The 68,067-nt window shown below is 53.2% G+C and overlaps 5 protein-coding genes, 4 non-coding genes and 1 pseudogene across 10 annotated transcripts; 2 read left to right on the top strand and 8 right to left on the bottom strand.

Annotated features, from left to right (window-relative positions):
• The first annotated feature begins 18,066 nt into the window (after positions 1–18,066).
• Positions 18,067–23,094, top strand: ACP4 (acid phosphatase 4). Its single transcript, XM_089902211.1, is given in 10 exon segments — positions 18,067–18,753; positions 18,827–18,913; positions 20,048–20,194; positions 20,499–20,597; positions 20,786–20,881; positions 21,596–21,608; positions 21,611–21,727; positions 21,816–21,898; positions 22,330–22,454; positions 22,624–23,094. Coding segments are annotated over 10 exon segments (1,659 nt in total). The 5' UTR covers positions 18,067–18,303; the 3' UTR covers positions 23,066–23,094.
• A 1,977-nt stretch (positions 23,095–25,071) lies between these two features.
• LOC111181101 (uncharacterized) lies at positions 25,072–31,034 on the bottom strand (annotated as a pseudogene). The gene is made up of 4 exons (XR_016390835.1): positions 27,721–31,034; positions 27,324–27,342; positions 26,728–26,768; positions 25,072–26,297 (listed from the first exon to the last, which is right to left on the bottom strand). The product of XR_016390835.1 is annotated as an uncharacterized LOC111181101 (transcript).
• LOC115802620 (small nucleolar RNA SNORD88) lies at positions 26,369–26,460 on the bottom strand. The gene has a single exon (XR_004023122.1). It is a non-coding gene; the product is annotated as a small nucleolar RNA SNORD88 (small nucleolar RNA).
• On the bottom strand, positions 26,849–26,937 carry LOC115802623 (small nucleolar RNA SNORD88). The gene has a single exon (XR_004023126.1). It is a non-coding gene; the product is annotated as a small nucleolar RNA SNORD88 (small nucleolar RNA).
• Positions 27,835–27,929, bottom strand: LOC115802622 (small nucleolar RNA SNORD88). Its single transcript, XR_004023125.2, has one exon. It is a non-coding gene; the product is annotated as a small nucleolar RNA SNORD88 (small nucleolar RNA).
• Positions 29,254–29,346, bottom strand: LOC115802621 (small nucleolar RNA SNORD88). The gene has a single exon (XR_004023124.1). It is a non-coding gene; the product is annotated as a small nucleolar RNA SNORD88 (small nucleolar RNA).
• A 2,783-nt stretch (positions 31,035–33,817) lies between the features above and the next one.
• Positions 33,818–40,110, bottom strand: ODF4 (outer dense fiber of sperm tails 4). Its single transcript, XM_089902212.1, has 5 exons — positions 38,446–40,110; positions 37,732–38,009; positions 37,081–37,227; positions 34,339–34,470; positions 33,818–33,961 (listed from the first exon to the last, which is right to left on the bottom strand). The coding sequence occupies exons 1-5, from the start codon at positions 39,060–39,062 to the stop codon at positions 33,894–33,896; spliced, it is 1,242 nt and encodes a 413-aa protein (XP_089758338.1). The 5' UTR covers positions 39,063–40,110; the 3' UTR covers positions 33,818–33,893.
• On the top strand, positions 38,398–46,622 carry LOC149744577 (uncharacterized). Its single transcript, XM_089902218.1, is given in 5 exon segments — positions 38,398–40,400; positions 45,577–45,723; positions 46,076–46,098; positions 46,100–46,239; positions 46,427–46,622. Coding segments are annotated over 5 exon segments (915 nt in total). The 5' UTR covers positions 38,398–39,991.
• Positions 46,623–46,855: 233 nt separating this feature from the next.
• KLK1 (kallikrein 1) lies at positions 46,856–52,165 on the bottom strand. Its single transcript, XM_030761333.2, has 5 exons — positions 52,024–52,165; positions 50,086–50,245; positions 48,516–48,802; positions 48,233–48,369; positions 46,856–47,654 (listed from the first exon to the last, which is right to left on the bottom strand). The coding sequence occupies exons 1-5, from the start codon at positions 52,148–52,150 to the stop codon at positions 47,499–47,501; spliced, it is 867 nt and encodes a 288-aa protein (XP_030617193.2). The 5' UTR covers positions 52,151–52,165; the 3' UTR covers positions 46,856–47,498.
• Positions 52,166–63,744: 11,579 nt separating this feature from the next.
• KLK4 (kallikrein related peptidase 4) lies at positions 63,745–67,281 on the bottom strand. Its single transcript, XM_089902215.1, has 5 exons — positions 67,193–67,281; positions 65,717–65,858; positions 65,044–65,294; positions 64,820–64,956; positions 63,745–64,202 (listed from the first exon to the last, which is right to left on the bottom strand). The coding sequence occupies exons 1-5, from the start codon at positions 67,269–67,271 to the stop codon at positions 64,050–64,052; spliced, it is 762 nt and encodes a 253-aa protein (XP_089758341.1). The 5' UTR covers positions 67,272–67,281; the 3' UTR covers positions 63,745–64,049.
• Between the last annotated feature and the right edge of the window lie 786 nt (positions 67,282–68,067).

Raw genomic sequence — 68,067 nt, 5'->3', positions numbered from 1 at the left:
AGGCTTAAAATAATAACCTTTTATGATTTCTTTGGGTCATCAACTTGGGCTGGGCTCAGCTGAGCAGTTTTCTGTTTTGGCTGGGCTTCCTCAGGCATTTGTGGTCAGTTATGGGTCAGCTAAGTGACTCTGTTTCTGGGAGGGGTTGTTGACCTCAGCTAGGTTGTTGACCTCAGCTAACCTTCAGCTAGGATGATGGGATTGATCAAGCCATGTAGTTCTCATCGTCCTGCAGGCTGACTAGGGCTTTTTCACATGGTGGCTGGGGAGGGTTCCAAGAGCAACAGGGGAAGCATAAGACCTACACTTGACACTTTGCACAATGTGACTATTTTCAAGGGGTGGGGAAATAGATTCCACCTCTCAAAGGGAAAATCTGCAAAGTGACATTGCAAAGGAGCATAGATACAGGAAATTGTGCAGAACTGGGGCCATTTTTGCAACCTGCCACAGCATTTGTGGTGGTGAACTATGTGGAAAGTGACTGTGTCCCCATACTAGGACTGGAATACTTACATCCACGCTGTGAAGAGAGAGATTTCAATTTCTAGCTCATTGAAGCAACTGCTGTTTTTTTGTGTCTCTGTTATGGCAGCTGAATTAATACCTTAACTATTATGCTGCCAACCTCCGGAACTTGTGTGAGCAACCTAATAAATATCCTTATTGTTGAAGCCATTTGGAGTCAGGTTTTCTGTTACTTGAAACCAACAGCAGCCCTACTGATACATATAATAAATACTCCTTTCTGGGAACAGAAATCCTGGTGGTCCTTGGTCACAGAGGAACATTCCCTTGGTTCTGGGTAGAGGCAAACATTTGTTTCATCCTAACCAAAAGCTATCATCCAGCTTGTACATAATCAGAAGGCGGCGCTCTGGTCCTACTCTGATTAGCCCTGAGAACTTCCCACCTGGAGCCTCAGTTCTCTCGACTCTGTAAAATAAGACCAAATGCCTTCATCTTTCATGGATAAGGAGAGGACAAAATGATACAATGACTGAGTATCAGGAAGGATAGAAGCATCTTAAAAAATAGGAAATTAGTTTATCAAAAAATAAAACTTTAAGATAATGTGGGCACAGAGTAAAAAAGAAAATTATTCTCCCCTTCCTTCCAGCTCCTCCGTTCCAACTTCTTTTCACTAGAGACTGTTGTCAACTTCTTGTGTATCCTTCCAGATATCCTAGGTATGCACGCATAAGCATTTTCAAACAGAACATGTGTATACATTATCTAACATTGTGTGTGTGCATGTGTTTTATTAAAATTATGTCTTGGAGATGGTTGCATATAAATACATGAGGTATGACATTATTTTTCAGTGCTGGTGGTCAAGTATTTCCTGGTCTGGATGTACTGTGCCCAAAGTTATTTCATCAACCCTCTACTGATGAGCATTTAGATTTCTTTGAATATGCTTCAGTGCTATTTTTGAAACTTAAAGTTATCCCATATAACCCACATTTTGAACAATACAAAAACAGAAGTGGAGGAATTGATTTATCATGAAGCGAATATCCATGCAAGTTTGCAGGTCATGGAATAGAGCACTGTCAGCCACCCTAGCACTCCTCTCCCTCCCCCTCCCAATGACGCCTCCATCTCCTTCAGAGATAACCTCTATCCTAACTTTTCTTGTAAATCTTTCTCTCTTTTTTTTGCCTTGCCTTGTCTTTTTCCTCTAAAATTTTTCATTGGAAACATATCAAACCTACAGTTACCAGAATAATAAAATACACCTTTCAACTAAATTTATCAAATGTTAATATTTGCCCATTCCCATATATTTTCTCTCTCTCTCTCTCTCTCTCTCTCTCTCTCTCTCTCTCTCTCTCTTTTTCTCTACTTATCTGTGTATCTCTCTCTTTTTCTGTTTAAATATACACCTATCTATCTATCTATTCTCTCCATACACAAACATACATACCATGGTACATCCACCATGATGAACAGACCCATAGGGAGGAGATGTGAGTTCTGGGAGGCTGAAGGAAGGAGCCCTCGGCACAGTCGCTGTTCCTTGATGGACCCAGTGGTCAGAAGCACCTCAGAACCTTTTGAAAATAGGTGCAGACCTCATGCTACTTCATCTGTAAATTCTTTAATCTGTGTCTCCTGAGAACAAGGCCATTTCTGCACCACAACCATAATATCATTACCACCCTCAAGAACTTCAGCATTGATATTATCTAATAAACAATCCAAATTCAAAATTTCCTAGTTGTCCCAATAATGAACTTTATAGCATTAAAAAAAATCAGAGTCCTGCAATGATATTCTCCCCACTTTCCAAGAATAGACTATGGGTCAGAAACACAGTACAGGTTGATTGCCAAAAGCAGAAATAATACAGGCCACATTAAAATTAGAAATTAATAACAAAGAATAACCCCAGACACTCAGATTGCTTTGCACATTTCAAAACACTCTATAAGTAACTCTTGGGTTAAATGGAAGAATAAAACTGGAGTGCCATTCATTTAGAAATGAGCACACTACACAACAAAACTTGTGAGTTGGGGCCAAAGCTATACTGTGAGGAAGAGCTGTAGCTTCAGGTGCTAATTCGGAAAAATGCTCACATGAAAGGAGGTGAGCAAAACAATTCAAGAGGCTAGAAAAAGAACAATAAAGTAAGTGCACTAAAATTTGAAAGAAAGCATGGATAGATTTTTTTTTAAAGGAAAGTACTTTTACTTTTTAAAAATTTATTTATTTTTGGCTGCATTGGGTGTTCGTTGCTGCACATGGATTTTCTTTAGCTGCGGCGAGCGGGAGGTACTCTTTGCCTTGCAATGCACGGGCTTCTCATGCAATGGCTTCTCTTGTTGTGGAGCACAGGCTCTAGGCACGTGGGCTTCCATAGTTGTGGCATGCAGGCTCAGTAGTTGTGGCGCACAGGCTTAGTTACTCCACGGCATGTGGGATCTTCCCGGACCAGAGATCGAACCCCCATCCCCTGCATTGGCAGGCAGATTCTAAACCACTGCACCACCAGGGAAGTTCTCATGGACAGATTTTAATGAGGAAATTAACAAAAAAGAAAAAAGTGGATAGTATAAAGAAGCTGTTCTCTCTGTCTCTCCAACAATAGTAACCTTTTACATTTGTACCTGTGTACTTTGGTGAACTCTCCAAGAAGGCAGAATGGTATGACAGCTGCTGATAGCTAGGTGACACCTGTCAAGTTGCTTTCACTCTCTATGCCTCAGTTTCCACCTAAGTGAAATGAGATATAACAGCACCTCCCTCAAAGAGTCACTGGGATGATTACGTGTATTGATGTGGATAAAGCGTTTAGTTCGTACCTGGCACCTCGGAGGTGTGACGTATTTGCTATTATCAATCTTGTCATCTGTTAGAATAGATCTTTCCTCGGGGACTGGCAGGGTCAGAGGGCGTGTTAGATGTTGCTAGACTCCTCCACAGGGAGCTCCGAAAGGCGGTTTCCCAGAGCTTCGCCAACGCAACGCAACCGCGATGTCAGACTCTTTGATCTCCGCCTTCTCAGAGGTGAATAGTGGGATCCCGGTGAGGTTTTTAATTTGCATTGATTTTCTAATGAATTTGGTTAAGCAGTCTTTCAAGGAGACTCTGTGGTTTTCACAGCCGCTTCAGGATTCTCCTGGGGAGATCGTAGTCTTTGGGGAGAGCCTCGCATGGTTGGTGAGGTGGGTTTTGAGACCCAGAGAGACAGCAGCCTCTCCGCGTGGCCCAGCGCGGGAATCAACATTTCCTTGATCAGCCTCTGTGAAGGGGGTGGGGGGGGAGGTGGACGATGCCCTAAACCTCGGATTCTTACTCTACCAACTAGGGACTGAAAATCCTTCTCTAATAAGACTTCTATGAGAACCTAAGAAGGCGATTCACCCCTTCATTCATCCCATAAGGACAGCTCACAAGTATTGATCGTGTCCTGGGCACCAGGTCCTGTCCAGAGCTTTATAAACGTGTGAACTCCACATCTCGACCCTATGAGGGCGGTAGTACGATTATGCCCACTGATGAGGAAACTTGAAGCTCAGAGAGGTAAAGTCACTTACCAAAGGTCACACAGCGAGTGAGTGGTAGTCAAGACTTGAGCGGTCTGACTGCACTAATCCATCCAATTACGTTTATTGAGTGCCTGTCCGGTGAAGGGCGTGGTTTAGTCACTAAAGATAAAAGGTGAAGGAGACAAAGACCCCCACCTTGGAGGCAGAGATATTCCTTGGGCGGGGCCGACATTCGAGAGGACGGGGCCAACATTACGGGGGGAGGGGCTGACGTTCTCTAGCCTTCAGGGTCCACAGCCTCCACCTCTACGTCGTACTCTGTCCCTATATAGTACTGACCGAGCATATAGTAGGGATTCAAGCGTTCCTGACAAGAACACAGCCTCTGCCCTCACGCAGCTCACAGCCTAGGAAAGACAGTCCTGAACGGTAGGACCCTACAGAAAGGTATTTACCTCCCAGGCAGGAGGGAGGCAATTACGCGCTCTTAATCACTACCTCTGTTTGTCTCAGCAAGGAGAGAGGAAAGGCGGCGCCCCGAACCTGGCCTGGTTTGAGATGCTCCCAGCCGCGGGAGACAGACAGACTGTCATCAAATGTCGGAAAATAGCTGTCATGAGACGCCTCACCCCCTGACACCTGAAACCCTCCCCCTGCGACTGCAAAGTCATAGGTTCTACTCCTGTTGACTGAGCACCCGCATGCTTTCAAATTCTCACGCAGCCTTACTGGGGTAGAGACTTACTTACCCGGAGTCCCAGCCGGGGTCAAGATGTCAGGATCCGGATTCAAACTCAGCACCTTGGATGTCACGGTGAGCTGTGCTTGGATCTCCCGGTCCCCATCCTTGTTTGTGTGGAATAAAATGAAGGGAAGGCAACGTGACAGCCTTACACCATTGTCTGTGTCATTGTTTCTGGGTCCTCCATGCCTGGGACATGGACTGTAATAAATGATGTGCTGCTCTACACCCCTCAGACTCACGCTGACCAAGACCTGGGTTTCTAGCGTGTTAAATGATTCACTCGAAAGTGGGGACCCCCCACCACGTGCCTCCCCTGTGGTGGGTGATGCTGGGGACCCCGGAGGAGTAAGACCAGAACCCTGATCTCAAAGACGCTGCAGACTGGTGGCAGAGACGGACACAGACAGTGAGAACCAAGGTGGTGATGGCTGTGACAGAGCAGGTACCAGGTGTGTGGCACCTAGAGCTTTAGGGTGAAGCCGTGGGAGGTGAAATAGGGGGCTCTGATGGGTGACAGTGGAACGCCAGGCTGAGGGGCTGGGTCTTTGTCCGGGGGCACTGGGGAGCCATGGGAGGTGTGTGAGCAGGGGAGGGATAGGGTTAACCCTGGGTGTAGAAAGAATCCTCTGGGGCCCCCGTGGGGGTGGACAGAGACCAGAAGAAGGCTGGGAGGGGGAAGGGGTCCAGGGAAAGAGGAGGAGGCCTGAGTAGGGACAAGGCGGTGGGTATGGAGAAGAGAGAGTGGGACAGACAGGGCTGGAGGGAGTGAAAGGAGGCAGAGGCTGGTAGTGGGCTCTAATGTGGGATCTCCTGCTACTCCTTCCGCCTCCCAGTCGTGGGTACTTTGAAGCCCACAGGAGCCACAAGATAAAGCTTGGCAGAGCAGAGCACTCGCATCCCCTCTTTCCCCACAGTCAGCCCCATCCCTCCCACCACAGCCTGACCCCTCCCTCCATGCCTCTCCTTTGGCCATTCTGGGTCCAGATGCTCCTCTCTCTGAGGCCTGTCCCCAACTTCCTACAGCCTCTTACTGAGAGGGCAAACTCAGCAATTGGGTGCCTGGCCCTCAGAGAGCCTCCAAATGGCTGGTCTATAAAATGGGTGTATTATTTTCCTATGGTTGGTGTAACAAATTCCCACAAACTTAGTGGCTTCAAACAACACACATCTATCTCATGATTCTGGAGGTCAGAGGTCCTAGACGGGTGTCACTAGGCTCTAGAGGAGAATCCTTTTCCTTTCCTTTCCCAGCTCCTAGAGGCTGTCCCCGCTTCACTGCTCATGGCTTTTGCCTCCATCTTCAAATCCCAAAGGTAGCATCTTCATTTATATATTTATTATTATGTTCTGGCCATGCCACGTGGCTTGTGGGATCTTAATTCCCTGACCAGAGATTGAACCCGGGCCATGGCAGTGAAAGCAAGGAGTCCTAACCACTGGACTGCCAGGGAATTGCCCTGCAGGTAGCATCTTCAAATCTCTTTCTGCCTCACTTTTCCACATATCAGGATCCCTATATTGTGACTATATTGGGCCCACCTGGAAAATCCAGGCTCCTCTCCCTATTTTAGAGTCATCTGACTAGAAGCCTTAACTCCATCTGAGACCTTCATTCCCCTTTGCCATGTAAGGTAACATACCCACGGGTTCCGGAATGAGGACGTGGACATCTTTGGGGCCATTCATCTGCCTACTACAGTGAGCATGGTGTTCCCTACTCACATTTATTCAACAATATTTATTGAGCACCTACTATGTGCCAGGCACTGTTTTAGGATGAAAATCCCTACTCTTATGGAATTCCTTTGTTACAGCATTGGGGTGGGGTGCGGGGAGGGGTGCAGACAGACAATTAAACAATTACAATTTTAAAAATCAATGCATGATCATCAGTGCTATGGAGAGGAAAGCAGGAGGATTAAGGGGAGAGGGAGTGTTGAGGGGTTTAGACACTTGAAAGAGGCAACCGTTAGCAGAGACCTGAGTGATGTGAGGAAGAGGTGTGGGGAAGGGCGCTCCAGGCAGGGGGCACAGTGGGTGCAAAGGCCTAGAGGTGGGAGGAATGGGGGGTGGGGAGGGTGATGGGGAGCCCTTGGGAGGATCCAACATGGCAGTCTGTGATGTGCTCATTATTCACTACCCAATTTGTCCATGGACCCTTGTTCTCCGGCTGAGAAAACCGGAGCTCAGAGATGAGGGATCTGGTCATACGAGGAGGTGGGTTGTCTTTGGACTCCTGGTATAGTGCTCACTCAGTCTGCTCTAGGTCCTGAAGCTCCAGCCATGTCTTTTCTGGAGGACCACCCTGAGGTTTTGCATGTCTTCCTCATCATTGGGTTTTAGCCTCTTCTTCCTCCTGATCTGTCACCAGACCATGAGCTGTGCATGCAAATACGTCCTGAGGTCTCATGTGACCTGGTCCTGAGCTGGGAGATGTTGGCGACACAGATATGAATCAGCCCTCCAGGGGCTCCCAGCCTGGTATAGGAGATAACTAGGGCACAGACAGTTCCAGTCTGGAGGGGATCCGAGGGAGGAAGAGGGACTGTAGAAGGACTAGGCCTGGAAAAGTCAGGGAGGGCTTCCTGGAGGAGGGGGCATTTGCATTGGGAATTAATGTATGAGTAAAGTTTGCCAGGTAAAGATGGGAATACATTCATTCATTTTACAAACATGTCCTGAGGCACTGTGTGGGTTGGTTGTTCAAGGATGATTCATGCATTTATTCATTCAATACGTCTTTGTTGGGACTTCCTTGGCAGTCCAGTGGTTAAGATTTCACCTTCCAATGCAGGGGGTGCAGGTTCAATCACTGGTCGGGGAGCTAAGATCCCACATGCCTCAGGGCCAAAAAACCAAAATATAAAGCAGAAGCAATATTGTAACAAATTCAATAAAAATGGTCCACATCAAAAAAAAATTTTTGTTTAGGCAAAATAATACAATGGTTAAGACTTCAGATTCTGGAGTTGGTCAACCTGGATTCTTTTCTGAGATGTTTCATTTACTGAATGGCTCACTTATTTAAGTTTGCCTCAGCTTTCCCCCTTGATAAAATGAGGACAGCAATAGTATTGTCCTCACAGGGTTCTTGGAAGAATAAATTAAAATGATGCATGTGAAGGTCATAGCACGTTGTCCCATACATAGTTGACATTTCATTCCTGCCCTTGGCTTAGCATGAACCTCTCAGAGACCCTACATGCAATGAAGGTGATACCTGATTTAGTCTGGTGGGGTGTGTCATAGTCAGAGAAGGGTTTCTGGGGAGGGTGGCACTCAGTCGGGTTCTGAAGCTTGAGTAGGAGTTTGTTGGCTGGAACAATAGAGTCAAGTCCAGAATGAGGAAATGGCAAGGACAAAGGCTGGGTGTGTGCATGTGTGCATGAAACCATGTGGCTTGTTCTAGGAACTCCAGAGCAGAAGGAAGGGAAGTGGTGAGCTAGGCAACTGGTGATGTGGGTGGAGCCCCAAAAACTAGGGCTGCAAATGCCAGGCTGAGGAGCTCAGACCTCATCCTGGGGGCAGTGGGAAGACAGCGCCCAAGCAAACAAGCTGATCCTTCGGTTCACAGATGGGGAAACTGAGGCCCATGCTCAGACCCTGTGTGGTGGCCCCTCCGATTTCCAGCTCTCTGATTTCTATCCACTTGTGAGCCTCCCCATCCTGGGTCCTCCAGGGGAGACCAGGCCTCCAGCTCCTGCTCAGACACCCTGGAAGACGCCTGCCTCCCACCTGCTGGTGGGCTCAGGATAACGAGGAAACGGAGTGGGGAAACTGAGGCCCGCAAACAGATCAGGACCCCTTAGTTAACATCCCGGCCTCTGAGGTCACACAGATACGGGTGCAAATCCAGGCTTGGTCTCTCTTTTGTCTGCTTTGATTTTGAGCAAGTGAATCTCCTCCTCTGAGCCTCAGTTTCCCCATCTGAAAAGTGGAGCTGTAAGAGTAGCCACCTCAGGACTTCCCTGGCGGTCCAGTGGTTAAGACTCCACACTCCCAATGCAGGGGGCATGGGCTCGATCCCTGGTCAGGGAACTAAGATCCTGCATGCCGCGCAGCACAGCCAAAAATAAAAAATAATAATAAAAATTAAAAAAAATGAGTAGTCACTTCGTGGGGCTTGGCACAGCCAGGATCCTGCAGTCCTTGAAAGATACGGGCTTCCTGAGAGGCTGGAGAATATCAGGGGTGAAGTGCACAAGGCTGGAGCAAGCCTCTAGTTCTGGGAGTGGTTTGATGTGATGATGCATTAAGGACAGGAAAAGGGGTGCAGAGGAGGGTGGGTCAGACCACCCAGGGTCTCCACCCTAGGCTAAGGCGTGGGGACTTTGGCCAGGGGTACTGGGGAGCCATGGGAGGCCTGTGAGCAGGGGAGGGGTAGGTCTGCTCTGCACTGGATGGGATAACTGGAGGCAGGGAGGGCTGGGAGGGAGGCTAGGCTGAGAGTCCAGCCAGGTGAGGTGAAGGCCTACACAGGGCCAGGGCGACGGGGACGGGGCAGAGAGGTTCAGAGTGAGACTATGAGAGGTGAGGGGAAGCAAGGGAGAGAGGACAGCGCCCCAGGTCTGGGTGGACGGGGGGGCCATCCCTGAGATGGAGGACACGGGGAAGTTGGTGGGGGGCGGTGTGTGGGACTTGCTAACGTGGAGGCCTGTGGGTCCCAACAGCATCATCCAGCCCTTGGAGGACCCTCTGGAGACTTGGCAGCCATCACCCGCTGGGGCCCTGTGCCCACCGGGGACGACTCTCTTCCTCCTCTACTCCCTGGCCGCCCTCATCTCCGACCTCCTGGTGATCCAAGGGGCAGGGCCCCTCCTGCCTCCCCCTTTGTCCGCAGACTGGTTTGGCCACCAGGCCATGGCCGATGCCACCTTCACTGTTCTCCTGCCCCTGCCCCTCACCTGGACGCTCCCCGGCTGGCCCCTGGGTGGCATCTTCTACCACCTGGACCCCGGCCTCGTCTGCCTGACATTCTACGCCAGTGGCAGCCTGCTGACCCGTGCGGCCGCCGACTGCTACACCTCTGCGCTCCAGCCCACCTGGGCACAGAACCATCGCACAGCCTGGAGGGCAGTTTTCTGGGCCGGGGGTTTTGGGCTCCTTCTTCTGGTCCTGGGCACATCAGCCCTGTGAACCCTGAGGGGCCAGGTGAACCGGGCCGACGCTTTTAACAAGACGCCTGCCGGGGAGCCTGCCCAGCCATCTTCATCCTCCAGCCCTGCACTGAGTCAGCGGACGTTCAGCTTTGGGGTGCCACTGGCGGTGCTGAGTGCCTTTCACAGCTTCCTGAAGGCCAGGCTGCAGCTGGCGAGGCTCACAGGGAGGCCCCGGCTGCTAGGGGTGCCATAGCCACGGGGGCCATGCTGTTTCTCTGCTGGTTTCCCTTCCCTCTGCTGCTTCTGTTGATGCTGGTGGGGATGTGAGAGGACCAGGCCTTCAGGCAGCACCTGTGCTGGGCGGGCCCTCTGGTGCCGCCAAGTGGGGTAGTCTGAGGGGGAGACGGGTGGGGTCTGGCACTGGGGAGGGAGGCCCAGGTGTCCTGCGGCGACCGGGAGGGAAATTCCTGTGGGGGCGCTGGGAACATTTAGGGGGAGTGTAGAGGGGGGGTCTCCCACCTTATCAAACTCCAGAGAATGTGAGATGCTGAGAGAGACTGAAATTTAGAGAGGGGGACAGGGACCCGGGGTGGGGGGCAGGGCCCCAGAGAATGGGGAACAAAGATGCGAAGAGAAAGCAGGCCAAGCGAAGGAAGAGATGCAGAGAGGGAGAAATGGGCACCGACGCAGACGTGACAGCATCACATAGACGTGGTGGCAGACGGAGGCCAAGGCAGGGAAGGGACGCGAGAGACAGGTCAGGCTGCCGGCAGTGACCAAGTGGGAGACAAGACAGGAAAAGATACGGAGACAAAGACCCAGGAGGAGATGGAAAGGAACTAGACTCTGACTGAAGGAGAGGAGAATGAGTGGGGAGAGAGACAGATGGACAGGGAGAGACAGACAGACATACAGACAGACATGGGCCTGGATCTAAAGACACGATTATAGACATGGGCTAGGAATTTGCAGCCAACCACCCTGGTTATGCCAGGACTTAGCAATACAATATCTGGGCTATGGGGCTTTCGGAGCTAAAACCGGGAAAGTCTCATGCACGCCGGGATGCCGTGGTCCCTGCAGGTGGAACCGAGTAACACAGGACAGTACTTGGCCACCGGATGTTCTGGGTCTCCAGGACACTAGCTGTCATTTGTCTTCTCTTGCTGCCTTTTGAAATACGCACACGCCTCCTAACCATGCCCCCGCCCCTGGGAAAGGATGTTGTTGGTCACCTTTGGTTTTCAAACTCCCAAATGTTTCCAAACTAAAGGTTAATTTTTGCTCCAAGGGGGAAATTTTTTCCAAGGGGGAAAATCTATCTCTTCCGTCTTTGGAAAATGCATTATAGTAGATGCCTCTTGACCCTGTCTGCACATCAGGATCTCCGGAGGAGCTTTCAAACTCCAAATCAGTGCCCAGGGCCCATCCCCAGGTGTTCTAGGGTAGAGCTGGGCTCTGGGAGTTTCCAAAGCTTGCCAGGAAGTCCCACGGGCAGCGGGCTGAGCCCCATCCATCTCCAAGTGCCTGTGGCTGTGCAAATGCAACCTTGGTAGCTCCCAGGGGGTTGAGAAACCCAGCACTCAATGGCTGAAAACCCTGGAGGTGGGAGTGGGGAGGAGGGACGCAAAGATTGATTTCTTTGTCAATATTTGTTTTTTTTCCAAACGTTGATAGCCAAGACCCAAGCTGGGGGTCCAGCAGAAGTCAGATTTATTCTGTGCACCCCCTGCCTTAGGCTCCCAGTCACAGCCAAGAAGGGTGGGGAGGAAGTGGCGGGGAGGCGACGAGAGGCAGGGAGGCTGACTCTGATTGGGAGAGGTTTTTAGGAAGCCTTCCAGGTGGAGCTCACACACAATAGAGGAGGGAAAGGGCACTCCGGGCAGGGAGTACAGCATGTGCAAAGACCCTGGGGTGCGACTTTTTTTTCTTTAAACCATCTGTGAGTTATATACGTTAAGATATACTACAGAGGGGGCGTAAGAGGTGGGTGCGATTAACAAAAGAAAAAGACGGGAGGGCGTCAGGTCAAACACAGCTTCCGGGACTTCTCTGGTGGCACAGTTGTTAAGAATCTGCCTGCCAGTGCAGGGGACATGGGTTCGAGCCCTGGTCTGGGAAGATCCCACATGCTGCAGAGCAACTAAGCCTGTGTGCCACAACTACTGAGCCTGAGCTCTAGAGCCCGGGAGCCACAACTACTGAGCCCACGCGCCTAGAGCCCGTGCTCTGCAACAAGAGAAGCCACCGCAGTAAGAAGCCCATGAGCCACAATGAAGAGGAACCCCCCGCTTCCAGCAACTAGAGAAAGCCCACAGCCCGCGTGCAGCAAAGAAGACACATCGCAGCCAAAAACAAACAAACAAACCCCAAAACACAGCTTCCTATGCCAGGCTGAGGGGCTGGGACTCTTGTCCCAGGGGTGCCGGGAGCCATGGGAAGGATAGGTCACCTCTGCTTGTAGAATGACCCCTGTGAAGACTGAAGGAGAGAGATAGGGGGCGCGGCTATGGTCCAGGGAGGGAGGAAGGCCCCTGGGAGAGGGGACGAAGCCTCAAGGACCGCTTACCCGGCTCAGGTCTCAGAACTCTTGTTTTGCGGAAATCGGCTTCCCTGCTAGAGCTGGGCCGAACCACTTCTGGCTGGGAACATAGCACAACACCGCCCCTGTGTGGTTATTCTTAGCATTGCAACCAAGGTCTCCTATAAGTAAGACTGTCTTCTAAATCAGGACGCTTAGAAGAGTTAAAGAGGACACTATTACAAATTAAAATTATAGTGAAACTATAAATTCGTTTCTAATTGGAATTTTCTAGGCCTTTCCCAGGAAACCCAGAATGTTCAGTCACCCTACTCAGAAGCTGCCTTTTCAGATCTTGAGGTGAAATGAAATTGTTTGTCTGATGAGAAAAATGGATGAAACTTGACCAAAGGCTGGGGTGTCACCCATGGCATTCCACCTACTGGGGATGGAGACAGGGAGTGGGAAGGAGGCGGTTAGTGAGCGAGCTGGTAACTGACTGTATATCTGGAGGTCTGGACACTTTTATAAGTAAGGGGCATTTACAGTAGGTATTGAAGGCTGAATAGGAGTTTGCTAAGAAAAGAGAAAGATGTGTTGATACAATATAGCAATGAAGACATCACTACACACCCTTTGCAACTTGCAAATTCCATTCGCATCTTTGATCTCAGGCTGTCCTTGCCACGGCCTTCTGGGGCCCACTGGTCCAAGATTTTCACCTTTGTCTGACTGAGAAGAAAACCAAGACTCAGAGACAAGGAATAAATCTGAAGTACACAGCAGTTTGTGTTGGTACCAGGTGGTGAGTCATCCCTGCTTCTTCTCCTATCTGTGTTTTTGCACTCAAAGTTGGAATGTCCTTCCCCCTCTCTAAACGCTCCTGACAGACTACTCCCCCCTCAAAACACAGCTCAGTCTCTGGGCACCTAGCCTCAAACCTGATAGTCTATCCCCCTAGTCTCCACCTTCCCCAGACCCAGGAGTGTGGGCCTCCTCTCTCTGACCCAGAAGCCTGGCCCTCAGACAGAGTTGACCCAAGGCTGTGTGCCTGCCGGGGTGGTGGGATAGAGCAGGGTGTGCTGATTCAGTCACATTTATTTGGTCTCAGAGGCCACAGTCACGGTCAGGGCAGAGGCAGGGCTCTTGGATTAGGGGTCCTGTGTCTTCTCATTGCTGAGCCTAAGAGAGGAAAAGAGACAGAGAGATACACGGAAACGTGGGACAGAAAGAGAGGCCCGAGATCTAGCCTGCTACCCCCGCCCTCTTCCCACTCACCTTGTTGAAGAAGTAGATGGAGGTGAGGATGGTGAATACGGCTATGGCCAGGGTCACATTCTGGGTGCAGGGGTCAGAGGTCAGGACCCATCCCTTCCCTTCCCTCTCCCCACCCCTACCCCGGGCCTCCCTCCCCCTGCCGGACCCCTCCTCACTTCCTGAAAATTCATGGCCAGAGGTCTCAGCCGCAGGGTTGCTTGGCCTCTCTCTCCCTTTCCTGGGCCTGTGAGCCAGAGAGGGAAGACGGGTCAGCAGAGCCTGACAGAGGGTCATCTGGGAGACCAGAATGGTGGCCATGGTGACAAGAGAAGGGCATTCTGGGTAAGGGGACCTTGTGGCAGAGGCTTGGGGGAGAGGGGCATTTGGGTACAGAATGTCACATGGAGTATGTGAACTTGGAATGGGGACATTTGAGATGGGAGAGTCCAGACCTGCAACCCTGGAGGGTGCTGGGGAGCCGTGAGAGGGCCGCGAGCAGGGGTGGGATGGGGTGAGCTCTGGGTGCCAGAAGTATCTTGGAGAAAAAAAAAGAAAAATGAAAACAGAAAAAAAATGAAGAAAAAAAAAAAAAAAAGAAGTACCTTGGAACAGGAAGAGACTGGAAGCCAGAGAGCAGATGAGGTGGCCCAGGCAAAATTTCCTCCAATGGTATCTGTCAGTTGCAAGATTTAGAGACACAGCAGGGGGAGGACCGAGCCTTCCAGAGCCTGGTCACCAGTTTGGGGGCGGAAGCAGCAGTTATAATGGTAGAACTCGTGGCAGAGGCAGCAGCTTTCCCATCTCTGGGCCACGGGGACAGTGATGTGCCCGGGACTCCCATGGCCCTCTGGCGGTCCTTGGCTTTTACTCCGCCAGCCCTCCCGAGAGTTTGTAGACCTAAATCTCTTTGGGTCCATGATGCCTTTAGAACTAACTTTGGGGTCACCAGAAACACAGAGGACAGAGGAAACCAGTGCAGTCAGCCCTCATTATCCGCGATTCCATCTCTGCCCAGAGTGGCTACAAGTTTGAGTCTGAGGACACGCACATTCCTTTGTTGATCAAGGTGACAATCCTCTGCTCTCTTGTTTCAGCTCAAACAGAGAGCTGCCCAGAGGCCGGAGACAGGAGGGGGCAGTGCTGGGGAGGAGCTCCTGCTCTGGGGCCAGAGGGATGGGTTTGGATCCCAGCTCTGGCACCTGTGAGTGGGGTGGCCTGAGGCAAATTTTCTAGTTTGTAAAAAACAAAAAGGAAAAAAAAAAAGGATCTACCAGGATGAGTAGTTTTTTGGATTTAAGATTATAATCTACGTGACACACACACACATTTTCCCTAGAAGCAATGATTCAGTATTTGCTAATCCCGCGTTCCCGGTGACTTTATGCAACATAAATGCTGGAAATGACATGAATCAGCTGTGAAATGATACCTGAGTGCACCAGCCAGAAAACTCCAGAAGGCAAGACACTGAACAGGGCAACTGGCATGGTCTCTCCAACAAGTCCGTGTCCCCCAAAAAACCAAGGCAAATGGACTTGCTCTATTTAAACAAATCCATAAGAGACATAAGACCAGATTCGATGGGTGATCCTGAACTGGATTCTGGTTTAGATAACTCAGCTGTAAAGGATATTGGGGGAGATATTGGGGACCTCTGAAAGGAGAGTGGGTATTAGATGAGATGAAAGTGTTATTGACATGGAAAGGAGGAGATTGTTCCAAAATTGCCTGTGCGATATGATCTCATTTTGGTAAAAAGTACACATGCTTTTTAAATGTGGGGATTTCCCTGGCGGTCCAGTGGTTAAGACTCTGCGCTTCCACTGCAGGGTGCACGGGTTCGATCCCTCGTTGAGCAACTAAGATCCCAGGTGCCACGTGGTGCGGCAGGAAAAAAAAAAGAACGTGTGTGTTGAAAAATCTGGAAGGATGTGCTGTCTCAGTGTTGCAGCAGAAAGGTGCAGCTCAAAAAGGTTTAATTGGAGGAAGTTTAATGCAGGGCCCATGTTCAGAGTTGGCAGGACAGCGCAGCACTGGGCTTAGGAAACTTGGGGAGCTGCTGCCACCCAGATGGGTCTGAATTGAGTCCCACCAAAGATCAAGTCCTCACCCCCGGTACCTGTGAATGTGACTTCATTTGGAAATAGGGTCTTTGCAGATGTAAATTAAGTTAAGATCAGGTCATAACTGGTGTCCTTATAAGAAGAGGAGAGACCCAGAGACAGACACACACAAAGGCCGCATGATGAGAGTCTGGAATGATGCTTCTATAAGCCAAGGATTGTCAGCAACACCGGAAGCTGGGGAGAGGCAGGGAGCAGATCCTTCTTCACAGCTCTCAGAAGGGACCGACCCTGCTGAAACCTTGATTTCGGACTTCTGGCCTCCAGAACTGGGAGACAATAAATTTCTGACGTCTAAACCAGCCAGTTTGTGGCTGTTTGTTACAGCAGCTCTAGCAAACCAATACACACCTCTAGGCATCAAGGGGTGAGATCCATGTCATCAGAACCTCAAGGGACAGGGGGTTCCCCGAAGGAAGCTATACTGCAGCCAGCACCTCTCATCCTAGGAGTTCCTGCTCCCCTCCCTGGCTGACCCCAACGGGGATCCAGAGGGCACGGGGGCCAGGATGGAGATGAAGACAGAGGCTGCCTCAAGGGCACAGAGCTGGACAGAGAATGGTGGAAAGTGGATCAGAGGAGTGGGGTGGGCCACCCCCGTATTTACGTGTGTGGCGGGCTGAGTAATAGACTCAAACTGGCCACACCCCAACCCCCAAAACCTGTGAGTATTTCCCTCACCTGGCTTAAGGGACTTTGCAGAGGTGATTACATTAAGGATCTTGAGACGGAACTTGTCTTAGTCTGTTTGAGCTACTATAATAGAATACCATAGACGGGGTGGCTTATAAATAACACAACTATATTTCTCACAGTTCTGGAGGCTGCAGGTCCAAGATCAAGGTGCTGGCATATTTGGTGTCTGGTAAGAGCCTGCTTTCTTGTTCATAGATGGCCAATTACTCGATGTGTCCTCATGTGGTGGAAGAGACCAGGGAGCTCTCTGGGGTCTCTTTTAAAAGGGCACTAATCCCATTCATGACGGCTCCACCCTCATGACCTAATCACCCCAAAGGCCCCACCTCCTCATACCATCACCTTGGAGGTTCGGGTTAAAACATATGAATTTCGGGTGGGGGACTCAGGAAGTGGGCTGACAAGACATCTTTATTTAAAGTACATTACCATGGGGACTTCCTTGGCGGTCCAGTGGTTAAGACTCTATGCTTCTAATGCAGGGGGTGTGGGTTTGATCCCTGGTCAGGGAACTAAGATCCCACGTGCCACGTAGCCAAAAATAAAATAAAATAAAGAACATTGCCATGGAGCCAGCCTCCAGCATAGCCCCCAGTGAGTCTCACCTCCTGGAGTTCATATCCCATGTAGTCTCCTCCCTCATGGAATAGGGTCAACCTGTGTAAATAGTGGAATATGGTGGAAATGGCAGAGGGTGACTTCTGAGGCTGGGCTATAAAAGACATTGCTATGCCTTGGGTTAGTCACTCTGGGGGAAGCTGGTGGCCATGCTGTGAAGATGCTCAAGCAGCCCTATGGGAGGCCCGTGTGGTGAGCGGGCTGAGGCCTCCTGCCAACAGCCACATCAGTAAGCTTGGAAGTGGCTCTTCCAGTGCCAGTCGAGTTTTCACGTGACTGCAGCCCTGGTGGATATTTGACTACAATCTCATGAGAGACCCTGAGCCAGAATCACCCAGCTAAGCCACTCCCAAATTCCTGGCCCACAAAAGCTGTGAGAGATAATAAATGGCTACTGTCCTAACCCATTAAGTTTTTTTTTTTTTTTTTTTTTTTGCCGTACGCGGGACTCTCACTGTTGTGGCCTCTCCCATTGCGGCGCACAGGCTCCGGACGTGCAGGCTCAGCGGCCATAGCCCACAGGCCCAGCCGCTCCGCGGCATGTGGGATCTTCCCGGACCGGGGCACGAACCCGTGTCCCCTGCATCGGCAGGCGGACTCTCAACCACCGCGCCACCAGGGAAGCCCCCATTAAGTTTTAGAGTGATTTGTTACGCAGCAGTACATAACCAACACTGTTTAGTACTTACCCTGAGAAACGCTGTTCTAAGTGCTGAATATATTTGAACTCATTAATCCTGAAAGCAACTCTCCAAGGAACAGACTATGCTTGTCCCCATTGTATGAATGAGGAAGCAGAGAGATGCAGTAACTTGCCCAAAGTCACACAGCTTATATATGGCAAAGCTGGGGTTTGAACCCAGCCTGTCCAGACTCCAGGGTGTGGGTGTTCAACCTCTGGGCCATGCTGGCTTTGGCCAGCTGTGGGTGGCACTGGAAGAAGTCACCAAGAAGTCCAAGAGAGCCTCAAAGAGCCCCAACATTTAAGGGGTGAGAAAAAGAACAGACGTGGCTGGTGGAGTGGGGAAGGAGGGGAGGGCAGAGTCTAGAATGTGGGGCGGGGCGGGGTTCTCCCTCCATCTGTGCCCACTTTAAGGGCTCCTAGGTTCAAATCCCAACTTTGCCACTTACTAGCTGTGTTCCCTCAGGCAGATTACTTACCCTTGCTGTGCCTCGGTTTCCCCATCTGCACCATGGAGATGGTGATAATCAGATCAACACTTCCTGGGGTTGTGGTGAAGATTAAATGGGTCAGTCCACGGTGAATCCAAGGCTGACAAAGGCCCTGGGGGATCGAGCTCTGCGGGGAGGCGTGCTGGGACCTGCTCTTCGGGGGGGCGTTGCTGAGGGGGGGGTAATGAGCAGGTGGAGCTGCGGCACAGACAGTGGGCTGAGCTCAGCGTCTGGCTGTGTGGAAATGGCCGGGCCAGGGTTTCGGGGCCACCCTGCTGGACTTCTCCTGCTGCTGCTGCTGCTACCCCAGGCCCTGACAGAGGGACCCCTGGTCTTTGTGGCTGTGGTGAGGTGCCCCACCCCCGCTGCCCGGCCCTTCATGTCCCCCAGGGCAGCCCTGACCTGGTCCCCTCCCCAGGTGTTCCGCCATGGCGACCGGGCCCCGCTGGCCTCCTATCCCACTGACCCGCACAAGGAGGCTGTATCTACCCTGTGGCCACGTGGCCTGGGCCAGCTGACCGGGGTGAGAAGCTGGGGATGGGAGCAAGGGGTGGGGCAGTGTGGAGAGGGGTCCGCTGAGCCTGCTCTGTCCCCAGGAAGGGGTCCGCCAGCAGCTGGAGCTGGGCCGCTTCCTGAGGAGTCGCTACGAGGATTTTCTGAGCCCTGAGTACCGGCGGGAGGAGGTACTGCCTTATTGACCTCCATCTTACCTCCTGACCTTCCACCTCTGACTTCCACTGACTCTAGTGTTCCCCTTGGCCTCCACCTCTGGCCTTTGACCCCCATCAACCTGACCTGCACCTTATGTCTGATCTCTGACCCCTGAACCATCGACTAAACCACGTTGACCTCTGACTCTATCTCAACCTGAGTCACATCTTGACCTCTGACCTCCATCATCTCTGACTTTATTTTCTGTCCTCCACCTCTGTGTTCTGATTCCCCCTGACTCCAACCAGACCCTCTGACCTCTGACTCCGAAACTTGATTGATTCTGTCTTTGACCCTCATTGATTCTACTTGCCCTTCTGACTCCAAACTTTGACCTCTACCCTTCCTCAAATCTGACTTTCCTATACCTTCCTCTGTCTCCTGACAGATCCCCAGTTAGGATCATTCCTCCTGACCCCTGACCTCTGATCCCTGATACACATGTACTGAACTCTGACCCCATGACCTCCAATCTGCCCTCCTCATCTTGACTTCTAACTTCCAGCCTCCAGCGATTCTTATATTCCTTTACTTTTTAAAAATTTATTTATTTAATTTATTTACTTTTGGCTATGTTGGGTCTTTGTTGCTGTGCGCGGGCTTTCCCTAGTTGCGGCGAGCACGGGCTTCTCACTGCGGTGGCTTCTCTTGTTGTGGAGCACGGGCTCTAGGCGCGGACTTCAGTAGTTGTGGCTCGTAGGCTCAGTAGTTGTGGCGCACGGGGCTAGTTGCTCCGCGGCATGTGGGATCTTCCTGGACCAGGGCTCGAACCCGTGTCCCCTGCATCGGCAGGCGGATTCTTAACCACTGCGCCACCAGGGAAGCCCCTGATATTCCTTTCTGACTTTCATTGACTCAAATGACCCCCTTAATCCTCAATGTCCACCCAACTTCTGACCCCCAACCCAACTGCTCCTGACATTGACCTCTGACCCTTGATCCCAGCTTCCAAAATTGAAGGCCAGCCCCTGAACCCGCCCTGAGTTTTGACCCCCAACACCTGAACTTCGACTCTGAACTTAATCTGAATCTTTTGGTTTGCTGCTATAGCTGACCTCTGACCCTGACCGTGGTACCCTGGCCTGGCCTCTCCCCACCGCACCCAGGTGTACATTCGCAGCACAGACTTTGACCGGACCCTGGAGAGCGCTCAGGCCAACCTCGCGGGGCTTTTCCCTGAGGCCGCCCCAGGGCGCTCCAAGGCCACCTGGAGGCCGATCCCTGTGCACACTGTGCCCGTCACTGAGGACAAGGTCAGGGGTCTGGACAGGGCCTGGAGGTGGGAGGGATGGAGGGAGACAGGGACCCCAGAGATGGAGAGGGCCAGCGGCTGAGAGAGGAGGCTCGGGGCCTGGATGGGTGGTTCCCGGGAGCCAGAACACCCAGACCTTCCCTGAGGCTGAGCTGTCCTGATGGGGTGAGCCGCCTACCCGACACTGTGCAGCCGGATCTGGGAGAGACGCTGGACCGGAGACAGGGCCCCACAGCCCGACTGCCCCCGCCTGCAGTCGGGCCCCAGTCACGCTGCTGTCCCCGCTGAGCCTCCGTTTTCTCCAGCTGCTGAGGTTCCCTACACGAAGCTGTCCTCGATACCAGGAGCTGCTGAGGGAGGCCACGGAGGCCGCCGAGTACCAGACGGCCCTAGAGGGTTGGACGGTGAGCAGGGCCTGTGTGGTGGGGCAGGATGGGGCGGGGCCGGCGGGGCGGGGCGGGGCTGGCGGGATGGGGCGGGACCTGCGGTGCAGGGCGGGGCCAGTGGAGCGGGGCGGGGCCGGCAGGACCTCGTGGGACCCGCCGGGCTCGGAGGTCTGTCAGGCTCACCCAGTCCAGTCCGGTGCATTCAGGACTTCTTGACTCACCTGGAGAACTTCACGGGGCTGTCGCTCGTCGGGGAGCCGCTCCGCAGGGCGTGGAAAGTTCTGGACATTCTTATTTGCCAGGTGGGTCCCTGCCTCACCCACCCAGCCAAGTCGTTTATGGCACCTGGGATTGGCACCTGGGTTCAAATCCCAGCTTTGCCGCTCACTACCTGTGTTCCCTCAGGCAAGTCACTTAACCTTTAGTGCCTCAGTTTCCCCATCTACACAATGGGGATGGCGACACACGTATCAACACCCCCTGGGTTGCTGTTTAGATCAAAACGGGTTAATTCACGTGATGCCTTAGAACAGCGCCTGGCACACAGTGAGGCCTTTCAGTCTGTGTGCTTGCAACTCCAATCCCCCAGTTCCATAAGCGGAAAAGCGCCGGTAACTACGGCTTCGGCGGCAGGAGCTGACCTGAAGCTGCAAGACGCTGGTAGTCTTTTCTTACCCCACTTTACGGGAATGTATGTCTAAGGGGGCTGCCCCAGACCCCACTGGATGTGTTATGAGGTATAAGGTATCCTCACCACTGTACCTTTCTAAAATTCCAAACGTCTGATTCTAGAACAGCTGTGGACCCAAGGATTTTGGATAAGGCCATCTGGAATGATGGTCATTCCTATGCTTAATTAATCGCTATCGCCCACCCCATAACTTCCTGGCCAGACGTAGCCCATGAGGGTCGGGGGAGAGGACTGTGGCTGATGGAGGCAACACAGGAGGGCCTAAGGGGGGCATGGAGAGCTCAGGACGTTGCGGTCACTTTGTCCCCTCCCTCTCTCTCCCCAGCAAGCCCACGGTCTCCCCTCCCATCCTGGGCCTCCCCGGATGTCCTGCAGACACTAGCTCAGATCTCGGCTTTGGATATTGGGGCACACGTGGGCCCACCCGGGGCAGCAGAGAAGGCCCAGCTGTCTGGGGGTGAGGTGTGGAGCTGGGAGGCTGGGAGGCTGGGAGGCTGAGGCGCCTTCCTCTGGGAAGTTCTTAGCACTCTGTCTCGCCCTGTCAGGAATCCTGCTGGATGCCATCCTTGCCAATTTCTCTCGGGTGCAGCACTTGGGGCTGCCCCTCAATATGGTTATGTATTCGGCTGTGAGTCTCTGGAAAGGGAGGCAGTGCCACGTGGGCACAGGGATGGGGGGGCAATTTGGGTGTGAAAGGACTGGTGGTTCCAGTGGAACCTCAGCCTGATGCCTTGAGTAACTCATATCTCCAAACCATATTCTTGGACCATATCACTAGAGGCATAGAATCTGGAAGGAAGGAGGTGATGGTGTTATGGGAAAGAATTCAGTTTTTCTTCAAGGACTGGCTTTTTAACTGAGCTGTCATATTTCGTGTCTATTTAACCAATCTTTATTACGTGACCACCTGTAACTTGTGGGGCTGCCTCCAGGGTGAGCAGGTTTGGGGGGACTGGTTCTAAGGGGTCTGAGGGACATCTGGGAGGCAGCTGGATGCACAAGCTCAGGAGAGAGGAAACATCTGGAGGAGCCCTGAGTCAGCCCTGGATCCGCCTGCAGCACGACAGCACTCTCCTGGCTCTCCAGGCGGCCCTGGGTCTCTATGATGGGCACACACCACCTTATGCCGCCTGCCTCGGCTTTGAGTTCCGGAGGCGCCTTGGGGACCCGGATGACGACGCAGGGTGAGGAGGGGGTGGTACCCAGGAATGGGCAGGACCAGAACTCTCAAGAGGAGTGATGCGGTGCCAGGTAGAGGGCATGGCCCAGGCACAGGTTCCGAGGGGAATTTACTGGGGACGGCATCGGGAAGGAGTCAGGAGCCCAGTTCTCCACCCAGCTGCTCTCCTCCAGATTTCAGGTCAGCAGTAGGGAAGGCAAGGAGGGGCCTGGGTACCACCACCTCCTCTCTCCCTCCAGGAATGTCACCATCTCCCTCTTCTACCGCAACGACTCTGCTGGCTTACCCTTGACCCTCAGCCTCCCCGGGTGCCCGGCGGCCTGCCCCTTAGGCCGCTTCCGCCAGCTGACTGCCCCCGCCCGGCCTCCGGCTCACGGGGTCCCCTGCCATGGCTTGTACGAGCCCGCCACCCCCGCAGGTGACGGCCCTCGGTGCTGGGGTGGGAGGGGGGTGGCTCAGGTCTGGAGACTCACCCCCCCTCCCCACGTTCTCCCCGCAGCCACCGTGGTGCCTCTGCTGGCTGGTGCTGTGGCTGTGCTGGCAGCCCTCAGCATGGGGCTGGGCCTGCTGGCCTGCACAGCCGGCTGCCTGCGGGACTGGAGGTGCCCCGTGTGAGCCACGGAACCGGCACCGTTTCCCCCGCAGCTGACACTGGATCCCAACACAGCTGCTCACCCGCTGCTCTGGCTTCTGTGACTTACTGTGCGCGCCGGGGGACACAGGGAGGGCTCCCAGGCCAAGTCACAAGCTGTCCTATGTATGTGTGGGCTTAAGCGTGCATGTGTTTTAACGCACGTGCACAGGTCTGTGTACACATGCACATACGTGTGGATGTCTATTCATGCATATGCTCCTGCACGGATGTGTATACACATATTCGACGTACACGCACATGCTTACGTGCTCCTTTGCATGTGTGGGTGATACATGCACCAGTGTTTATGTACAGGTTTCTATACACGCCTGGGAACGCGTGGTGTACGTGCGGGAACCTCTATTTGTAGGTGCAGCACACATGATGTGTGCGAGCCTGCAGGGTGACCTCCTCCCCACCACGGGTCATGCACTGTCGGGGTCCAGCTCACTCGGTCTGGCTTTGGTGCCCGCCTGGTAGTGGGAGAGCTAAGGTCAGGGTTCAGAGCCTGGCCGCACAGCCAGCCTGCTGGGACCAACCTGGAGGCTGACTCTGGGCTAAGCATTCATCTCTGCACCACCATCTCCTCTAGCACACACGACTCCTCCATCAGGTTAACTAGCCTCCGGGAAGCCAGTAGCGGGAGGGGGGCGGTAGCATCCCCTCTGGGCTACCTAACATAGCATTTGCTATAATTACGATTTGGAGGGGGTGGGATCCCAGGATCCCACCCAAGTACTGTCCAGTATGGTTGCCACTGGCTGCCACGTGGCTGTTTGAATTCACATTGTGTAAATAAATAAAATGTGAAATTCAGGTCCCAGTCGTACTAGCCAGTTCCAGCACTCATTAGCCACACATGCCCTAACGGGCGGCGCAGACAGGGAGCTTCCACGTGACAGCCCTGAACGTAAGGAAAGGTAACGCTACCACACAGCAGGTTCACGTGGTGCTGGTCACAGACCAGGCTGTCCCAGGCCTGTACTTGCGCTGCTGCATTTAGCTCTGCAACCCAGGAGGCGGCTCTGCCCTTTCCACACGCCAAACACCAGGCAGCAGTCTGGGGCACCAATGATCCTGTCTGCATAATCAGGCAAACGTGTCAACACCCCACTAGGCTGTTGGTGGGCAGCCTGGTGTGCAGTGGGTGCTCTGTAACCGCCACTGGGTGCCTGTCAGATGGGGGAGGCTTGGAGGATCGGAGGTGGGGCTGGGCAGCCAGACATGAGAACCACCCCCAGCTGCCAGAACACCGTGGGCATGGGAGGGAAAGGGCAGGGGTCAGCAGCCCCATTCTCACACGTGTGGACAAACCCGGCTCCACCCACCTCCCTGCGCCACCCGCCCTGGGCCCCAAGGGAGCCTCTTGTCATGAGCACGCGGCCTACCACTGCCCCGGCTGGTACTGGACTGTCACAGGGCCTCAGGGAAGGCCTAGGAATGCCCTCCGAACTTCACTTCTTGGTCCTGCTTGGGGGGCGGGGCTGGAATTGCAGTGGTGCGGCCTCTTGCTTCCAGATGCATGTTAGACCCAAAGGAAGCTCCAGCCGCCCCCGCATCTGTGAGCCTAGACCCCTCCTCAGCAGACTGCTGGGAGGGTCATGGAGGTGGCGGGGCCTCGCTAGGGCTGCCATGCAACTCCCTCCATCCTCACCCGGGGAGGGTTCTGGCTCCAGCTCCACACCTGGACCCAGTCAGACGCCACAGCTTACACGCAGTGACGTGCAGGATACTTAATGGGTGCCTGGTACCGCCTGCCAGGGCTGTCCATCCTCACAGCTGGGATTCTTGGGCCCAGCATCCCTCGCCCAAAGGTACCAGCCACACACACAGCTACAGAAACTGGAAGGGACTGGCCGCCCCCTTCGCAGGCAAGCAAAGCGCAAAATTCAAGTTTAAAAGAGAAAGGCATTGCAAAAAAAACTTAATAGAAAAACCTTGGCAAAAGGGGAAACGAGCAACCATAAAACCCAAGTGCTGTATGAAGTTAACAGGTAAAAATATTGCATTAAAAAAAGGCTTAAGAGAAAGGGTACAAGCTTCAAGGTGTGGGCTGCGGGGTCTCCCGCTTGGCCTGTAGTGCTTCAGAAGCCCATGTGACACAGCGGCGGGGGCCCACCCACCAAGCCCATCAGGCCAAAGTGTAACAGACTGAAACGTAACACACTGTCTGGCATCCAGCAACAGCAGCTATCAGCCAGCTGCCTGTTCTCCACCAGCTCTGGCTGGTGACGCCCACGGGGTGGGCTGGGGGCAAGGACACCCCTCTTTGGGGCTCCTTGAACACCGGCTGGAGCCGACCAAGGCTTTGCGTCTCCCCTACGATGTCCTGCTCCTTGCCTCCTTGCTCCGGGAGGCCTAGTCGTGGCGCACGGTGACTCCGCCCCACAGGCTTGGTCGGAGTATGGCGGGCATGGGGGCTGCTCCTCTCCCGGCCGGAACGCATCGCGGGTGTGGCTGCGCCTGGCCTCTTGGATGTACAGCTCCAGGAGGATCTTGGTGGGCTGCCTGTCCACCCGCTCCTTGGGCATGCCGTGGCTCAGCAGCCAGCCCATGAGGTCCTTGCGCGTCGGGTTGGGTCCCAGCACGAGCCTGGCGCGGCCCGGCTGGCTCTGGTGCCAGAGCAGGCCCACGTCGGTGACGGTCTGGATCACCATCACCGCCTCCAGCACCGTCACGCCCTTGGCCAGCAGGCCGACCAGCGAGAGCCTCAGCTCGGAGGGCGTGGCCGCCAGCAGGCGCCGCTGCAGGCCCTGCGTGAAGGGCACGTCCTCGGGCACCAGGCGCTCGGGCTCGGGGAGCGGCGGCTCGCGGTAGATCCAGTCGAACATGCCCAGCTCTTGCACCAGCTGGATGCCCTCCTCCATGGTGCTCCAGGGTCGGAAGGGCAGCTCGGTGCCCTCCAAGTGCAGGAAGGACTCCCAGCGCTGGCGCCAGCAGCGTTTTGCCGTCACCCCGCAGGGCCTTGCAGTGGTAGTTGAAGACGGGCATCGCCGGTCAGGTCGCCCAGCATCACCAACTCCCTGGAAGCCAGGGCCAGGCCGCCCTGGTCATACACCCGCAGGATCCAGGTGATCATGAGCTCGTTGGGGTTCTGCCGGAAGCGCCGGGTGATGGCCAGGAGCCCGGTGTATGTGTAGTAGCGGTTGCCCTGCCCCGCCATGGCCACGGGCCGAGAAGAGCCGGAAGGCTGGAGGGGCACGGCCACGGGAGCTGCGGGAAGGGCACAGAGGGGCATTGGGCAGGGAAATAGTCACAAGCCCCTAGCCTCTCCCCACAGTGGGGAGCCCCTCAGACCCCCAGGTGTCAAAGGTCCTGGGGGGGCACTGTGTCCTCACGGGAGATCAGAGCCCAGTGCTGGACATCATGGGGGCCCCAAGCGTGGCCCCTTCAGGAGCCCTCATACTGGATGTCTCCCAGCAAACCCCACCCCAAGCCGCTCCTGTACCAACTTCCCCTTACACCAGCCACTGCGCTCCCATCACGGGGCTACTGTGCAGATTCAATGAATTTAGTGCTTAGGACTGCCTGGTTTAAAGTTAAGTGTTCAGCCTTTGCCTGTACATATACCATTACCATAATCTCTCCACTCTGTAACTGTAAATTTAATATAATTATGGTATTAATAAGAACTTGTTCTCACCGAGACGCCTGGTGGAACTGTTGGCCTCCTGGAGGAACTGCCTGCAGACAGAGAGGGGGGAAGAGCAGGCTGGTGGGGTGCAGGGCAACCATGATCCCCATCCATCTGTCCCCAGAGCCAGGGACCCTTCCCACCCCCGGGGGTCAAAGGTCCCGGGGGAGCACCGTGTCGTCACAGAGCAGAGCCCTGTGCTGGACATCACAGGGGTCACCAAGCACAGCCCCTTCAGGCACCAACTGAGCACATCTCACTGCAAACCATGGCCCCCCCACCGCGGGTTGGCCTGTTTCTCATCCCCACCCCTCCCGCATCCACCTCCTCTAACACGCCCCACCCCCATCTCTGCAGCGGATGCCACAGAACTCAGGGCAGCACTCGGGGGCGGGGGCGGGGGGCACGCAACGCTGGCGCTCAGTGATCCCGGTGATCCCCAGCAGTACCAGCTGAGGCATCTCTACAAGCCCAGGAGGGGCTGGGCCCTTGCGGGGGGGGGGGGCCCACAGCACACACACCAGGGAGCCTACCCCTCAGCCCGATCCGCGCAGACAAATCACGCCCTAAGGTCAAAAGTGGCAGAACCGGGGATCAAAACCAACCTCGCTGGTCCTGTATCAACTGTAGGGAAGAAGGGGGGGGTACAGAGAAAGCCTCCATCACCCTGTTGCACCTGAACATGGATGGAGGCTGCAGAAATAAGCCCCCTCCCCACCACAAGGAGACGAGTGTGGGCAAACCACAACCTCCATGTGCCTCCATCTCACCTGTGAAATACGGACAAAACCGCACCGATTTCAAGTAATGGGGTTATTGTGACGATTAACTGAACCTAGTGCTTAGGAATGCGGCGTGGCTCAGGCTAAGTACTCAGCACCTGTCCTTATTATGTTAATATTACCATACTCTATAAACTGCATTAACAGTAAATTTATAATGTACTAAATTTAATATGATTATTACAGCATTAATAGTAAGGGGAGTCTCTTCTGTTCTTACCGAGGGCTGCTCAACTCCTGGGGGAACCACCTGCAGACAGGAAGGGATGGGGGGATGGAGAGGTTATAGGGTGCAGGGCAACCATGGCCCCCATCCGTCCCTCCCCAGAGACGGGACCCCCCCACTCAGACCCCCGGGTGTCAAAGGTCCCGGGGGGCACTGTGTCCTCAACAGAGATCAGAGCCCAGTGCTGGACATCACGGGGGTCCCAGTGTCCTCAAACCCCACACCCCAACTCCGCTGCCCCCGGACTGGGCAGTGCAGGATAGAACATTTCCACCTTGCCAGTTCTGCTGGCCAGCAGTGCCTCAGACATCGACAGGTGTTACACATCCCTTAGGGCTTCCCTGTCCTGCTGTCAGCGCCCTCTTCTCACCCCCTCACGTATCGCCGCCCAAGCGACACTCTCTACTCCACATTATCCCAGAAATTCCCTCTCAGCCCACAGCACACCTTCAGAGCCCTGCAGAGGGCGCCTCAGATGAAGAGAACAGCCCCCCCGAAAGATGCTCAGACGGTCTGCATTCTGAGCTAACCCTTCACAGGACGCAGCTCCACGCCCCCTAAGGTACCTGTTGGCGAGAACCTAAACCTCTAAGAGCCCCACAGGCTACACTTTCAGTTCTCCACATTATGTATTTAGAAAGTAATCTAAATACAGGTGAAGACATACCTGTATCGGTATCAAGTCATCCTTATTAATGGGAATATAGATTTAGGCCCAGACCTCACTGAACAGAGAAAAAAACCCTCCTAGAGCTGGGAACACTTGTTTCTTTTTGGGTAGCACACATACCCATGCCCATTTGATGATTTACTTAGCTCTTTGAAACATCTGTGAAACATTCTCCAGATATACCACGTTCTCTGACAAGTATTGTATAAACTGAGGGTAACCTTAACAGCTCTACCAGTTTACATATGCATGATGCATGGGAAGCTGCCTAACCTTTGCTGGAAGGTACACTGTATTTAGTCTACAAACCACCCCCACCGCCCTGCAGTGAGTGATAATGCTTCGAGCCCTTCTGTTTCTTCTTCTGCCGAGTTTGAAAATTAGATTTCTGATTAGTCCTTTTCCCTGAAACCCCAAAACATACACTGGGCCCTCCATATCCGCGGGGCCCTGGAACCACTCCCCCACGGACACCAAAAAGCGACTAAATATTTTCCTCTTCTACAGCCCATGTATTCCGTCACATTCAACCCTTACCTTTGATGCGTTGTGCCCACTCTACAGACACAGAAACTGAGGCTCAGGAGACCAATCACTTGACTAACATCCCTAAGCCCAAGAACAGAGCTGGGATTTGCATGATTGCTGGCATATAAAATTAGGTCCCAGAGATATCTGATGTGAAGTCACCCCAAGTGAGGGTGAGATATTTTAGACCTGGGTGGGTCAGGAACTGGGAGCAAGGGTTCTTACCAAGGCGGGTGGGCCCTCAGCTTGAAGACACACCTGTAACACAGGAAGGATCTGGTGAGGGTAGGGGAAGAAACAGTCTGGGGGTCCAAAGAACATCAAAACCAGGGCCCCTCAGACCCCCAGGTGTCAAAGGTCCTGGGGGGCACACTGTGTCCTCAGGGGTGATCGGAGCCCAGTGCTAGACATCATGGGAGCTCCAGTCCCTCTGCAACCAGGTCCCAAGGCCACTCACCTTCACGGACAGAGGCCAAGCAAGCTAACAGTGCTTAGAGACTGGAAAACACAAAATCCATCGGATGTACAAATGCCCACAGCCTTCCTTGTGGTGACACCAAAATGCCCTCACCTCCCCAGTGTCACTCCCCAGTCCCCACAAGGGACTGTCCTCAAACCCATTACATGGAGAGAACCTGCTAACCTCCTTGCCTAGTTCTGCAGATTTCCAGCATTGGCTATACCTGCTACTGACCCTAAACAATTAAAGCTAAGATGCAAATCCCTTGAAAGAAACTGTTGGGGTAAATGAAGAGGAAAAGAGAAACCTAAAATACAAGCAGTGTAAGCAATGACCAGAGACCCTTAAACACAACCATTTTTGAACAAGTCAACCGTGGAAGACATTTTGGAGATGACTTGGGAACTATGGACACAGAGCAGATAGGAGATGGCCTCCTTAAGGAATTATCTCACTGAGGACGACAACAGCAGCGTCATTAAGTAGAAAAATGTTACTTTAGAGACACAGTGTTAACTGTTTTGGATGAACCAAGAAATTTACTTTCAAAACGTGAAAGACACAAAAGTAAACGTGGGGAAATGTTCTGTCAAACATGTCTATTTCCCTGCATGTTTGAGGATTTTAACAATAAAAAGTAAAAAAAAAAAAAAAAAATGGCGCGAAAAAGGAATACATGGGACAATGGCAAAAGGGGGCGCGCTCCAATGATGAATGGATGAATATCCTTCCACTTATGACATGGCAACAGTTAGGATAAAGTCAACGGTTTTCTAGATGGTTGACTGAAGGAAGAAACTCAGCTAGAGAGGATTCTTGCTGGGTTGTGGTGGGGAGAGAAAATCAGCTAGCTGCTCCTGGGCTGGATCTCCTTGGCAGGGGCGTAGTATTCCTCGGGAGTCAGGGAAACGATGTCCAAAAAAGTCCGGTTAGCCCAGAACTAACGTTTAACACAAAACTCTGATGTTCTGAGTGATCACGAAACTGATATTTAAGTGGCCGTGTCAGAATGATTCCTGAAAGTGAACGAAGGCCCCATTTGCTTTCTCCTAAAACTACTCCTATCTGGTTCTCAGACACAACCCAGTAATTCACTTAGAGACCCCACTCGCACTTCTTCCTCAGGAACCCTTGAGATTCTGTCTCTACCTGCCCCATAGTCTCTGTTCTACGTTGCACAAAAACGCCAGCCACATGAAATGGGAATACACAAGAACGATTTCCGAAGGGAAGTACGTGTAGCTAGCACATGTGTGGAAAACCTCAGAAAGAAAAGCTCAATGTCACAAGCCACCCCCACCCCGAAATGGACAAAATGGCGGAGCCCTGCGACGTGGGCAACAGAAACGGCGCAGCCAGGCTGCGGTGAAGACAAAGGAGGACTAGTTCTGGTGTCCCCAGTTCGCTTCGGCGGGAGTGCTCCTCTCCCACCCTCCGAGAACCCCCAAAGAGCCACCACCCTCTCCGGTCGCCACTGCCCGCCCCGCAGAGAGCACTCAGGCTCGCCTCGGAGCGCGGGTGCCAGGCCCTTACAAAGGCCCTGACCCCGTCCACGCCACAGCGTGGCCGTCCCCGCAGCAGCCCCGGGCACACACGACACGCGCGACCCAGGTCCCAACGCACGCCCTCCCGCGAAAAAAAAATAAAGGAGCCAAAATGCAAAGATCTCTCACCCAACCCTCACTTTCTCCACCGCGTGTGCGAGTTGCTGCACCTTCCGCTTTATTGCGCGCGCCGCTCGCACGGCCCGCCCCCCGGCCCCAGGTCGGGCTCCGCCCTGAGGCATCCAGCATATTCACCGGTGTCGGAAACCCCACTTTGGTGCTTGGGGAAGGAAATACTACCTGTTTCCTCTAGAATACTTCCGAACAGGCGATGATACATTGTCCCTGGAGGCGGAGGAAAAGAGAGCAAGGAAATATTGGGGCCCTTTTTCCTATCATGAGAGTCAGGCAATTCTGTGAACAGCACAAGAGGCGGGCGGTGAAGGGGAAGGACCCCAAGAGTGGGAGGGGCCAGAAGGAATTGCCAGCGCGGCAGTGGCGTGAGCCATGGCTGCAGGGGCGGGGCCGACTCAGACGCAGTCCCAGGCGCAGGGTGGGAGGCGGGGCCAGTTAGGAGATTGACAAGGGGGCGTTCCGGGAAAGGGTCTGCGTGGCGCAGAGTTAGAGGCCGAGCCTGCGCAGTGAGAGGCGGGGCCAGAGGCTGGACTCTGGGGCTGGAAGGCCCGACTCCTGAGTCGAGGGAGGAGGGTATTGAAGGCCCGGACTCGCCTGGAGATCTGAGGAGTGTCTTTCAACTGACATGATTGTAAAAGTTATTTTCAAAGATATTAAATAAAACTTTTCTACTTCAAACCCACTGTCCAGAGTCGCCATTGTCAACAAGTTGGTGTGGACTTTTTACTTTATGATATACACACAGACGTTATGGGTAAAGATGCTTGTTTTTTTTTTTAACTCCAGTAGTCCCATAAGTAGTCTCTCCCCATCGTACACAGAGTGACCTCATTCCTTAAGCAATTCCCTTGTGTGACTAGAACGCGCTTTGTTTAGCTGGTTCCCCGGGTCATTGGGGTTGTTTTCTTCCTTCTAGTGAGGAGACTCCTCCATGAAGCTTGTGGTCTGAAGTAAGAGACCTAAACTCTGCACGTAAGTGACACATTTCCTTCACTGATTCCTGCTTCCCTCAGAGGAATGCAAAGTCCTCACTGTGGCCCACAAGGCCCAGAGTGACCTGGTCCCTGTTCCCTTTCTCCCCTCATTGCCTTCCTCCCTCTCCCTTGCTCAGGGCTACACTAGCACATTGGCCTCCCTGGTCTTCCTGGAACCTGCCAAGGACATGTCTACCCCAGGACCTTTGCATTTGCTGATTCCTCTGCCTGGAACTCTTTCCCCCGATCAATCCCCATAACTCTCTTCCTCTCTTCAGTCCTGTTTCTGATCAGATGTCACCTTAGCATAGAGCCCTCACCCGTCTGCTCTATACAACAGACCTCTCCTTTCCAGACTGGTCTCCCTTACCCTCTGTTATTTTTCTTCATAGCTCTTATCTCCTAACATATCTATTTGTGGGCATGTTTTTTTTCTTTTTGGCTCCCTGCTGAATTGTCAATTCCTTAAAGACTAGGATTTGTGTCCAGTTGGGTCAGTCCTGTAGACCCCATGTCCGGCACATAGTTGCAGCTCACTTTTTGTTAAAAATGAACACATTGGAGGGCCTTTTGTGGGAGACCAGAGGAAGAGTTATTGTAACGACACTTAATGAGCACATACTATGGACTAAACTCTAACTAGATTAAGGTACAATTGGCTTTCTGTATCCACAGTTTCCACATACACGATTTCAACCAACCACGGATCAAAAAAATTGGGGGAAAAAATAGCTCCAGAAAGTTCCCCAAACCGAAACTTGAATTTGCTGTGTGTCCCAGCAACTATTTGCATAGCATTTACATTATATTTATAACTATTTACATAGCAATTACATTGTATTACATATTATAAGTAATCTAGAGATGATTTAAAATGTACAGGAGGATGAGCATAGGTTACATGAAAATACCCTGCAATTTTATATAGGGGACTTGAGCATCCCCGGATTGCGTTATCCAAGGGGGGGGTCCTGGAACCAATTCCCTCCGGATACCGAGGAACAACTGTGCTGTCATTATCCTCCAAACCATATGCAAAAATTGGCTACATATAACAGCCTTTAAAATAAACAAATAGAGGGCTTCCCTGGTGGCGCAGTGGTTGAGAGTCCGCCTGCCGATGCAGGGGACGCGGGTTCATGCCCCGGTCCGGGAAGATCCCACATGCCGCGGAGCGGCTGGGCCCGTGAGCCATGGCCGCTGAGCCTGCGCGTCTGGAGCCTGTGCTCCGCAACGGGAGAGGCCACAACAGTGAGAAGCCCGCGTACCGCAAAAAAATAGATAAATAAATAGAGAAGGAATGGGATGCTATAGAAAAATAAATTAAGTTAAAAAAAGGAATAGACCTGAATTGGGCTAGGGGAGGAGAAAGGGAGTGGTGGCAGGAGGTGCTGGCAAAGGCAAGAGGTGAAGTGTGGATGCAAGGAGAATTAACCTCAGGAGGGGCAAATTATCGGGGGTCACAAAAGTGAAGGATGAAGCCCAAAGAGCTTGGAGAGAATCAGCTATTCAACACACATTGACTGAGCACCATCTGTACGCCAGGAACCAGGAGCCAGCCTGTTTGCTGACACCTCCTGTCTCTTTCCCTCCCGAGTCTCTCCCTCACCTATCCCTGTTCCCCAGAGGGCTCAAGGGATGGCCCCAGAGAGGCGTGGCATTTCCAGGGAACACTTATAAGGTACTGAACTTAAAAGAATGTTCTGGGTGAAAAACGCAGATTATTTGAAAATACAGATTATTAATCTGAGTTGGGGGGGTGTTTCAGAGGGGACTGAGGGGGCTAGAGAGCAGGGTTGTCAGGTGCTTGGCAGGGAGCCGTGGGAGCAGGCCTGAGGTGAGGACATTCTCATGTCTTAAGTCCAGATGGCCTGGATCGCCAGGAGAGACCAGAAATTCATGTAGTTCAGATAGGAAAAGAAACCTGGGGGAAGGAAGAGAGCAAAGGGGGTGAGGCGCAGAGTTCACCAGCCCCAGCCTGACCCCAGTCCTTTCTCCAAGCCCAGCTATACCTCCTATCATGTCCCCAAATGCATGTCTAAACCCAAACTCAGCCCCAGCCCCTAAACTGTCCCCAAACCCAGCACCACTCTCTACACTGTCCCCAACCCATTCCCAAATTCAAACCCGACCCCGCCCCTACATCCAGCTCTAGGCCTATCCCCAGTCCCATCTCCCTACTCAACCCAGTCCTCCCAGTCCATAGTCCCCTTCCCATCCCAAACCATATCCCACCCTGTCCCCATCTGCATCCTTGAACGCATGCCCAAACCCCAAACCCAACCCCACCCCAGCCCAGACCAGTTATCAGGAAGAGGAAGACGCCGATCCATGCCAGGTAGAAGCTGCACCCCAGCTTGTAGGTCATGCCTTCTTGCAGGAACTCATGGGCCTGCATCAGGTAGAAGAGGATACCCAATATCATGCTGGCTCCTGTATGAGCACAGGTGTCAGGAGGCCGGGCATCAGGGGTGTGAGGACCCCTGCCCATAGTTGTGTGGCTGCCAGGGTCTTGTTCCTTACTTTCCCACTTGCTTTTACCTCCATGAACCTCTGCTCACAGGCAGGAAAACAGGCTCCTGACAATGTCTTGGTGGAGGAGATTGGGAGGGCAAGACTTGGTGTTTAACCAGGCAATGTTGATGTCTAAAACCACAGGCTTTTGGGCTTCCCTGGTGGCGCAGTGGTTGAGAGTCCGCCTGCCGATGCAGGGGACACGGGTTCGTGCCCCGGTCCGGGAAGATCCCACATGCCGCAGAGCGGCTGGGCCCGTGAGCCATGGCCGCTGAGCCTGCGCGTCTGGAGCCTGTGCTCCGCAACGGGAGAGGCCACAACAGTGAGAGGCCTGCGTACCGCAAAAAATAAAAAATAAAAAAATAAAACCACAGGCTTTGGAGCTAACAGACTGCGACTCTTGTCCCGTTTCTGTATCCCACCTTAGGGCAGCCTCTTTATCCCACCTTAGGGCAGTCACTCCATCTCTCTGAGCCTCATTTCCCTCATCTGTAAAGTGGGCATAATCGTAGAACCCATCTCCTTGGGCTGTCTTGAGGAGTTATTGAGATTGGCACATTCCCTGGCACACAGTGTGTCCTCAAGAATTGAGATTATTGGGAATTCCCTGCTGGTCCAGTGGTTAGGGCTCCGTGCTTCCACTGCAGGGGGCACAGTTTCGATCCCTGGTCGGGGAAATAAGATCGTGCATGCCGTGCAGTGCAGCCAAAAAAAAAAAAAAAATTGAGATCATCATCACTATATTGGGTCTTTAATTCTGGGCTTCTGAAGCAGTGGCAAGAGACTTAGTCATTCTGGATATTTTAATTTTATTTTGAAATAACATGAATTAAAGATAATTTGTGAAAAGGAAAAGACTCATTTTTTCCCCTCTCAGGTAACGGAGTACTGGGTAATTTTTTCTTTGTTATTGCAAAATAATATAGGAGGTGTTTTCCATTTCATTAAAAGGGGGAATGGGCAGAAATGTTTCTTTTTTTTTTGGCCATGCCACGCGGCATGCGGGATCTTAGTTCCTCGACCAGGGATCGAACCCGTGCCCCCTGCCCTGGAAGCATGGAGTCTTAACCACTGGACTGCCGGGGAAGTCCCAGAAATGATTTTCTTATAGAAAAAATGTCCTATTTTAGGTGACATATAACAGGGGTGTTTTCTACACTTTGTACCTTATGTTTAAACAATTGGGAAGATTTACTAGACAAACTGGATAAATACCATTTACTAACAAGAAAACAGGAAGTTGAGTGTTCTCTCTTCTTGGACTTACTATCACTCTCCAAGAATGCTCTTTTTTTTTTTTTTGCGGTATGCGGGCCTCTGTTGTGGCCTCTCCCGTTGCGGAGCACAGGCTCCAGACGCGCAGGCTCAGCGGCCATGGCTCACGGGCCCAGCCGCTCCACGGCATGTGGGATCTTCCCGGACCGGGGCACGAACCCGTGTCCCCTGCATCGGCAGGCGGACTCTCAACCACTGCGCCACCAGGGAAGCCCAAGAATGTTCTTCTGATGTAACTGAAAGTTGTGAACAATTATTACAAGAGACAGGAACACAATATCCTGCATTTCCAAATTAAATTGCCTCCCTTTTTCTAAAAAGTGTAATTTGGCATGCAAATGAAAAACTAGACTATCGTTTTTTGAGTTATTTGGAAGGGAGTGGGAGTACTATCAAGGTAAGGATGTGTGCAGAGTTAAATAGCTACCATCACGTACTGACATTTTCTAATTCAATCCTCACTACCTCTCACTTGGTAGGAAATTTTATTATCCCCATCCTACAGATGAGAAAACTGTGGCTCAGAAACATTAAGTAGCTTGAACAAAATCACAGAGCTGGTGCTGGTGGTGAGATAGGACGTGGGATGGGGTTAGAACTGAACATGGGGTTGAGTGTTGGGTAGTTGGAGTCTGAGTGATGGACATTAAGGTTGAGGCATGAGTTTAGGGGATGGGCATGGGTCGTGGTTGGGGATGAGGATGGATTGGAGATGGGTAAGAAGATGCGGTTGGGAATGCGCTGGGTTGAGTTTGAGAGTGAGATCCGCAGGGGATAAGGATGTGGTTGCAGTTGAGGTTGGGGATTAAGAAGAAGATGGGATCAGAGATGGATTGGGGTTGAGTCTGAGGTTGAGATCCATAGTCGATAGGGGTGGGTTGCATTTGGAATGAGTCTCGAGGAGGGTCAGGCGTGGAGTTGGGCGTTGAGGTTTGTAAAGGGGTTGGAGATGGTAATGGGGATGGTTTGGAGATTGGAAAGAAGATAAACTTGGAATGGGGGTGGGGATGGAGATGGACATCACAGAAGGGAATGTGAATGAGTTTGAGATTTGTTGATGATGGAGATGGGAGGTGAAGTGGAGGCTGGTATTGGGGCTGGAGATGGGGCTGGATTGGAAGTTGATCTTTTTTACTGGGATGGGTTGGAGACTTGGAGGGAGATAGGCTTGGGCTTGGGGATGAAGGTCAGGATGGGGATGGGATCGAGGTACTCCTTGACTTGGTTCCTCAGGGAAGGATCTCAGTGCCGTGCCTGTGAGGAGACTCATGATGACGTTGGAGAGGTCCAGCACGGGCATGTTGGAACTGGTGGAGAAGGTGATGTTTATGAGGATGACGCAGAGGACGAAGCTGGCAATGCTGGCAATGAGGAGGAAGGCCCAGGCAAAGTCCAACAAATCTGGGGAAGGAAGAGAATCAGGAACGCCAAGATGGGCCCTCAGGCCCCGAGCACGGGGGAGAGGGTCTCCGGGGAGTCTGGGAGTATGCTTAAGCCCTCTCCCTTGAACATTCTTCATCCCCCTTTTAAGAAAATTGAAACTGGGCTCTAGAGAAGGGATCTTGAGGCAGATGCCTTTGGCACTGAGGGTACATCCCCCAGGTCAGTAAGGACAGGTTGTTGGGGTGGGCAGTGACAAGTGGGGTGGGCATTGAGAAACCGACTTGATGTGATGAGGACAGATTCCTTGGGGTGAAAAAGCCTCATGATAGTGAATAAGATGCTAAGGTTGTGAGGACGGCTCGCATGTGGGTGAGAACGAGCATAGGGCAGTGAGGATGGTTCTGAGGCAGCGAGGACCCTTCCGGGGAGAAGGGAGGACCAACCCAGGGGAGGCAGAAAGGGGTCTCTGGAACAAAGAGGAAAGAGGAGTCCCAGGAATGGTGAGTATAAGGCAGGCCTTACAAGCATTCTGGTCGTACTCAGGCAGGCAGGAGATGTCAGAGCACCGCACGAAGAAGATGGTATCGATGGGGATGGTCTGGGAGCCAGCAGGGTCCCCAGGGGGCGCCAGTGGCACCTGGAAGTGGATCCAGGGCTGGCCCAGACAGATGAGGCCGACGATGACCAAGCCGGCCAGGCTCAGCCCCAGGCTCATCTGGCGACTGATCTTCTTGGCCTCATGCAGCAGCCGCCAGCCCATGGGCAGCTGGGAATGGCTGAGTCTACGCGTCTCCAGAGACCTGCAGCAGATTGCCCACCACCAGGGTCAGCACCGAGTCCAGCCAGCCAGCCCAGGTCCAACTGTCAGAGTCCCACCCAGTCTAACTTTCAGACTCTATCTTCCCTATGTCCATTCTCCATTCCCTGTATCCGCCAGGTCCTACCTCTAGGACACGCTCACCCAGATACAGCCTCTAGGCTCCCTGGCCTCCAGATCTAGCTTCCAGGCCCTGCCACCCCCAGATGCAGTCTCTAGGTTGAATCATAGGTCCAGCCTCTATGCCGAGCCCCACCCAGGGCCAGCCTTCAGGTCCAGCTTTCAAGCCCTGCCACGCCTAAGTCCAACCTCTAGCCTCATATACTGACCGTGCTTCTGGTCCCTAACTTTTGCCTGTTGCCCCTCCCCCAGGATTCTGGCCCCAAATCTGGCCTACCCCGTGGACTCCTGCCTCTTACCTGCCAGGACTGCTCTCAATGGAGCTGCCTGATGGTAAGCTGTGAATGCTGCTTTCTGGAGGATGTTGGTTGATTTGGGAGCCGTCCAAAGTGTCTTTGATACTCTCCTGGGAGGTCCAGATAATTGATTCGACGCTTTTGACGCTGGCCTCGGGGCTGTGAGTAATTGATGGGGGGACATCGACTCTGGCCCGGTTTGGTGACTTGGAGCTTTGAAGACTTGAGTGGAAACTCTGGGTCGTTGGCTGGATACTAATTTGACTATTGTAGGTAACTGATTTTACTTTGGTCAGGGGGGTGCGAGCAGTTAATGAAGGGTTTTGGTTACTGAAGCGGCGAGTTTGGAAAACTGGTGGAACACCTCGGGTATGGAAACAGCGACTGTAGGTAATGGATGGTGTGTCTTGGATACTGACCCGGCGACCCTGAACATTGGGCAGCGGCTCTTGGATACTGACCCGGCGACCCTGAACATTGGGCTGAGAGTCTTGGGGACTGATCCGGGGCCTGAAGGTAGTTGACGGAGGGTCTTGGGTCTCGCCTTGGGTGTTGCTGGGAGCTACTGGAAGGGACTCTGGCTGAGAGCTCTGCTGGCCAGATTGGGACCTCTGGGCCATGTGGAGATGAGGGACAAGGCCAGTCCCCAGATGCACTCAACAACCTGCCAACTGCCTCATCCCCTCTTTCCAGGCATTTCCATGGCCACCTGGAAGTCCATTGGTCTCTCCGGGGCTCAGGCTCTGTCCCTTGGGGTTTGAATCTCTCTGTCCCCTCTTCTGTGTTTCTTGGTCTCTCCTGCTGTCCTAAGGCAGTCCTCAGGGCTTCAGTCTGGCCTGGCCTGGGGGCAGGGGGCAGGTTCCATGACAGTTGGAGGAGTTCCAGGAGGTTGGGACGTTGGCCATGGACTCATATTCCACCCTAGCCCCATGTGAGAGATATGGGGGCTTGGGCTGGGTCAGGGTGGGCTCAGTGTAGGGTCTTGGTGGGGTCAGGACTGGGTCAAGAAGGGGTTATGGCTGGGTCAGAGAGGTAGAGGGAGAAGCATGAATCAGAGCATGAACTCAGGGTGTAGAGGCCCCAAGGTAGTCTCCTGGTGTGTGGGAGGGACCCTGTGAAGTCCAGCGTAGCTGGAGGTAAGTGAGCAGTGCGGGGTCAGGGTCCCTGCCAGCTGGAAGGTTGGCAGATCACAGCCCTTGGTGAATGTCGGGTGCACCACCCGTGTTCACTCTTTTGGCGCCATGGGTCTTGGCCTCGTGAACACACTTTGGAACCTGTGTCATAGTCGTCTGTGTCCTGGGCTGGGATATGTGACAGGGATACAGGGATGGAGATAAGGGGATGGTGTTGGGAGTGGAGATGGAGCTGGGCTTGGCGGAATAGGGAGCAGAAGATGAGGTTGGAGACAAAACAAGTTGGTTTGGGTTTAGGATGGGTAGTGGGTGGGAGAGGAGATGTGCATTAGGGTTAGAGATGGGAATGGAGTTGTGTTCAGGGTTTAGGACAGGGAGAATATTGGGGATGGCACGGGGCTGTGGATGGTGCTGGGATGGGACAGGAAACAGAGATGGGGATGAAATTGGGATTGCGGTTTGGGTGGGGATGGGAAGATGGCTGTGGGTGGAAGGGGATTGAGAACGGGGTAAAAGGCAAGGTTAGGGTGGGGGTGGAGACGTGGCTGTGTTCGAAGATGGAGACTAGGATGCAACAGAGTGATGCAGGCAGAGCCAGGCCTCCAGAACTCTATTCTTTCCCAGCGGATCAAGCCTCTTCCTGGGAGGAGGACCGCAAGTTTGTCCTGCGGGGCTGGTGTCTTGTCTTCAACATCCTGGCGACCCTGATGCTGCTCAGCGTGTTGGATGGGCGTATGGTCTACCTGCAGGGCTCCTACACTGGCTACCTGGGCCTCTGGACCAGCTGCGGGAAGCACAAGTGCGCCAGCCTGGGCCAAGTCACCGGTCAGTAGGAGCCTGGGCAGGCTTTGGGATGCTCTGGGGGCGGAGTGGTCTCTGGAGATGATCAGGGGAGAGAATCTCTGGGGGAGTCTCTTTGGGTGTTCCTGGTTGGGGGGGGCGGATCTTTAGAATTCTTGAGAGGGTCTCTGGAGATTCTCTGAAGGCCTTAGGAGGGAGCTTCCTGGAGTTATATGTGGGCTTATGAGGAAACAGGACTGTCATTGCTCATGGGAAGATGGGCGTTACACTTGGCCAAAACCCAATCTGCCTCATGACTAGATAGCTAGACACCATCATTCTCTCTCTCACTCTTTTGAAAATGGTGGGGTTTTTTTTTTTTAAGATAACAAGAGCCTTCCAGCTCCTCCAGAAACATTTTGCCTCCTTGTAGGTCTCCGCGTTTCCAGCGCTTTTGAGCATTGCCACAGAGGCAGCCCAGGCCCTGGAGCCAGAGCTCCGGGTTTGAATCCTGGCTCAGACACGTGGTAGCTGGGTGACCTTGGGCATATTCCTTCACCGCTGTGTGCCTCAGTCTCCTCATTTCTATAATGTCAGTGATAGTAGTACCAATTCATGGGCTGTCTGAGGAATACGTTAAAACACATAAAGGAATTAGAAGAGTGCCTGGCACATAGTAAGTGCTACACCCAGATTTCTTATTATTATTATAAGGATCCGCCACCCCACCAGCCGGTGTACCTACCTTCATTTCAGATCTCAAATAAGTGCTCATAAAACTTCCAGAATATTGTGTGGTATTAATCTTATTTATTTATTCTGAGTATCTCTTTCTCTCATACCTCTCAAACTCAAGCTGGTTTCAAGTTATGGAAAAGTCTGCAGGCATAAATTGTCCCTGCTTTGGGATCCAGGTGCTCAAAAGGTATCTGTCTCTTGCCATCTCTCCTTGAAGGATTTTTTGTGTTGGGCCCTCAGGCAAGCTGTGCTCATACAGTGGCAGTGGGGCTCTCAGCAGCTCCCGGGGCCCATTTTTTTCCTGTAAGCAACGATGAAGAAAAGAGAATAAGTTTTCTCCTGTGGCCCTCACACAGAGGTCTCAGGATTAGCTCCGATGGGATCAGATTAACTACCCTGGGATTTCTCACTCCTCCCTGAATCATTTGCTGTGGTCAGGAGGACGTCATGTTGTGTTTGCCTGGGTCTGAATCACATGCTTTTCTTAAAGAGTCAACGGAGGGGGTCATTTCTGTCAGAATCCCAAGGACAGAGGGTGGGCAGAGAGTTCCTCCGAACAATATCAAGTTGCTCTTGCCAGAAGAATGGGACTGGATGCTGGGTGGGCAAAAGCAACTGGGCACAATTTCCCCCTCTATTCACAGTACTTTCTTTGAGCATGATTCCTCTTGGGGGATATATTCCCAAGAGCAGAATAGCAGTGCTTCAAAAGGGCTGATGAAATTCTGTAAGGCTTTGATATACGCTCCCCATACGGAAGTCAGGATTCTCATGACAAGCAGCAGAAGCCAATTCAAGCTGGTTTGAGCAGAAAATAGATTTACACAGGATATTGCGGAGCTTATAGACTCTCTGTGAGGCCAGGGAACTGGGCTCCAGGGACTGAGTGATCAGGACTGGCTGACTGGTCACACACACCGGAGCTTGACGTGTGGAACCCAGTCTCTCCAGGCCTGGACTCCACTGGGGAACCTCTTTCTCTGCTGCCCCAGGACCCTGGAGGTAGTTGCAGCCGCCCCGACTAGAATAGATTTCACGACTATTTCTCCCGGCTGCGGATCCAAGTTTAGCGTGGCTCTATTTTATTGGTGGAACCTGGTCGCATGCTGAGGTCCTAGCAGTAAGAGGCTGGTTTCCTTGCTGGGAAGTGTGGATACAAACATTGGGAAATTCCCCAAACATAGGACTGGTGTTCAAAGGTGCTGGGAAGACAAAAAAGAATGGTGAATATTCATTACATTCCTCATTTGTTCTAAAATGTTAACTCTGTGTGACTTTATTTGATTTTACTTTAATTTATTTTATTTTACTTTTTGGCTGCACCACGCGGCTTTTGGGATCTTAGTTCCCCCACCAGGGACTGAACCCTGGGCCCTTGGCGGTGAAAGCGCAGAATCCTAAGCACTGGACCGCCAGGGAAATCCCTCTGTGTGATTTAAAATTTTTTCCTTATTTTAAAATTTTAATATTTAAAATTTAAATTTTCCTTCTTTTTAAAATTTAAAAAAGTGACTTTTATTTTATTTGAACAGGTAATATATTTACGTGGTTCAACATTTTAAAAAATGCAAACGTCTCCCTCTCATTTTTGTCCCCCGTCCCTCCCAGTTGCCCTTCCTGGGGGCAACCGATGTCACTAAGCCATTTTAAGCCCTTGTGTGTTCTGCTGGTCATATTCTCTGCATATATGAGAAAATGGCTGTGGTTATATACACATCAGAATATATATACATACACACACATATGTAGGTATGTATTTATTTATATATCATTTAAAAAGCACACATGGCAGTACTACAGTTCTCTTTTAAAGGTAAATCACCATGTATCGAATGCTAAGAATATACAAAGCTTTGTGGTTGGCATAAGAAATAACAAATAGGTTGTGAAGGTTTTAATTATGTTTTAGGTGCAGAAATTTAGGATTTTTATGTAGTCTAAATTCTCCACCTTTGCCGAACATTCAATTATGGTTTTGTGTGTGTGTGTGTGTGTGTGTGTGTGTTTTAGGGTTTGACTGTGATGTTGGTGGGTGGTATTCAGGCAGTACTGAATCCTGTGCTCCTTGCCAGGAGCCTACAGAAGGGACCTGAATTAGTCATAAGTCTTTGGATCACAGGTGGTAGAAACTCTAACTTGAACTAGCTTGAGTGAAGGAATTTACAGGCTCACCTAAGTGAAAAAGTATGGGGGTAGAAACGCTTTCAGATATGGCTGCGTTCAGCGGTCCAAGTGACCGCATCAGACATTACTGTCTGTCTGTTTCTTGGTTACTTACTTGAGTGGGCTTCATTCTCAAGGCTCCATATAGTGGCAAGGCAGGATCCAGTCAGGAAAAAACAATCATTCTAGGTGCTTCAGAGGGAAGTAAATATAGGGAATTGGTTTCATGGGTAATAGAAGAGCTGAGAAGCCGAGTAGGAATGGTGAGGCAAATCAGGGATTAGCAACTCAGGAAGCTGCCAGGCCCCTACGCCAGAAGAACAAAGGGAAGAAGTAGTATTACTGGAGCCTGGAAGTTGGAGCCATCTGGAAGGCATAGACTCATGCTGAGATTTGCTTAGAGGTGGCTACAATCACAGAAGAAATGCATCGATGGCTGAAGACACCAACTGAGGCAGAGAGAGAGGAGGATAAATACCCAGGCTTGTCCCATCCCCCTAGAGCCAGTCTTTTGCCAGTGCCTCCCATGAGCCAAACAGAGATAAGTCAGTGAGCAAAGGAGGCTGGGAAATGTAGTCCTTGTAATGTAGAACAGAGAAGGGTGGGGAATGAACCTGAAAGCAGACAGAAGAATGACTGGCAGAACTGCTAACAGCTCAGCCCTCAGGTCCGGCAGGAAAAAAGAGTGCAGAAATTTCCTGCAAAAGTCCTGTGTGACTGGCTCACAAGGTACCTACCCCCAAACCAAGCGTGGTGACTAGAGCGATGCAACGTACTGACTGGATTTTAACTGGGACTCCAAGTGAGGAACGGCAGGAAGGCGAAATGCATGGTGCGGAGGTAAGCTGCAAATGGCCGTCCCTTCTGACCAAACTACAGAGTGGGCTTGTCTCTGGGATGACAAGAGCCAGGGACTTGAGTGTCATCTCAACTCTCTTTCTCTCCTCCTCTTGTCTGCTTTTTCTTCTTAGTTTTACTCTCTCAGTTCTCCTGTCACCTAGGAGCTTGGGTCCAAGGCTCAGGCAGCTCCAAGTTCATAATCCTCTTGATCAGAGAAGAAAGAGCTGGTCCCTGACAGCTTCAGTTAGAAAAAGTCCCCAGGAAGAGCTTGATTGGTTGGCTTTGGTCATGTGCCCATGTTTGAGCCAATCACCACTGTCTGGGTCATGGGGCACTGTGATTGGCTCAGCCAGAGTCACATGACTACCTCTGTAGCCCCAGAGGGCAGGGTATGTCATGAAAAACTCTCAACCAGGATTATGTGATTGATCCTGAGAGCACTATTGCTATTTTGTAATATGTGCAGTTTGCCAGAAACAAAGCAAATGGAGTCTTAGCTCATTTGGCTGAAATAGTCTTGCACTGCTCAAAAGTAGGCAAAGTAGGAAAGGGCTAAAAGGGAGAAATGTAATTCTCAGAAGGAGCCGAAACTCTTGTCATACTGAAATGCAAATTGGATAAATATCGATTTTAAACCGAGTGTGATTACGTCTTTTAGGTACTTTGGTTTTAGAGTATTTGGAAATTTTCTTGTGTGTACATCTGTGTGTGTGCTCTGGGGGATGTCAGGAGGGTGATTTGGAGAATGTCTGTGAGGGGCTCTAGGGTGTGAATGGGGGTGACATTGAGATACCTGGGGAGGTCTGGGGGTGTGAGTGGGGTCATTAGGGAAACTTGGGGTAAGAGTGGGAGACAAGTAGCGTGACTTTAGAGGTGATTAAAGTGACTAAGAGTGCTATTGGGAGTGCCTGGGATTGGTATGGAAGGTTATTAATGTAATTTGCTGTGGGACATCGTTTGGGAGTATGAATAACTTTAGGGGTGACTGTGGGGATGACTCTAGAAATAATAGAGATGATTCTGTGGGGTGAACTTGAGGATGTGAGTGGGGGTGACTCAAGGGCCCTCTGTGGGGTGACCTTGGAGGTATGTGTGGAGTTGATCATGAGAGTGTCTAGGATTGACTTTGGGGTAAGAGAGGGTGATTTGGCACAACTTTGAGGGTGCAAGTGGGGATGACTTTTTTAAGAATTGACATATAGTTGACTAAGTTTCAGGTGTACAACATAGTGATTCACAATCTTTAAAGAAAGTGGGTTTTTAAAGACTTTGGGTTAACTTTATGGGTACGCGGGGTGGACTTTGTGAGAGTGGGAGTCATTTTGGGGTTTCACGGAGGTGACTTTGGCGAGGGCAGTGGGGGTGATTTCGAGGATGTCTGTAGCTAAAGTTTGGGGGTGTCTGTTGGGGATGTTGCTCAGGGCTGTGAGTGGGGATGAGTTGGGAGGATGACCCTGGGCACTTCCCCCTCTCCTTCCAGTTCTCATCCACATGAGCATGGGCTTCATGATCCTGGCCCTGACCCTGTGTCTGGTCCTCCTCCTGGCCATGGGCTTCTCCTTCCGGCCAGTGTTCCGCCGCCTTAACAAGGCGGACCTCATCTTCAGTTCCCTCAGCTTTTGCATCGGTAAGTGTTTCCCTGGGGGAAGGGATGCCCTCCCTACCTCAGCATCTCTCCCCGGGGCTCTCTTTCTGGCTTTGTGTGTCTCAGAGTTTCTGTCCTGCTGGGTCTCTGTCTTTGAATGCCTCTTGGGCTCTCCGTCCCACCCTCCCTGTGTGTTTCTCAGTTCTATATCCTTCTCAGTCGGGGTGAGGGTGCTGGGCCTCTCACTCTCTTCCTGGTTCCCACTCTTTCTTTCCGCCCCCTCCTGGTATCTTTCTGTCTTGTGTGTGTGTTTGCGCGCGCGCGCCCTTGTCACGGAGGGTGGGAGAGGATGTGTCTCTTTTCTCTTTCTGGGGGCCTCGGGGTCCCTGTCCAGCCTCGTGTCCATCTCTGGCCCCACCCCCAGTGCAGGGGTCCTGGTTGTCCTCAGCCTGACGCTCTTTGTAGCCAACTGCGAGACGCTCCAACCGAGGCCACAGGTATCCTACCTGGCGACCACCTACCTGTGCTGGGGCGCCGGCGCCGTGACGCTGGGGGCCGGTGAGGGCAGGGCCTCGGGAGGAAGGGGTTGGGGTCTCGGCAGGGCAGGGGGCGGAACCCGGGGAGAATACCAGGCAGGGCTTCTGGCCAGATTGGGGCGGACCCCCGGGGAGGTCAGCCTCGAGGGACAGGGCGGGGCCTAGGGCGGGGTTCGGAGTCCACCAGCCCATCTGGCCCCCACCCCCAGGAGCCCTGAGCTACTTAAACTACGTGGGCATGTGGGGCAAAAGGGGGCCCTCCATGGAGCAGCGGCTGAGCCACCGCCGGTGCGTCTCGCAGCAGAGCACCCTGAAGTCCATGTCCGAACAGCAGCGGTCAGACCCAGACTCCAAGAGCACCGAGGAAGAGCCCAGTTCACTTCCTCCCCAAGAACCCCCGTCTAAGCCTCTCTAAGCAATTGCACCCGAGCTTCTCAGGGCACTGACGCCTCACCGCCGCCAGGTGCCGGGCCCACCCATTTCATCTTGGCCACGCGCCCGAGACTAGACTTCTCTGAAGGTCCCACTCCCTAAGAACCCTCCGAGAACGGGTGACAAAGCCCCACCCCTCGAGCCAGGGCCCTCCTTTTGCGGCTCGCTTCCCGCTCGGTTCGGCTCCTCACCCTGCCCCCACCCCGGAAGTCCAACACCACCCCCTCCAGTTCTGCACTCCGCCTGTGCTGTGCGGCCTGTTGGTGTGGCCCCGCCCCCGAGCCTAGCTAGGCCCCGCCCCCAGGTGTCCAGCCCTCGCTGGCCGCGGCCCGAAGCCGCACTTCATCATAGGAATTCCTACCTCTCCGAGGGCCAGCAGCGCCCCAGGATGTCCAGTCTTGACCCGGGCCGACACGACACTGCCTAGCCTTTGATGTAGCCACGCTCCTCGGCGGAACAGACCCCTCCCCAGGGAGGTGTGGCTTGCAATTATACCCCCCGCCCCTTCCTGGCTTCCCTGCCACAATAAAACGTGGGCCCTATCTCTCAGAGTCCGAGCCTCCGTTTCGTGCTCTACGCCAGGGCAGAGTGAGGCTCAGAGTTCTTGCCTTGTCCTTTGGGGTCTGATCCTTTCTCTGCCTCTTTGACCACACCTGCCTCTGATCCTTCCTTTCCCCTCTGATCATAACTGCACATCTCCCGCCGAGAGAGACCGGGAGGGCTGGGGAGGCTCTAGTCTGGGCCGGATGGGTCCCGAGTTCCCAGGTGTCTAGCGTCTGGAAGGCCAAATGACACCAGGAGTTGATGCATATTCGATTTTACTGGGGGTAGGGGACAGGGCGGGGGCGTTCAGGGGTTGTCAGCCATGGTCTTCTTGATCCAATCCACATACAAAATCACTTTGGTGTAGACGGAGGGCTTATTGGGGGCACCACACGGGATGTGGCCCCATGACGTGATTCCCTGAAACATACCCTCGCAGATCAGCGGGCCCCCTGAGTCACCCTACAGCACAAGGGGGAGGGGGAGAGTGTGAGAGAGGTTAGCTGGGCCTGGGGGGCTCCAGCACTTGGACCTGGGTGCACAGATCCAGACAGCGACTCCTCATCTCTGGGGAAAGAGACAATTGTCTCCAGAGTCCACCCCCAGAACATCAGCGGGGATTCCAACAGAGGGGACAGTGGCTCGAGTCCTGCCAATGGGGATGGGACCTCAGGGTCCAGTTTCTTCCCCGGGGTTGGGGGGGGGTTGGATCCAGGAGGAGGATGGTCCCTGCAGACAGATCAGTGGGGAGGACCCATCTATAGGACACTCCCACCCTCAGGGCTCATGTCAGATGTCACCTCTCCGGAGAAGCTTTCTCTGAGTGGACAGTAAGCTTGCGTTAGAGGAGCAGGTGAACTATTATTATGTGCAGGAGGGAGATACGCAGGATACCGGGATGGGGATACAGGAAGGAAAGGGGGCAGAGAGCTACAGCTGGGAAGCTATGGAGACAGATGCCTGCTTATCTCTGAACCCCAGTCCAGAATCTGAGTCCCCTCCCCCAGCACTTCAAGACTCCGGGGGACAGGCTGGCTCACCACGCAGGTGTCCTTGCCGCCCTCCAGGTGTCCAGCACACAGCATGAACTCTGTCACCTTCTCGGGGTGGGCACTGGCACACACCTCATTGGACAGGACAGTAAGGTCCACACACTGGAGATCATCTGGGTAAATGACTACAGGCCAGGGAGAAACACGGCTGTGGCCAGACCCCACCCCCTAAGCCCTCCTTCCCCAGACTCCGGAGTCCAGGTCCCCAGCCCCCTCCTCCCTTACACCCAGGTGCCCGGGCTCCAGGCTGCACAGTGTGGCCCTGGCATACACTTATCTGGTTCGATGCTGCCCCAGCCAGAGGCATAGCAGGTGCTCTCCAGTTGGGGTTCCTTGGTGGGCAGCTCCAGGACCTGCACATCCTCTGTGATCTGGACGGGCCCCTCCAGGCGCAGCAGCATGAGGTCATGGCTGTAGTCCTCCCCTGGGGGGAGGGTGTCATTCTTCAGGAGGCTCAGGTTGAAATCGGGGTGTGGAAAGTCCTTACTGACATGGGCAAACTGGGCTGTGTCTTCGTCCTCAAACAGGTTGTGGCGACCCAGCCAGAGCTGGTAATTGCTGGTGAAGGAGAGGGTGGAGACGATGAGAATGAGACAGGAGGCAGAAAGGGAGGGCATGAGGAAGGGTCCAAAATGAGAAAGAGAAACAGGAAGAGGGGGAGAGAGGGAGAGAGAGAGAGAGAGACCGAGGGAAGATACAGAGTCACAGAAAACAAAGAGACTGCGAGTAAATAGATGAAAGAAGGTGACAATGTCACAGACAGAGACAGACTGAAATGGAGTAAAAGAAGAGCTTAGAACAGTAGAGAGGGTGGGAAAGATGGAGGGGAGACAGTGAGATAGAGGGAGCACATAGGAGACACGAGGAGGAAGAGACAGAGACCGTGAAGAACAGACTAAACAAAGAGGAAGGGAGGGAAAACACAGAACGAGGCAGGAGAGTGAGAAACGGACCAAATGAGGAAGAGAGGAGAAAGGAAGGAGAGAGAATAAGGAATAGAGGCAGAGGAGGCAAAGGGGTGAGAGGGAGAGAGAGAAAACGGAACAGGAGGGGGATGGGGAGGGGGCAGGGGGGGATGGGGAGGGGCGGGGCGGGGCGGGGCGACCAGCTCAGCCGCAGCTGGGGCTGCGAGGCTGGTTCCCCAGCAGGCGGGTGGCCTGGCCCCCAGCCCAAGGTCGGCGTCCCCTTTCTGCCCCAGCTCCCTCTCTCCTCTTCTCCTTCCTCCTCCTTCCTCCTTCCCTCCACTGCCCCCACCCAGTTCCAGCTGACACTAGACCTTCTCTGTGTCCCCCTGGAGTGGATGATTGGCCTGGAGGGAGGGGCTGCCCAGGGATGGATAATCGCTTCCATTTCTCTGGGGTGGAGGTGTGCTCGGTAGTGATGGGAGAGGGAGTGAGGCAGAGACCCAGAGAGACAGAGAGACAGGGCAGAGAGATGGAGGATGAGACATAGGTGACCGAGATGGCAGCAGGGACTTGAGATGGACAGAGAGGGAGAGACACAGAGAAATGGAGACAGAAGAGAGAGGGAGAGAGACACCAATCATAGTCACACAGAGAGACCCACAGCAGAGCCAGTTACTGAGACACACACAGAGATAGGACAGAGGCAGACATAGAAAGAGAGACTACAGGACAGACCCAAGAGACCCAGGCAACCATGGAGAGGGCTTCCCTGGGGTCATCCAGTCCCAGCCCTGTCCCTCTCCTTGTGACCCTGGACCACAAACCTCCCCTCTCTGCCTCAGGTCCCCCAGCCTCCCCTGAGGTTATCCGAGGGGACAGTGCTGGCCGCTTAATCCTGTGTGTGCCCCCCTCTCCAGATCCCCTGCCCCTACTCACTCGCTCATGCAGTGAGCAGCTGTGAGCACCCACTGGGGGTCCACCAGGACACCTCCACACTGGAAGCTGCTGAAATGGTACAGAGCCACCTGCCAGGGCTGGGAATGCTTCTTACACTCATGGCCTCCTATGATCCGGGACTGGATAAGGGGCACAGCACCTGTGGATGGGGGTGCTGGGTCAGGTCGGGTGGAGTTAGCAATGGGGCTAAGAGACTGGGCTAGTTGAGGGAGCTGAGCTGTGTGATTGGAGGTTCATGGGGGTAGAGGACCAGAGCTGGGGGTCTGAACATGGGCCAGGGGTGTTGGGAAGGGCCTGGAACTCTGGAGCCATCCCTGGGCTTGTGGGTTGGTGGCTGGTCCTGGGTGTGGAGGCTATGCTGAGTGCAGAGCTGACCCCCGGGATTAGGGTAGGGAACAGCAAGACAGCATCTGGAGCAGGTATCTGGTGAGGGGGTTGGGAGATTTGGGTTCTTGGACTGCGGGACAGGAGGCTATGGGTTCTGAGAGGGGAAACCAAGGATAGAGGCACCAAGAGACGAGGTCAGAGGCTGCAGGAGGAAGGATTTGGAGGATTAAGGGGCTCTCAGGCTGATGAAATGGTTAGGGCTTGGGTTGAGCTTTTGGGGCTTCTGGAAAGAATGCAGATCTGGGCAATTAGGTTAGAAGGGCCAAGAAGAGCATCTGGGGAATTTGGGGGCTCCTGGATTGGGGCTGGGAGATTTGGGAGAATTTGGGGGTCCAGATCAAAGAATGAATGAAAGGATTAGGCTGGGAAAGGGGTCCTGTGGTCTAGGAATGGCATTCTAACAAGAGTGAGGGCCCCGGGACCAGGTTGGGGTCAGACTGCGAGGGAGCTCAGGAGAAGGGAGAGTGGAATAACAGTCATTCTGGGATCGGGTGATTCTCATGGGGTTTGGGTTCATGGTCTGAGGCTACTGCAGGGATCTGGGGTTTTCTTGGGAGCAGTGCCAGGACAGGAATGGACGAGGAGGCATATCAGGGGCCAAACAGCTGTGGGAACACAGAACTCACTTGACGTGGGGTTTTAGAATCAGATGTTGGGGTACCTAGGGCAGGACAGCTGGGCTGGGAAGGTACGTGTTGGGATCCTGGTGGGCGGGTTCCCAGAAAACCAGAGCTGCACAGGAGGGATTCTGGTTGGTAAAGAGCTGGAGCTTGGGGAAGGATGGAAATTCTCCAAGGAAAGGAGCATGTGATCGTGGGTTCGGGATAATTTTCCTGGGGGGAAAAGGCTGGGGCTGTGGGATGCGGGTTCTGGAGCAAAGAGGTGAGGAAGTGACCTTTGCAGAACCCACCCCTGGTACCAGATGGGAGGCCTACCTAGTCACAGACCAGAAAGTCTGTTTTTGAAGAAGCATAGGTGTCTAGTGAAATTTGGGGTCCTGGGGGGATGGCGGGGGACCAGATGTCAGGACTGAAGGAGCTAGTTGAGAGCTGACAGCTGGATGGGGAAAATCACCAGGGTGTGGTAGGATTTGGGGCCTCAAGAGCTGGACCGCTGGGCCATAGAGAACTAGGGATAGGAGGGGGTGATTAGGGTCCCAGAATCTGATGGGTTTGGGGGGCTCCTTGGAAGAGAGAGACAGAGATGGCCCAGAGATGGCCCAGAGATGGCCTTTAGTAAAGTGGATGGGGGCAGGGATCTGAGCGGGCAAGAGGAGAAAAGTCTGATTATTCCCGAGGGAGCAGGGACCTAGTGCAAGCAAGGTGACACTGAGGAGGGGTCAGGTTGGATTTTAGGGTGGGACTGGGAGAGATAAGAGAGAGAGGCTGGTGTCCTGGACTGGGCTAGACTGGGTCGCAGGGGTGCAGGCTGCAGTGCCATGTGGGAGGGCAAGGAGTAATGGAGCGGGGCCGGGGGGCAGCATGAGAATCGGGGCCCAACCGCCCTCCCACATCTTCCCCACTGTCTCACCAGTCCCTGCCAGGGACAGGGCAAGGCACAGAGCCGGGAAGTACATGATGACAGAGGTGTCCAGGGGCAGGCAGGCGGTGAGCTTGGAGCCGGGGAGCCTCCCCGAGGAGACTTTTAAAGCCCTCATTGCCCCGGGGCCCCACCCCTGCCCTGCTGGCACCCAGATGCTAGCCAAGGCCCTGCCCCTGCTTCCTGGGGGCCGGACAACCCTCTCCCACACCCAGAGCTTGTGGAAGGGGCGGGAGAGGGAACAGCTGTTGCTCTGCAGGCCCTCGGTTGCACTGGAAGCGTTCCTGGGGCCTGAAGCCAGACAGGGCAGGGCCTGGAGCTCCTGAGACCTTGCTCTTGGGGACAGAGCCAGTGAGGGGAGGTGGAGGTGGGGCAGGTGGGAGCAGAAACGGCAAAGGTGGAAGAACCATTGACCTTCAACACAAAACCCCATCTACCTTAACCCCAAGTAAGGCTATGTACCCCCAAGACCCATTATACCCTCAAATACCAGCAGTGGGGCTCTGATTCCTTTCTCCCTGCACCACTTGTAGCCAAAGATACCAGCTTCTCAGCTTCTAGAACCCTCTGAAATGTAAGCCTTTGCTTTCAGAATGCCCTGACTCTTGCACTCCTAGATTTGGGGTCCAGGCCCCTAAATCTACTCTTCCTTTCATAATAAAATCTTAGGCACCCGTCACCCAATCCTAGCATCCCCAGATGCAGGAATATGAAGTTTCAACGGTTCCCAGTGTAAATTTCCTAGCATTTCAAAATCTAATGCCCCCCCTAAACAATGTTGGGCCGCAATACCCACCTCCTCCTTGTTCCCCAAATCTGGATTCTCAAGGTCATGTCCTCCAAAGTCCCAAAGAGAGTCACGAGATCGTCTCTGCAAATTCCAATCCACCCTCCCCTCCATAAACTGTTTAGGTCTCAAGAGCCAGGTTCCTGCACCTTGACGTTCAGTGACCTTGAAAAATCACATTTTGGGGGCCAGGAACTAGACTCCTGCAGCCTCAATGATAAACCCAATCCATTTCTAAGCTTTCCAACCCATTCTCCTGGCTCTTCAGTAAAATCAAAGCAGCTCATGGGGGCCCAGCCTCTGCTGTAGGTCAGGAACCTGCCTAAGGAAAGGAGAGTTTTTGCCTTTTCGCCATGGCGACCGGGAAGCCTAGATCTTGAAGAAAATGAAGTCATTCTTGAGCATCCAGTGTGTGCTGCATTCTTTCACTGGGGTCCAGAAACACATTGTGTCGCAGGGGACATCACCCCGGGACACAGTGCCCTGCAGGGCATCCCCACAGACCAGGGGTCCCCTGAAGTCGCTGCGCCATCGCGCTGGTGCAGGTTGTGCTCGCCTAAGCGCGCTCTCGTGGAGCTGTGCGGGCGAGTGGTTAGCCGCAAATGGAGTGAGGAGTGGACAGAAAGATCAAAGAGTGGGCGACTTTGGGTCCCCTGACCCTCTGGGAATCTGGAGATCCCATCAGCCTTTCCGCAAGACCCCGAAGCCAATAGTTTCAGCCTCTGCCTCTTAGAGACCAAGGTGCCAAAGTCATGCACACACCTGGAACTCAATCCCCAGGCTCCAGCTCTTTCCTCAGAATCCATGACTGTGAGATCCCTTAGACCGTCCCGCCACGGCCCCTCAGGACCCTAAGCCTTCATAGCGCGTTTGGCAGTGGGCTGCAGAGGGCACCCAGTGCGGGGAGATGAGGGAACCACCGCAGTTAAAGCATCTATGCTCGAAGAGGGCCACCTGCCATGTCTGGGAGTGGGGTGCCCACTCGTCACCACTCAGCACCTTGTCACTGTCATCCTGGGCCACTGAGAGAGGAGACAGAGGAAGATCCCCGAGGACAGAGTCCTCTCCCTTGCACCCTACACCTTCCTTGTACCCTGACCTCACTACACATTTTCCACCTGTTGCCTTTCCCCAACTTCTTAAGATGTCCCTCCTGTTGAAATTTAAGCACCGCCTTCTCTCTAGCTTTTACAACTGCTGCTTGTTTTCCCCAGAACTGTCCCTCTGCCCTCGGCCCCCAACTCGTTTGCTATAGGACTCCGGGAGAGAGAGGACAGGGAGAGGACCAGAGGGCAGGCACCTCTGGGATTGGGAGTAGAGACAAGGACAATGGATATAGGTCCAGACAGATGGTCACTTGGAACCAGCCATTCAAGTTCACCGAGCTGTCACAGACACCAAAAGGGTGTGGCCACTCAATCTGTGGGACACACATTCTTGGCCCCAGAGTCTGGACATCTCAGCCAAATGCAGTATCTTACAAGGACACAGATGTAGCCACACAAGGTCATGGGCAAACACACAGGCACAGCCAGTCTTCCTGAGGTCCTTAATAAGGGTACACAGGGAGAGACGCCGATACACACTCAGGTCCCAAAAGACTTGTCACCAACATGGGTCTATAGTATAGTGGTTAAATCTGAAGTGATAGAGTAAAAATCCTGGATCCAAACATATTATCTGTGAGACTTTGAGCAAACGGACTTTTCTGTGCCTCTATTTCCTCATCTGTATAATGGGATTGTTGTAAGAATTAAATGGGAAAGAGAGCACGAGAGAGAGAGAGAGAGAGAGAGAGAGTGTGTGTATGATGCCTGGCATATTGTAACTGCTTTAAAAATATCAGTTATTTTAAACAAAGGACATATAGATTTATTTATGTAGACATATGTGTGGATGTTCAGGTTGTGGACACAAATTTAGCCAAAGTAAGCCAGACGTATGTGCAGACCCAGGTAAAGATCATCAAGGTCAAAACTGTTATTCATTCCCAAGTCACTTTGTGGAGATTCAAAGTTATAAAACCGACCCAGAGGGCCAGAGCTCAGATGTGGACCCACTAGATCAGACCCAGGGAAACATGGGACACAAAGGTGGCATTCCAGGTCAAAGACACATTGCTCAAGACACAGGCAGCGAGGTCAGGACATATTTATCCATCTCTAGATCAGCCCCCAAGTCACTCACTTGGTGTTCAGGGTCACTAATTGAGTTTCACAGTTGAGGACCTGGTTCAGACATGTGGGCGGGATGTAGACACGAAGGACTCTGCACACACACACTCCCCTTGCCCACACTGCACCATGCACAAGGACATGCACAGGGATGCGTCAAGATCATAGGACAATGACCCCCTACACTGGGCAACGTGGATATGTCCCCTCAGGGTCACAGCCAGGCACACAGACACCCACAATGGGGCAAGATGTGCACAGCCACACCAAATGCCCACACTCTACCTGCCAAGGTCAGGAACTGGGCCAAGGGCCCTGGCAAGCCCGGGGGAACGCGGATGTGGTGGACAAGGGGCTTAACAAGGGAAGGATGGGGTCGTCCTACAGAGAAGGACAGAGGGTGCGGGTTGAACAGCTGGGCACTGAGGCCGCCCCTGGCCAGTCCAAGCCGGAGGAGGGCGGAGGCCCTAGCTGGGTGCAGCAGGCAGCGGGTGGGGGCAGGGAGGAAAGAGCACGGAGAGAGCCTGAGGGGAGGCTGGCAGCAGCGGGGAGGTCTGAGGGGCCCCCAGAAGCGAGGGTCATGTGGGGGGGGGTTAATAAAAGTCCACCTTCGACTTCTCCGGGCTAGAGGCATCAGGTTACAGTTAATTTCTCCACGGGTGGTGGCTGAACATGGTCTGGAGCTCTCCTGCCACCTGGGGTCACCTTGACCCAGTGGCTGCCCCTCTCTGAGCCACAGAGGTTTAGATGTGTGCTGAGCATTGTGTCTGGAATATACCAAGTGCCCAGCAATGCTGACACACCTTTACAGGGCGGTACCGTGGGCCGGGACCGCATTTAGTCCTCACAACAACCCTATGAGAGAGCATCTGTTGTTATCTCCACGGTACAGTTAGGGAACCTGAGTCACAGAGACGTCAAGTAACTAGAAAGCGGCAGAGGCAGGATTTGAACCCAGAGTCTGTGTTCTTGAGCTTCCCAACATGTATTTAATGCTCAGTATAAGCTTTACCTACATCGTGCTATTGAGCCCTTACCATTATTGTTGCAGGTGGGTGCTGTCTTCTAAAGAAGGCACTGAAGGACCAGAATGGTGAAGCAATTTCCTCAAGGTCACACAGCAAGGAAGGGGCAGCCCCAGAACTCGAACTCAGGTCTGTGTCACCCAAGGGCCATGCTCATTGTCATGGGGACTCCAGAGCAGCCCCAGGCCCCTGACAGCTCTTGGGGTAGGGTGAGGACCCAGGGATGTCGCCATGTGGCTGAGGTGGGTGTGGGGGAAGGATCAGCAGATGGTCCCCGAGTGAGGGAGGCGCTGCTGGCAGATTGCAGGACCCAGTTAGGCTGGGGGATTAGGTGGCACTTCACTCCCACTGACCCGGACCTGACCTGGGCCCACCTCACCTGCAGAGGTCAGCAGGAAGGAGAAGGTGAGGAGAAGCCACATTGCGAAGGAGGGACCGGGGCTCTGCTGATGTCTAGGGAGGGGAGAGAGTGAGCGGGTGTGAGGGTGGACCCTCCTGCCCCCACCTGGATCCCTCCAGACACAAACTCATCCCACCTGCTCTTAAGAACCCCCTTTTCACCATCCTTGTTCCCCACCCCAAACTGCTCTTCCTCCCGGGCTCTCCATCTCCCAAGGGTCTGCTGTTTCTCCAGGCACCGGGACAGACTCCCAGGTACACCCACAGCCTGGCAGAGCCCAACACCATCCACTTACCCCAAAGCTTTAGCTCAGGATATATTCTTTCCCCAAACCCCACACCAGCCTCTTATCTGGCCTCTTGGGTCCTTACCAAGCCTGTCCCTCCACTCAAGCCCCACACTCCTCACAGCCTGTACCCCTACCTGGCTCCACAGGACACCCCTACACCCGGTGCTGACCAGATCCCTTTTCCACTCACAGCTCTCGCAGACCCCCGGCACCCCCAGGATAAAGTCCCAGTCCCTCAGCCTCACTTGCGAGGCCATGGGTGGCTTCTCCCCTTCTAGCCCCTCTGGCCGGGTCTCTCGTGACCTTGCGCGTCTAGGCTATTTCTTCCCATTTTCCTTCTTGCAATTTCATGCCTCCACACTTTTGTTCAGGCCGTTCCTCCTTCCAGGTATGCCAGTCCCTTCAAGGTCCACTTCCTCCTGGAGGCCTTTTCTGACCTCCCTGAGTCAGCGGTGTCTGCCTCCCCTTCCAGACCAAGAGCTCCCTGAGGGCGAGCCCAGCCTGACTGCACTCTGGATCCCCAGCACTGCCCAGAGCTAGGCAAGCTTTGGGCTTGAATTAAAGCCCTTTCCCCCCCGCATCTTCCAAATTCCTATTTGTCCTCTGAGGCTCAGCCCTCACCCCTTCTGGGAGACCCCGATACCTAACAGGTATCTCTTCTGGGTCCTATAGTGCCTGTTCTGGTTCCATCCCCAGGAGTGTTCAGGTCAGGTCCTCTTTGTGTCCCCAGCACTGCCCAGCCAGGGGCCGGGCACACAGGAGGCCTCAGGGAGATTGTGCTGAGCTGACCTGCACGCGTGATAACTCCTGACCTTGTTCCTGGCTCTGGTACAAGTGCTTTAGAAGACGTCCTCCTGATTTACTCCGTGCCCTCCCCCACCTCACCGCTGCAGCTCCCTCTTGCATCTCCAGGACGTTTTCTTGGTTCAGGCTCAACTCGGTGCCTCAGCAAACAACACATGGACCCACCCAGGTGCCCTTGACATGCAAATCCCTCAGGGCAGTCCATGTCTGCTCCCTGGAACCAGGGCATCCCATGTCTCCCCTAGACCAGGGAAGACCTGTGTCTCTCCTCACTCCAAACCCCCTGCCCCATCTCAAAGATCTCACCCCCCTCCAGATCCTCCAGCAGCATCTGGGGTAGCTTGGAAGCCAGAAGAAAATGAGCAGGCACATGAATGCCAGAATTTATAAGCTCCCAGCCCCACCCGGGTCTTGGGGGAGGGGGATAGGGTGAGGTGGGAAGTGGCTGAGAGTCAGGTTTACAGGCAGGGATGCCTAAGTGGCTGGTGGGGTGGGGGACAAGACCTACTGAGCATTTATTAGGCTGAAGTTTTTGTCTGAGTCTCTGAGGAGGAATTTCCCTACCAAGGGTAGTTTGTCAAGGGGGAGGAGACAGTAGGGCAAGAGCAGAAAATTGGAGGAGATCAAAACATAGAACCAGGAGTCTGGAGCATGTAACCTGGAATCTGGGGTCTGGAGTGTAGAAACCGGATTCTAGAGTCACACTTCTTGTGCCTGGATTAGGGGTCTCGATCTTGGATTCTGGAGCTGGACCAGGATCCCCCATTCTGGATCCTGATTCTGGATTCGGAACCCACTCTTCTGGATTCTGGATCTTGGATCTCTGATTCTGGACAGTGGATCCTGGGTCTGGATATCCAATTCTGGACCTTGGGTTCTGGATATATATCCCCAATTCTGGATCTTGGAGTCTGAACCTCCCAACTTTAGATTCTGGATATTTCTGGATCTTCATCTTTGATTCTGGATTCTGAGTTTGGGGCCTAGAATCGGCCACTCATGACTTGAAGTCGGGAGTGGATTTTGGAATGCGACTTCTGGAGTTTGGGTCTGGAATCTGGATACTGGACTCTGGCCTTTGAGTGACAGGTCTCAGTCTTGGATTCTAGATCCAGGGCCTCTGAATCTAGAGTCCAGACTAAGAATCTGGAGTCTGATGTTTGGACTCTAGGACTTGAGGTTTCGGGGCCTGGAATATGAATGATAGATTTTGGATTTTGAGTTATGGGGCCTGGATTCTAGAGTCTGGGTCTAGACTCTGAGGGTTCATGGATTGACTTTGGAATGTGAAGTATGGAGTTTCAAATCTGCATTGAGGGGACGTCCCTCGTGGTCCAGTGGGTAAGACTCTGCACTCCCAATGCAGGGGGCCTGGTCAGGGAACTAGATCCTGCATGCATGCCTCAACTAAGAGTTCGCCTGCTGCAACTGAGACCTGGCGCAGCCAAAAAAACAAAAACAAAAAACCCCCCAAAACCCCCAAAAAACTACATTGCGTATTTAAGCGACTGGACTAGGAGACAGGGGCCTGGCTTCCATGATTCTGAGATTCCTAGACTCTTGACTATAGAGCATGACTTTAGAGACTGGGAGACTAGAGTCTTTATTCTGGATCTTGCAGTCTTCATTCTGCATCCTGAGGCTTGAAACCTGGATTCTGTTTTCTGGAGACTGGAGATCATCATTAAGATGACCCAAAGCTTTGGGAATTTAAGTTTGTTTACCAGTGTCTCAGGACCATAGAGGGCCCTGGAAAATTGTCTAGAGTCTATCGTGGCTTGTCTAAATAATGAAGAGGCACAGTAGAAGGAAATACTGACCTCAGATCACCCAGTGAAAGATGGGACCTATTATAAGCATAGTTTCTCCCTGTTTCTGGAAATCCATCACATATATAGGAAGGGGCTGCATGATTGGGGCTGACTGTTAAGGACATCCGTGGCCAATGCCTAGGGGTCCCTGGCACTTGACTTCCTCACAGATAATATGGGAAAATGATGGTGTCTAAGCCCCCAGATGTCTTTCAGACATTCCAGAACCATAGATCCTTAGTTATTCCAGAATCCTAGGGTCTCTGTCACTCTAGAACCACAGACCTTCAAAAGCTCTAGAATACCAGACCTTCAGATTCTAGAATAGAAGGGCCTGAGATATTCTGGAAATCTAGGTCCTCAGATGCTCTAGAACCCAAGACCGTAAAATAGTCTAAAACCACAGATCTCTAGACATTCTAGAAGCCTATCATCTTCAGATGTTCTGGGACCCCCAGATAATTTGGCTTCCCAGGCTAGAAGCTATTCTAGAACTACTTTGCCCCTTCATTTTGCCACAAATTCGTGCTCAAAGGCTTTGGACTCACAGTGGGCCACAGCTTCAATTGAGCAGTCTCTGTTTATGGAGTGTTGGCCTTGCATTATCTCATTTATCCTTCTGACAGCCCCATGAGGTGTTTATTATGGATGGCTTCCTCCTTTTTTTTTTTTTTTTTTTTTTGACTGTGCCGGCATGTAGGGTCTTAGTGCTGGCACGTGGGATCTTAGTTCCCTGACCATGGATCGAACCCGTGGCCCCTGCGTTGGAAGCATGGAGTCTTAACCACAGGACTGCCAGGGAAGTCCTTCCTCCTTAATATAGAGGAGACTGAGACCCAGAGAGGGGCATCACAGCAAAGGTCACGGCAGAGGGTGGGAAGAATCCAGTGTCTGTCTTTGGGAACACCTAGTTGGTCTGTTCATCTCCACCCCTGGAGGTACCTCCCTCTGTTGGAGCCGGGTGGTGGTGAGGGGTGATCATAACGAGGGCTTCCCGGGTGCCAGGCTAAGCGCTTTCCATCAGGATCACACATGCTCCTCCCACCAGCCCCCACAGGCAGGTATTGTAACCGTCTCCGTGACACGGATGGGACTCTGAAATCATGCCAGAGCGCAGCCCAGGCTCTTACCTGACCTGTGCGCAGGCTCCTCGGGAGGGCGCCGCGCCTCGCCTTGTCCCCGACACGGTGTCAACGCCCCTCCCCCGCACCGCCCGCCCACTCTGGCCGAGTTAGACTTGGGTGACCAACGTCCTCCTGGGCATCTCCCCAGACGTCCTTCCCCTCCACTAAGGCCTGAGTCCTGCCCTATTCCTCCTCCTGGGAACACTCCCTAGAGTCTTTCTCTCATCACCTCCATGGTTCAACCACCAACCAAGCAGTTCTCCTCCATCTGACCCTGAATTCCAGCCTTGGGCAGCCACCTACTCCCGGGAGACACCCACCCCTGCCCGGGGTCTCCAGATCCCTCTCACTCACTGTGACCTAACACATTTCTCTCTTTCCCCAAACTCTCCTCCCCCTTCCTCTCATGTTTCCCATCCCAGGGACAGCCCCCACTGTCCACTCAGTCATGTGGCCAGATCCCCGAGGGTGCTGTCTCCACCCCTTCCCTCCCCTCATCCCCTACAGCCCAGCGGTACCCAGCCCTGTCCCTCTTCTCTGTCCCCTCGGTCTGGCTCAGGTGTTCCCCTCTATTCTTGGACCCTCACCCCAGCCTCCACCGCGGCCTCCCACCCTCCAGTCTGTCCCCTCCTGTCCACCACTAGTTGGCTTCAGAGGGTCTCTCTTTACACTCAGAGATGACCCTGCCCCTTCCCTGCTCACAACCCTTCCATGGAGACTCCCTGTCACCCCTGGACAAATGCCTTCGGCCTGGTGTTTGAGCCCCTTTGGATCCCCCTGAGGGAACAAACCTCATCTGGAACCCTTGCCCCAGGGAGACAGTCACTGCATCCTGCCCACCCTGGGAGGGGGACTGGACTCTCAATGCCCCAGGGAACTCCTCATGTAGTGTCGGCCCTCCTCTAATTTCATCTCACCACAACCCCCCCTCCCCCTTCATTATGGAACCAGTCAAAAGTGGAGTTTCAGGGTCCTGGGCTCAGACCCCTGCTCCACTACTTGATGTTTTGGAAATTCTGGTAAGTGCTTTCAGTTTCTCATCCTTAAAATCAGATAATTTTATTTAATAATAATCAGATAAAACCACAGAGTTTTGCAAGGAGTAAGAGTTAGTGCGTGTAAGGAGCTAAGAGCACACAGTAAACAATTCCACACACATGAGCAGACGGTGGCGAGGACAGAGCCCCCCGATGCTCAAGGTCATCCAGGCTGCAGAAGTCTGGGGGGAGGGACAGGAGAATGGTCCAGGAAGTCCTGTGCTTCCTTCAGTGTGAAACATCACCTCTCTGGTTATCAGTGCACACCCGTGATGGGGTCTTAGAGTGGGGGAGGAGTGGAAATGGGTGGGGTTGGATGAGGTAATATGCACAGAGCAGGTGTGTAAATCGAAATTAGGCTGGTGCGTGAAAGACGGGTTAACCCAGGACATGATTCAGACGTGGACTCTGGCTCCAGGCAGCCAGGATCGAATCCTGCCTCCAACACATAATGTTGTGTGTCTTTAAGCAAGTCACTCGGCCTTCCTGTGCCTCCGTTTCCTCCTCTGTAAGATGAGAATAATCATTGTTTCTGCCTCGTAGGAGTGTTTTGAGGCGTCAGTGCCTGAAATTCGTGCCTGACACTTAATCAGTGCTGAGTAATCCCAGGCCGTTATCAGGCCTGTTTTCCCAGATTGCTGGGGAGCGGTGGTTGTGGGGTCTTTCTCAGAGGACACAGTCAGGCAGCAGTAGATAAGGACTTGCCAAAGTCTCTCCATCTCTCAGTTTTGGCATCTCTCTTTGAAACCTCTTTATCAAGACCCCCGTTTTACAAATGGGGAAACTGAGGCCCAGGGAGAGAAAACAGGTGTGTGAGGCCCCAGCTTGAGAGTGTGACATCGAGCAGGGGGAACACCCCAAGTACAGCTTACTTTACTCTGAGACTTCTTTTTTTTTTTTTTGCGGTATGCGGGCCTCTCACCGCTGTGGCCTCTCCCGTTGCGGAGCACAGGCTCCGGACGCGCAGGCTCAGCGGCCATGGCTCACGGGCCCAGCCACTCCGCGGCATGTGGGATCTTCCCGGACCGGGGCACGAACCCGTGTCCCCTGCATCGGCAGGCGGACTCTCAACCACTGCGCCACCAGGGAAGCCCACTGTCCATCTTTTTAATCTTAGCCATTCTGGTAGGTATTGTGTTTTGACAAGATTGTATGTTCTTCAGATACTGGGTGCAATGTTCTATATATGACCATTAAGTAAAGTTTGTTAATCACATTGTTCAAATCATCTATGTCCTTATCCATTTTTATCTTGTTTGTTCTATTATTTTTTTGAGTCACCTTAAAATCCTCTTTTTAACATTTTTTAATAAAAAAAAATTTTTGGCCACGCCTCGCCACTTGCGGGATCTTAGCTCTCCAACCAGGCATCAAACTTGCTCCCTTGGCAATGAAAGCACCAAGTCCTAACCACTAGACCGTCAGGGAATCCCCAAAATCCTCTTTTATGAGTGGGGATTTGTCTATCTTACTTTTAGTTATTTCACTTTTTTTTTTTTTTTTGCGGTAAGCGGGCCTCTCACTGTTGTGGCCTCTCCCGTTGCGGAACACAGGCTCCGGACACGCAGGCTCAGCGGCCATGGCTCACGGGCCCAGCCGCTCCGCGGCATGTGGGATCTTCCTCGACCGGGGCACGAACCCGTGTCCCCTGCATCTGCAGGCGGACTCTTAACCACTGCGCCACCAGGGAAGCCCAGTTATTTCACTTTTTATATATTTGAGGATACATTAAGAGATACATAAAAATTTAAATATTTCCTTAAGAATAGATTCACAGTATATTTATGAATATATTTATGAATATAAATTCTCATCAGTATATTCTATTTAGTATAATAACAATTATTATGGTATAATAACAATTCCTTATATTCTTGGGTCCCCAGTCTCCCCTCTCTCTGTCCTCAGACCCCCCCTTCCCCGCCGCCCCCCAGATTCTTCCCACCAGTCTTCAGCTACAGCAGGAGGGTCCTGAGGCAGCTACAAATCGAGAATTCTTAAAATGCATTTAAGAAGACCAAACCAAAATAAGTCAGTGAAAGCTACATAAACTAAATAAGTAAATTCCATTAATTTGCCGTTTGCTGATTTGACTTTTCAGAAATTGGACAACATCCACAGAATCAGTTCTCTTAACCTTCCAGCTATGTCTCGTTCCTTGGGGATCCTGTGTCACTCCTGGTCAAGGCTCCCATTTCCCAGATGGGGAAACTGAGGCACAAGGAGGGAAAGCTATTTGCTGGAATCCCTTGGGTGGGAAGGGAAGTATGGAGGAGAGTCTGAGCCGAGTCCGTGCTTCTCTTAGACTTTATTTCTGGGCTTAGATGAAGGAACAAATGACGGTGAAAACCCAACTTTCTCTACCAATGGTAAGGCGGGGTCAACATTGTGCCACTAGGGGGCACTGTGTACAGGAAGCTATTCTTAGCAGGACTGGACTACTGGGGATGGGGGAGGGGGTCTAGACTCCTGGGTCTGAAGGAGAAGGCACTGGGAACCCAGATTCCTGAATTCCTTCAGCAGCTTATATTTGGGGGTTCAATTTCATGGGTCCCAGTCCCTGGAGTTAACTGGCCTGGATGGTTTTCTGTATCCAGTCTGTGAACTTGCAGAGGTTGGTGTAGACGCCTGGCACGTTGGGCTGGCCACAGGGGGATTGTCCAAAGGACACAAGGCCCTGCAGGGACCCGTTGCAGACCAGGGGGCCCCCAGAGTCACCCTGTTGTGGAGAGACAGAGAATGAGAATCCAAAACACAGAGAGATGGAGATAGATGTGAGATCAGAAAGGAACCAAATGAGAAGCAATGGCAGGAGAGGGGGAAAAAAAAAGATAGCAACATATTCCTTAAACGTTCCATTCTAGAGCCCTGACCGCACCAATTCTGCTCCCCTATATCCTAACAGCTGGTAGATTCTCTTGGGTTTGTTACTGTTCTGTCTCTGTTTTTGTCCCTCCTTCTTCTTTTCCCCCTGTAGCCTATTTCTCTGTCTCAACGACCCCTGGAGTCTCTGTGCCTCTCTGCATCTCTTTGTATATTCTATTTTTGTTTTTTTTCCTATTTCACTTGGCATTTCATCTCTACGCGTCTGTGTATATGTTTCTCTGTGGGTGTGCGTGTGTGCATGTGTGTTTCTGCCTTACTGAATCTGTCTTTCTCTATTTCTGTCTCTTTCTTTGCTTCTCCTTATTCCTGTGTCGACTTCTCTCTTTCAGTCTCTCTCCCCATTTGTCACACTATCTCCCCGTATCTCTGTTTCTCACCACGGTTCCCTGTCCCCTCCCTTCTCCATCTCTCCCTGGATCTTCTCCCCTCTTCCCTTCTCCCATCTCTCACATGGCAGGAGTCCTTTTGGTCCTGGCCTCCGCCAGCGCAGAACATGCTGGGGTGGTACACAGGGGCATAGAGTTCACTGCAGATCTCCTCCGACACCACTGAGATATTCACGCATTGGAGCACTTTGGGCAGTCTGCCTGGGACGCAGAGCATCGGATTAGCCTCTCTGGCTGGGCAGAGAACCCCCTCAGAAAGGCCGGACACACCCACACTCCCGAGCTCACCATTTGCTAGCCGACCCCAGCCGGAAACGAGGCAAGAATCCCCAGCGGTCGGGCGCTGTGAGGCGACGCCGATGTTTTGGATGGTGTCAGACTGGGGCACCAGTTCTTCCAACTTGATGAGCATGAGGTCGTTGGCAAAAGATGGTCTGTTGTACTCTGGGTGCTGGATGGAGAGGTGAGCCTCCATCATCTGACCGCCTGGTTCATGGTCGTCCTCAAGACTGTGCAGGCCCAGCCTGATGGTATAGGAACTGAGGGCCACAGGGTGGGGGTGGGGTGGGGACAGAATAGCTTTGTGGCTACTACACCATTATCTCCATTCTGGCCTTCAGTCACAACCCCATCTCCAGCCCCTTACCCTAGCCCCATCTTCCTTGCTAAGCACTGCGCTAAGAGCTACCCAACCTAAGGCACAATCATAATCCAGGGACAAGAACTTGCCTTAAGTCACTAGTAACTCAGCAGTTGAGCTGGGATTTCAACCCAGGACTCTTGAGTCCTTCCAAAGCAACACATAGCTCCCACCTCCCTCGCAGAGCCTTCCTTCACACTGGTTTTCACTTTTAGTACCCAGAGATGGAACCTATTAAGCGCTTCCCCTCAGCTCACCGTACATCCGGGTCCTCCCTAGGACCCAGGCCCCGCCCCCTTCCCCGCCCCGCCCTGCACTCACTTCTGGAAACAGTGTGCGGCTGACAGCACCCATTGAGGATGCACCAGGACGACCCCGCAGAAAAATTCCTTTTCCAAGAACAGTGCCGCCTGCCAAGGCTGCGAGTGCGGGTGGCAGTCCTCGCCGTTTATGATGTCGCTGCCTCCACCCCAGGCGAGGGATCCTGAGGGCGGATTCAGGGCTGGGGGACGGGCTCAGAGGGGAACGGGGGCTTCTGGGGGCGGGGCTCGGTGCAGGGGCGTGGTCAGGCCTGGGGAAAAGGCCCAGAAGGCTGGACACTTACTGCTGGGGGCGTGGTCACGGCTTTCGGGGGCGTGGCCACAGAGCAGGGGCGTGGCCACGGTGCAGGGGCTAGATCGGGGCTTCCGAGGTCAGGGGGATGGGCTCAGGGTGGAACCACGGCTTGTGAGAGCTTGGTGGGGGGTGGGGGGAAAACCTCGGTCCAGGGGGGCGTGGTCAGGGCTGGGGGACAGACTCAGGAGGCAGGACTAGGCCACTTGGGGGCGGGGTCACAGTGCAGGCGGTGTGGTCAGGACCGCAGGGATGGAGTCAGGGATCCTGAGGGCAGTCAGGCTCTCAGGGGCGGAATCAAGAATGAGTGAGAAGGGGGCGGGATCACAGTGCAGGCCTTTTACTCCACGGATCAGATTCTTTGGGGGTGGGTTAGGATTCAAGAGGCGGAGATCAGGGTATAGGAAGTGGGGTCACTTGTCAAGAGGAGGCTTTCAGCTGTAAGTGTGTCACATAGATCTCTGGGACCCACATGTCACCTCTCTCGCTCTCTCACACACACACACACACACACACACACGCGCGCGCGCGCCTCGACAGTGCACTACTGGGGCTATGAGCCTCCCAGCACAAGTAGACCCCCTCACACAAGGTGGCAGAGGCAAGGGCGACACAGCCAGACACTCGAGGCAGTGCCACACTCTATGGCCCTCCAAGTCTCTCCTTCCCTGGCTCAGCCTCCCCCATAGCAGCAAAAAGCCGGCTCACACAGAAACCCTATCACACCGTCCCGTGATGTGGCTGTCTGGGGGCCCAAGGATCGGAGACCCAGGAAGCAGGCACAGATTGCCAGCGATGGGTGACTCCCCCAGAAGCACCATCTCCCTTTTAGCGGCACCCCAGGCTCCCCAGGTCCTCACAGCATTGCCACTCTGCAGGATATTCAGAGGCACAGACTGTCAGAGTTGTTCACCCAATCACGCACCGACTCTCACGGGCATGACCACACACCCTGTCATACTATGTCACACACAGAGGCATGCAAAGCCACACACACCCAGTACACAGGCAGCACACATGCAAACTCCCTGTGATACCAGGAATCACAAGTGTGCATCTGGAGAGCAACGGTCACACAGTACTGTCACCCACGCAGCTTCAGGCACATCCAGGAGGATACTGAGTCATGCCTGTAACAAACACTGTGCCTCAGGCACAGACACGCACACACACACAGACACACACACACACACACACACATACCTGTGACACTGAGGAGGAGGTGGCCCAGGAACCAGCCCCAGGGATTTCCTGCCATGGACATCCTTCAGCACCTGCGTGAGGGTCAGTCTCAGGTGAGTCCGGGGGCCCTGCATCTGTCTCTTTCTTTCTCCATTCCTGCCCTCCCAGGATATTATTGGGCAAACAAGGACCTATACCACCCCTCCCCCGACACACACATGCCATAGGGTCTGAGATCATGGCCCAGAGACCCACAGCCTAGAGAGATTTAGAGGCTGAGAGAGAAAAAGAGAGAGGGAGAGTGAAGTGGAAAGAGAGAGAGAGAGAGAACTAGGTGGAGAGGAAGGGATGGAGAAAGTGTCTCTCCGTCTATAAACTGGGCGAGGTAGGAGGATGGAGGAGACTGGACTCTCAGGGATGGAGGGAAGATGGAGTATTTAAGAGAGATCATCGGAGACAGACTGAGAGGCAGAGGCAGGGAGAGAGAGATTCAGGGAAATAGAGAGACCAGGGGAGACAGAGAGAGAACTGGAGAGACACTCCTAACTAGAGACCTGTTTGGAGAGGAGACCTGGAGACACAAGGTCCAGATGCTGAGAGTCACAGGGACACGGAGCTGTAGGGACAGTGGGTCACAAAGACTGCGTGCTCTTAGGGCGCAGTGAGTGGGGACCTGGGGGCCACTCACCTGGCTGTCTCTGGGCTCCCGGATCCTGCTTTGGGCTGAGCTCCTGCCTGCTACGTCCAACAGGGGCCCCGGTGGGGCTTATAAGCATCCCCAGCTGGGCCGGCCTGCCCCCCAGGGACACATTCCTGGGGTCAGGTGCTCCCAGCTTCCAGCTCAGTGCTCTCAGGCTGCCTTGTGCCCGCCTGCAGCC

Source organism: Delphinapterus leucas, chromosome 20 (assembly GCF_059928025.1).
Source record: "Delphinapterus leucas isolate spDelLeu-1000000601 "Yukka" chromosome 20, BTC_Dleu_Yukka2, whole genome shotgun sequence".
In the NCBI taxonomy this organism is placed as follows: domain Eukaryota; kingdom Metazoa; phylum Chordata; class Mammalia; order Artiodactyla; family Monodontidae; genus Delphinapterus; species Delphinapterus leucas.
The sequence above is the reverse complement of the archived record's forward strand: the minus strand, read 5'-3'. Positions and strand labels throughout refer to the sequence as shown.

Bases quoted from the DNA above. Each gene is read 5' to 3' on its own strand.
- ODF4 (XM_089902212.1), bottom strand. From the start codon at position 39,062: ATGGCCCAGAGGTCCCAATCTGGCCAGCAGAGCTCTCAGCCAGAGTCC. The intron at 38,010-38,445 runs GTAAGAGGCAGG...AATCTGCTGCAG, and splicing joins ATTGAGAGCAGTCCTGGCAG to GTCTCTGGAGACGCGTAGAC. The intron at 33,962-34,338 runs GTCTGGGCTGGG...TCCTTCCCCCAG, and splicing joins CTTCCTCTTCCTGATAACTG to GTTTCTTTTCCTATCTGAAC.
- KLK1 (XM_030761333.2), bottom strand. From the start codon at position 52,150: ATGAGGGCTTTAAAAGTCTCCTCGGGGAGGCTCCCCGGCTCCAAGCTC. The intron at 50,246-52,023 runs GTGAGACAGTGG...CCCCATCCACAG, and splicing joins CCTGTCCCTGGCAGGGACTG to GTGCTGTGCCCCTTATCCAG. The intron at 48,803-50,085 runs GTGAGTAGGGGC...CTCCTTCACCAG, and splicing joins GCTGCTCACTGCATGAGCGA to CAATTACCAGCTCTGGCTGG.
- KLK4 (XM_089902215.1), bottom strand. From the start codon at position 67,271: ATGTCCATGGCAGGAAATCCCTGGGGCTGGTTCCTGGGCCACCTCCTC. The intron at 65,859-67,192 runs GTGTGTGTCTGT...CCTGGGGTGGAG, and splicing joins AGGTATGTGTGTGTGTGTGT to GCAGCGACATCATAAACGGC. The intron at 64,957-65,043 runs GTGAGCTCGGGA...TCTGCGTCCCAG, and splicing joins CTGGGGTCGGCTAGCAAATG to GCAGACTGCCCAAAGTGCTC.